At 43.2% G+C, this 72089-nt stretch overlaps 3 protein-coding genes and 1 long non-coding RNA gene across 4 annotated transcripts; 3 read left to right on the forward strand and 1 right to left on the reverse strand.

Annotated features, from left to right (window-relative positions):
* Window positions 1-36353: 36353 nt before the first annotated feature.
* Window positions 36354-40856, forward strand: LOC123040778 (uncharacterized). Its single transcript, XM_044463533.1, has 6 exons — window positions 36354-36461; window positions 37531-37656; window positions 38820-38996; window positions 39249-39302; window positions 39407-39535; window positions 40352-40856. The coding sequence occupies exons 1-6, from the start codon at window positions 36363-36365 to the stop codon at window positions 40706-40708; spliced, it is 942 nt and encodes a 313-aa protein (XP_044319468.1). The 5' UTR covers window positions 36354-36362; the 3' UTR covers window positions 40709-40856.
* Window positions 40857-45343: 4487 nt separating this feature from the next.
* LOC123043857 (uncharacterized) lies at window positions 45344-46198 on the forward strand. The gene is made up of 2 exons (XR_006419658.1): window positions 45344-45758; window positions 45842-46198. It is a non-coding gene; the product is annotated as an uncharacterized lncRNA (long non-coding RNA).
* Window positions 46199-53674: 7476 nt separating this feature from the next.
* On the forward strand, window positions 53675-54427 carry LOC123043859 (uncharacterized). Its single transcript, XM_044466445.1, has 2 exons — window positions 53675-53974; window positions 54084-54427. Exons 1-2 carry the CDS (start codon window positions 53796-53798, stop codon window positions 54229-54231), a joined length of 327 nt encoding a protein of 108 aa, XP_044322380.1. The 5' UTR covers window positions 53675-53795; the 3' UTR covers window positions 54232-54427.
* Window positions 54355-59970, reverse strand: LOC123043858 (DEAD-box ATP-dependent RNA helicase 10). The gene is made up of 13 exons (XM_044466444.1): window positions 59627-59970; window positions 59418-59541; window positions 59260-59329; window positions 58686-58748; window positions 57374-57448; window positions 56670-56789; window positions 56270-56311; window positions 56091-56165; window positions 55529-55675; window positions 55222-55359; window positions 54990-55101; window positions 54822-54910; window positions 54355-54713 (listed from the first exon to the last, which is right to left on the reverse strand). Exons 1-13 carry the CDS (start codon window positions 59817-59819, stop codon window positions 54585-54587), a joined length of 1377 nt encoding a protein of 458 aa, XP_044322379.1. The 5' UTR covers window positions 59820-59970; the 3' UTR covers window positions 54355-54584.
* Between the last annotated feature and the right edge of the window lie 12119 nt (window positions 59971-72089).

A 72089-nucleotide genomic window follows, 5' to 3' on the forward strand; every position in this document is an offset into this window, starting at 1 on the left:
AAACTCGAGCCCCTCGAACTGAGCCAACATTTTGAGGACGGCGTTACGGTAAGACGCCATCTTCGGATCTTTGGCATCGAAATCTCCATTTATTTGAGATATTGCAAGGTTTGAATCCCCGCGCACTTCCAGGCATTGTATGCCCATGGAGACAGCCATACGAAGACCATGCAATAAGGCCTCGTATTCGGCTGCACTGTTGGAGTCTGTGTATAATATTTGGAGTAAGTACTGAACTGTATCTCCAATGGGGGATGTTAGGACAACGCCCACTCCTAAGCCCGCCAGCATTTTGGAGCCGTTGAAGTGCATGACCCAGTTGGAATATGTGTCGTACTCTTTAGGGAGTTCAGCCTCTGTCCATTCGGCGACGAAGTCGGCCAGTACTTGGGATTTAATGGCCTGGCGCGGTTCGTATGTTATGTCGAATGGGAGGAGATCAATGGCCCACTTGGCAATCCGGCCCGTGGCCTCGCGATTGTTTATTATGTCATTGAGTGGTACTTCGGAGGCCACCATGATTGAGCACTCTTGAAAGTAGTGTCGTAGCTTCCGGGATGCCATGAAGACCGCGTATGTAATTTTTTGGTAATGAGGGTACCGGGATTTGCATGTTGTGAGGACAGTGGATACGTAGTATATCGGCTTCTGAAGCAGGAATTTGTGTCCGTCCTGTTCTCGTTCAACGACGAGCACCGCACTCATGACTTGGTGTGTTGCCAATATGTATAATAACATGGGTTCACCGACGTTTGGTGCGGCCAGGATTGGTTTGCTCGCTAAAAGAGCCTTTATTTCTCAGTCCGGCCGTTGCGGTGTCCGTCCACTCGAAGTGATCGGTGCATCGGAGAAGGCGATAAAGTGGCAATGCTTTTTCTCTTAGTTTGGAGATAAAGCGGCTTAAAGCTGCCACACATCCGGCTAGTTTTGGGACTTGTTTAAGGTCTGTTGGCGTAGCCAACTGTGAAAAAGCTTTGATTTTAGCTGGGTTCACCTCAATTCCTTTATTGGAAACGATGAAGCCCAACAGTTTTCCAGCGGGAACACCGAGAACACACTTTTCCGGATTGAGCTTGATGTCATATGTACGGAGGTTGTCAAATGTGAGACGCAGATCATCTATTACTGACTCGACGTGCCTACTTTTTATGACGACGTCATCCACATACGCTTCAACTATCTTGCGGATCTGTTTCTCCAGGCATGTTTGAATGCGTTGGTAGGTGGCGCCAACATTTTTGACTCCGAAGGGCATATTGTTGAAGCAGAACAGCCCATATGGGGTAATGAATGTTGTTGCAGCTTGGTTGGACTCCTTCATTTTGATTTGATGGTATCCGGAGTATGCATCGAGGAAACACAGTGAGTCGTGTACGGCTGTAGCATCAATAATCTGATCGATGCAAGGGAGGGGAAATGGATCCTTAGGGAAGGCCTTGTTGAGGTCTTTGAAATCGACGCATAGGCGCCAGGATTTATCCTTCTTTAGCACCATTACTAGGTTTGCCAGCCAGTCCGGGTGTTTTATTTCTCTGATAAATCCGGCCTCGATTAACTTGTCTAGCTCCTTCCCCGTAGCTTGTCATTTGGGTTCGAAAAAGCGCCGTAGTGTTTGCTTGACCAGTTTATATCCCTTCAGTATGTTGAGGCTGTGTTTAGACAACCTGCATGGGATTCCAGCATATCATGTATGTTGACGAGCGTGCACCAAGCGCCAGTCTGCCGATGATGGATGCAGATTGCCGGGGAGGGCCTAGCTAGCTTACAAAAAAATCTACCGGTCAGGCCTGGAGGAAGACCAGAGAGAGAGCGAGAGTGAGAGCGAGAATGAGAGCGAGAGCGAGAGAGAGAGAGAGATTTGAGTTTGGTACGTGCAGCTGACTGGCGGCGGTGATGGGAATGGCGTTGCGGGGAAACACCAACACGAGAGTACTTCTATTCGCACTCCAGCGAAACACGGAGAGACTAACGATGCTGCCCCTAATTTCTGCACACGGATGAGTTTATATCACGTAAGTTAGTGTCACTTTGGGTTCACGACTAGCCAGCCCGGGTTCTTTGTCATATGGATGGTAGCGACACTATCATATATGTGTGCCAAAAGGCGCAAACGGTCCCGGGCCTGGTAAGGCGACACCCGTGGGAATACCGTGCGTGAGGCCGCAAAGTGATATGAGGTGTGGCATACAATCAGGGTGTCACATCCCTAGCTCCGGCCTGTCCTGTGCTTGCTTCCATCTGAGCATCATGTTTTATTTCAAATGAAATTTGAAATTGAGGAATTTTCAAAGCCTCAGAAACCTTCTAAAAATGATCAACATTAAAATCTCCTCAAAGAAGTCCAAGAAAATGCTCCTCTTAGTCTCTGAAAATATTGCAAAGAGGTAAAACTCAAAACAATATTTTTGGTATCTCAGAGTTAATTATTTTGGGCCTTTGAATTAAATAAATAGCTATTTGCATTGGATATATATTTGATATATAAATAATATATGTCCAATAATTACTGGAACATTTTATGTGGTTTGGTATATTTTAGTTCTAGCCACATAATTATTTTCAGGATTTTATAAAATGGTTTAGCATTTTTTCCTAAACCAAAACAAAACAGAACAAAATAGAAAACAATAAATAAAAGACAGAGGAGAGAAATCTCACCTGGACCTACCTGGCAGCCCACCTAGCTGGCCCAGCTGGTGGCCTAGCCCACCAAGGCCCATGCCAGTCATCCTCTACCTCTGCCAATAGGCAGAGGAGGGAGACAGCGCACGCGCGCGCCATGGCGACACGCCACCTCCCTGCCTGCCTGCATCCCACGCCACCGCGGTGCCTGAACCGCCTCCCCGGCCTCCCCTCGACCCCTGGACACCGCACTCTCCCCTCTTCGCTCCTCTCTCGCCGTTCCCCACCACAGCCGAGCGCGCCCATCGCCGCCGACGCCGTTTACCGGGGCCACAGCCACCCCCTCGCTCCCTCTATGCATCCCTGAGCTCCGCCCTGGCCCCGTGGAGCTACACACGCGACGCACGCGGCCAGAGGAGGCCGCAGTCGACCGGAGCGTCGTCGTCTTCATCTCCGGTGCCCGAAGATCGCCGTCGTCAATTCGCCGTTGCAGAGGCTTCCCCGAGCCCACCGAGCTTCTCTCCCGACCCCTCGTGAGCCCCTGTCCATTTCCCCTCTCTCCCCGTGCCGTCCGCGCCTTCTAACCACCCCGGCTGTCGGAGCCGACAGTTCCTCGCCGCCGGCGATGACACAGACGGGGCTAGAGCCACCGTAGCTAACCCCCGAGCACGGCAACGTGCTCAGCACCCTTCCAGGAGCCGAGTGCGCCCACCCGTGCGACCTGCCGCGCCCCCTAGCGCCAACCCCGACCTCGCCGTGCTCCGGCCGCCGCCCCGCTCGCCGCCGTCACCAAATCCGACCTCCCCAGCACGAACGGATGCCACGATTCGATGCGTGCACACACCAGCTACGCGTAGAGCCCCTCAGTCTCCGATTTGGTCGCCGGAGGAGGAATTCCGACCCCCTCCGCCGTCTCTGGCTCCGCCGGCGACGAGCCGCGGGTCAACTCCGGCGAGTTGACCCGGGGTTTGACCCCCCTGACGTGTGGGCCCAGGCGCCTGCTTGATTAGGGTTAGATTAGTCAGCGCTAATTAACTTAGCTAATTAGATAGGCCACTGACATGCGGGCCCCACCCGGCTAACTAAGTTAGTTAGGGCTAACTAACTTGGTTAGTTGACTGGGTCACTGACCAGTGGACCCCACTGGTCAGGTTTGACCTGGTCGACGCCTTTGACCTGCTGACGTCACCCCCGGCGTCATGCTGACGCAATATTCCTTTTCTGGAATTTAGTTTATTTTATAAATAATCAGGAAATTCCAGAAAATAGCTAAAACTTCAATAAATCATAGAAATTCAACCGTAACTCCAAATTAAATAATTTATATATGAAAAATTATCAGAAAAATTCAAGGAATCCATCTGTACCATTTTCATGCATGTTAGAACAACTTATCACTACTGTTTAGGACAAATGAAGTGAATGACATTTAAATAACCACATATGGAGTTTGAATTTGAATCTAGGATTCAAACCAACTTCATTTAATCTGGTTTTAGGTGCATCAGCCCAAAACACATCCATATTGACATGTCATAGCATGCATCATATTGTGCATTGCATTGATCGTGTTTTTTCTGTATTTGCCGGTAATTGTCCCCTCTCGATAGACGTGTACCGACGATGTGATCGATGACACCGATGAAGAGCTATATTATCTTCAAAAGTGCCAGGCAAGCAAAACCCCCTTGTTCATTCCGATAAAATCCCACTCTCTCGCTCCTGCTCTCTTTTACTGCATTAGGACAACAACGACATATTTGATACTTGCTGCGGTAGCTGAACCCTTTATCCTTTGCATGACCTGTCATTGCCACAGTAAATAGATGAAACCCACTAGCATGAGTAGGAGTTGTTTGAGCCCTGATGTGCCTACTCATTCATGCTTGTTTGTCATGCCTGCTACTGCTTAGAGTTGAGTCAGGTCTGATTCATCGGGGATGAATCAGAGGCGTGTGAACATGTCCTGCTGTGTGTGAGCTAAGTGTGTGAACACGATTTGGTAAAGGTAGCGGTGAAAGGCCATGTAGGAGTACATGGTGGGTTGTCTCATTGCAGCCGTCCTTAGGAACTGAGTTCTGTGTTTGTGATCCATGACCAGCTACTACCACACATTGGAATGCTTAAGTGCCCCTCTCGGCTTATTAATCAACTTGATCTCTGTCCAGGAGTTGCAACTAGTTTCTGGTGTTTGTAGGTAGTGTTAGTAGTCTACCAAGTGGCACCCGGTACAGGTGGGCTTGGGACAGACTAGGCACAGTGGCCCGGTGTACCAAGTGGCACCCGGTTGGTGGGCTTGGGAACCCTGCACACATCGTTTGGGGCCGTAAGCGACACCCCGGCCGGATCTCCTTGCGGATGGAACCCGAATAGGCGATAAACCTGGACTAGAGACTTGTTCGGTTAGTCAGGTCGTGGCCGACTCCCTCGCCCGGCTTCCGCTTGAAGGTTGCCGAGGTACATGACGTGTACAGGGCGATAAGTGGCGAAAGCGTGTGTGAAGAAGTACACCCCTGCAGGGTTATCATCATCTATTCGAATAGCCGGATTCCTCGGATATGGAAACTTGGACCCCTTGCATAGTTCATAGACAAGTGAAAGTGGATACTCTAAAATACGCAAGATAAGCGTGAGTGCTATGGATGGCGTTCTCGTAGGGAGACGGGAGCGGATCCATAGTGGTGTATTGGTTGGTGAATATGTAGACTCGTGTGCGCCACCTCAAAAGAGCTACTTGCAGTCGTAGATCAGGTTAGCCACCGAGTCAAAGCTGGCTTGCTGCAGTTAAACCCCTCCACTCCCTTGTTGATAATGATGCATATGTAGATAGATCTGATGTAAGTCTTGATGGGTACATTTGTACTCACGTTTGCCTATTTTATGTTTTTGCAGAGAGACTTCAGTCTCACTAGTAATTCCGCGTGGTCTTCGACGTTTAGCTTGTTACCTCAGCTACGATCTTGTGCCCTCGGCAGGATCTGGTAGATAGTCAGGCTTCTCAGCCTTTTTCATTTATAGATGTCTGTACTCAGACATGATAGCTTCCGCTTGTGCTTTGATTTGTATGCTCTGAGTGTTGGGTCATGAGACCCATGTTTGTAATATCTCGCTCCTCGGAGCCTATTGAATAAATACTTGAGTCGTAGAGTCATTTTGTGATGCCATGTTGTATTGCACATATCGAGCATATTGTGTGTATGTTATTGAAATGGTTGGTATGTGTGGGATCTGACTATCTAGTTGTTTATCTTTAGTAGCCTCTCTTACCGGGAAATGTCTCCTAGTGTTTCCATTGAGCCTTGGTAGCTTGCTACTGCTCCGGAACACTTAGGCTGGCCGGCATGTGTCCTTCTTCGTTCCTGTGTCTGTCCCTACGGGGAAATGTCACGCGATGAATACCGGAGTCCTACTAGCCCAGTGCTACAGCCTGGATTCACTCGCTGATGACCGACACGTTCGATGTTGGGTCATGGATGCCTGTCCCTGTAAGTTTGTGCCACTTTGGGTTTACGACTAGCCATGTCAGCCCGGGCTCCTTATCATATGGATGCTAGCGACACCGTCATATACGTGTGCCAAAAGGCGCAAACGGTCCCGGGCTAAGGTAAGGCGACACCCGTGGGAATACCGTGCGTGAGGCCGCAAAGTGATATGAGGTGTTACATGCTAGATCAATGTGGCATTGAGTCGGGGTCCTGACAGCGTTGGTATCAGAGCTTGACTGCCTGTAGGATTACCAAGCCAAACTGGTCGAAGTTGAGTCTAGATATTCTTTAGTTATGTAAGGGAATCGATTGTGGGATGGAACGTAAGGCTCTTTTTACTCCTTATACCTCATGGCCTTCTGATCTGAGTCATCATCTTCTCTTCTACGGGGATTAAGAACTAGGCTATCTCTTCTTTCTATCAGGATCACGTGTTACTAATCCGTAGACTTATAAGATTGTTGGATTAAGCCTCAGTTCAGTTTCTACCTCTGTATGTTAATTATTGATCTCGAAACCTTGATATTGTGCTTCTGAGTGGTTATGCAACCCTTTTTGTGAATGTCTCAAATCTTTTCTGAGCATTTACAGCCGTTATGCTGTCCGAGTCATCCCAGGTCTCTAAACAGGCTGATGCATTTGCAAATCCTTTCCTTCCGTCTCCGATGTCCCTTTTGGTCGGAATAAGCACAATAATCAGTGAGTTGAGGTACTCTGTTACCTTGACATTTATGTTGGAGATATTATTATGACCCTAGGTGTCTTAGGGGATCATCTAGTAATTTAGCCATGATTTGTGTTCCCAGTGTGATGATTCCGGCCATCATTCTCGAAAGCATCCCGTGATGCTACTTAGTAATAGGTATTCTGTTCCTGGGTTCTTGAACCCGAGATTCACTCTACCTACTTCATGTTGATAGTAATTGCTAGTGCCTTTAGGATATTAGTAAGCTTTGCGATAGTCCTTGAAGTCTGTGGTATCTCCTTCTTCCAAATACCATGAACTACTTATGGCAGAAGTTCCTCGTTGAACTGAACGATCACAACCAGAGTGCTCTTGATGAGTTCTCCATTATATATTGTGGCTCTGCCAGTTCTACCTTTCTACATGGGTTATCCGGAAGAAATATGTTGAACTTCGTTCGACATGCTAAACCATGCATCCACAACTCAGGAAATCATATGTTCTTTTGAGTTGTCCCTCTGTAGTTGTATTTGACCCTTGTCCAGCAGTTGATAGTCAAGTTGATGTCGTGCATTCGTGTTCACCGATGCTCGTTATTCTTGTGGTCCGTCAAGCCGTTCTAGTTCGGAATGACTAGGAGAAACAAACTCCAGTACCTCTTCCATATCCAGAATTGAGTCAAAGAAGTTGTATGCCGCAGATCAAATGCCAATCCAGCTTTTGGTTCTGTTCTACCTTGGAGTATTACCCCCTTTATGTCAGAATTGTCATGAGAACTGCACCAACTCTCATGAATTTTGACGTAGTGATACTTCTCACCATCATTAGTCATTCCTCGGCCCTCGTGTTGATGCAACCGGAATACCGACAAATGAATTGTGATGTGTGAAATCAATACTCCCAGCAACCTCGTTGCTTGGTAGTTAAATGGACGATGACCTCATTCTTAGCGTGTTGGTTTTTGAATCATCTTTCTAAGACTGATCGTGCTACCTAGTCCTTATTTCGATGCACCCTTCGATTGATGAGTTAGGATCTTGTCAAGTCCTCACTCATTTGATCATATCGTCTTGCCCTCAAAAGCGAGATTGTTCTCGAGCTTAGTAACATACCGGTGGTTCGTGATTTTCTGAATATCTTCTCAGAAGTATTACCAGGTTGTCACCTGACCGCTATGTTGAGTTCGTGATCAAGTTGGTTTATTCCTGTAAACCACCCCTTCTCCAAGAATCCGTGTTGGATACCCTGAGCTAGTTGGTTAAGCTAGACAACAACTTGGAGAGTTGGAGGATAAAAGCTTGCCTGACTTAGTTCGTTCCAAAGGGATAATCTTGTGTAGTGTGTGTTGAAGAAAGATGATATTTTCATCGATTGGTCCCTGTGATCAGTTGCTGGACCTATTGTCTTATCAATCCTTTGATTTGAGTGTGGGCTATCGTCAAATCAAATCAGTATCAATGATGCTTGTAATGTTGTCTTATTCGTGGTTGATCCCTCGAGCATACACCATTACATCTTTGGCCTGACCAATGCTATCACTTGTTCACTTAACTATGGAATTCCTTTTAAAAGGAAAACCAGATGAATTGTTGTTGAGCCCATTGACAACATCCTTATCTCCTCCATGATTTTGATGGACATTAAGCTAGTGTTGGAAACTTTTGAAAGCATTTTCTTCATGCTAGCTCATGAAGTATTTGTTGATGAAAGGAGTGACTTCCTTTTATACACGTGCATTTGGTGAAAGTTGCCGCCGTGAATTTGAGAAAGTTAGTTTTGCTTCCTCTGGAATCATCCCAAGTCAGTCATGCATACGTGCAAAGTATTCTGTGGTCTGGAGATTTGCAACCTCCATTCTATATGTATATCCTAGCACACCAAGCCACTGATTGAGTTGTTCAAAGATAAAGGAGTCTGTCCAAGGTGAACTCTTTGGACTTCCACGCGTGGAGACTTCGATGTCATTAATGATGGTTCCCCCTCCTGAACTCGGTAGTGTTTTATTGTAAGACTACCATGTGGGCATGCTTGTCTGGAACAACGTGTTCACATGTTTGTAGCAGAACCAGCTCATGTTTTGGAGCTTACTATTGTAGCTCACTCCCCGAGAATCCCGCAACATTATCTTGTCGATTTGTGTTGCAAACTTTCATTTTTTCTTCCTAGACTCGATGAGTCTGGAATATCCTGACACCAACCAGATCTGAGTCTCAGGCAGATATGATGGTTGGAATATTTCCCAAGAACTATAATATTGGTCCCTCGATAACTGGTAAAGTGGATGTCGTGGCCAACACACCCAGCCGGAAGACCTATTATTGTAGTGTCTTGTTTGAGGAAGTTGGCCACCTCCCCATAAGGATTTCGTAGGATTTACCTCCGTAACTGTTCCTTATGGATTCTATTGCTCCCGAAGTCCGACCTTTACTTGATGTTCTAGTTATCAAACCATATCTATGAATGGGTTACACTAGCACGTCAAGGAGAACATTAGAAGCGGAGTGCTAAATGTCTCTCGGTCGATCATCCAGATTTTGTTTCCTTGGCCTCGCTAGGGTGAAATCTGAGTTGATGTTATCTTCCTATGCATCTGCATCGTCCATCGTTGTTCATCATGGTGGTATGTTGTGTTGCCAGGATCCTTGACACGGATGTTGGTAAAACCTTGATGAATATGGAAATGCTCAAGTTCTTGAGAGCACGCACAAGCGCTAGGTGTTATCATCGGCACTAACTGGGTTTGCTCTCAGTTTCCTCGGCAATGCTATGACCTATTCAAACAGTGAATTCACTCTCTATTGTTGGGTTCTTCCCCAGTTACCAGAATCATTCCCAGCATTTGCATTTTGTTCCTAGCTTGCACCGCCAATGTGCCATTCTACCATGGGTCTCTTCCATCTCCGGTGATAAGCAAATTCATCCATTACGTTGTCTTCAACAAGGTAATCCACATCATCCAAGTCCGAGTATGCCATTCTACCGACCCCCGCCAATCGATTGCTGTGATTTGCCTTCGGCTGATATAGAGAGTCTCAATGATCTCTATATCAAAGGTAACTCTTTTTGCCACTTAAGATAGTAATCTATGAATCACCCTTCTCCAGGATGTTTCGTCGTAGTGTCATGGCAATTCAACTCCTCGCTACGTTGACAACCGATCGCCACATTCTTAAGTCTGGAATTGTTGTCTACCTAGTGAACCTCGTCACCTGCTCCACTCCATCCCTCTAGAGGTATGCTTCGTCTCTCAGCTCGAGAGATGTTGCTATGTCACATTCCGGGAGTTAATCCTGAGTTGTTCGACCTTCGAGAAGACCGATCCTTCCAGAGTTTTCCTTTCCTCTTCTTGTCATGATTAGCTGGAGTTCTCAGAGCAAGACGACAAGACAAAGATGGTGTTCAAATCAACGTTCATTTGAAGTGCAACCTGGATCATGAAGATTGTACTAGTTTGCGTTTCCCTTTCATCCTACCCTACGCTTGAATCTCGAGACGAGATTCTTGTTTAGTGGGGGTGAGTTGTCACATCCCTAGCTCCGGCCTGTCCTGTGCTTGCTTCCATCTGAGCATCATGTTTTATTTCAAATGAAATTTGAAATTGAGGAATTTTCAAAGCCTCAGAAACCTTCTAAAAATGATCAACATTAAAATCTCCTCAAAGAAGTCCAAGAAAATGCTCCTCTTAGTCTCTGAAAATATTGCAAAGAGGTAAAACTCAAAACAATATTTTTGGTATCTCAGAGTTAATTATTTTGGGCCTTTGAATTAAATAAATAGCTATTTGCATTGGATATATATTTGATATATAAATAATATATGTCCAATAATTACTGGAACATTTTATGTGGTTTGGTATATTTTAGTTCTAGCCACATAATTATTTTCAGGATTTTATAAAATGGTTTAGCATTTTTTCCTAAACCAAAACAAAACAGAACAAAATAGAAAACAATAAATAAAAGACAGAGGAGAGAAATCTCACCTGGACCTACCTGGCAGCCCACCTAGCTGGCCCAGCTGGTGGCCTAGCCCACCAAGGCCCATGCCAGTCATCCTCTACCTCTGCCAGTAGGCAGAGGAGGGAGACAGCGCACGCGCGCGCCGTGGCGACACGCCACCTCCCTGCCTGCCTGCATCCCACGCCACCGCGGCGCCTGAACCGCCTCCCCGGCCTCCCCTCGACCCCTGGACACCGCACTCTCCCCTCTTCGCTCCTCTCTCGCCGTTCCCCACCACAGCCGAGCGCGCCCATCGCCGCCGACGCCATTTACCGGGGCCACAGCCACCCCCTCGCTCCCTCTATGCATCCCTGAGCTCCGCCCTGGCCCCGTGGAGCTACACACGCGACGCACGCGGCCAGAGGAGGCCGCAGTCGACCGGAGCGTCGTCGTCTTCATCTCCGGTGCCCGGAGATCGCCGTCGTCAATTCGCCGTTGCAGAGGCTTCCCCGAGCCCACCGAGCTTCTCTCCCGACCCCTCGTGAGCCCCTGTCCATTTCCCCTCTCTCCCCGTGTCGTCCGCGCCTTCTAACCACCCCGGCTGTCGGAGCCGACAGTTCCTCGCCGCCGGCGATGACACAGACGGGACTAGAGCCACCGTAGCTAACCCCCGAGCACGGCAACGTGCTCAGCACCCTTCCAGGAGCCGAGCGCGCCCACCCATGCGACCTGCCGTGCCCCCTAGCGCCAACCCCGACCTCGCCGTGCTCCGGCCGCCGCCCCGCTCGCCGCCGTCGCCAAATCCGACCTCCCCAGCACGAACGGATGCCACGATTCGATGCGCGCACACACCAGCTACACGTAGAGCCCCTCAGTCTCCGATTTGGTCGCCGGAGGAGGAATTCCGACCCCCTCCGCCGTCTCTGGCTCCGCCGGCGACGAGCCGCGGGTCAACTCCGGCGAGTTGACCCGGGGTTTGACCCCCCTGACGTGTGGGCCCAGGCGCCTGCTTGATTAGGGTTAGATTAGTCAGCGCTAATTAACTTAGCTAATTAGATAGGCCACTGACATGCGGGCCCCGCCCGGCTAACTAAGTTAGTTAGGGCTAACTAACTTGGTTAGTTGACTGGGTCACTGACCAGTGGACCCCACTGGTCAGGTTTGACCTGGTCGACGCCTTTGACCTGCTGATGTCACCCTGGCGTCATGCTGACGCAATATTCCTTTTCTGGAATTTAGTTTATTTTATAAATAATCAGGAAATTCCAGAAAATAGCTAAAACTTTAATAAATCATAGAAATTCAACCGTAACTCCAAATTAAATAATTTATATATGAAAAATTATCAGAAAAATTCAAGGAATCCATCTGTACCATTTTCATGCATGTTAGAACAACTTATCACTACTGTTTAGGACAAATGAAGTGAATGACATTTAAATAACCACATATGGAGTTTGAATTTGAATCTTGGATTCAAACCAACTTCATTTAATCTGGTTTTAGGTGCATTAGCCCAAAACACATCCATATTGCCATGTCATAGCATGCATCATATTGTGCATTGCATTGATCGTGTTTTTTCTGTATTTGCCGGTAATTGTCCCCTCTCGATAGACGTGTACCGACGATGTGATCGATGACACCGATGAAGAGCTATATTATCTTCAGAAGTGCCAGGCAAGCAAAACCCCCTTGTTCATTCCGATAAAATCCCACTCTCTCGCTCCTGCTCTCTTTTACTGCATTAGGACAACAACGACATATTTGATACTTGCTGCGGTAGCTGAACCCTTTATCCTTTGCATGACCTGTCATTGCCACAGTAAATAGATGAAACCCACTAGCATGAGTAGGAGTTGTTTGAGCCCTGATGTGCCTACTCATTCATGCTTGTTTGTCATGCCTGCTACTGCTTAGAGTTGAGTCAGGTCTGATTCATCGGGGATGAATCAGAGGCGTGTGAACATGTCCTGTTGTGTGTGAGCTAAGTGTGTGAACACGATTTGGTAAAGGTAGCGGTGAAAGGCCATGTAGGAGTACATGGTGGGTTGTCTCATTGCAGCCGTCCTCAGGAACTGAGTTCTGTGTTTGTGATCCATGACCAGCTACTACCACACATTGGAATGCTTAAGTGCCCCTCTCGGCTTATTAATCAACTTGATCTCTGTCCAGGAGTTGCAACTAGTTTCTGGTGTTTGTAGGTAGTGTTAGTAGTCTACCAAGTGGCACCCGGTACAGGTGGGCTTGGGACAGACTAGGCACAGTGGCCCGGTGTACCAAGTGGCACCCGGTTGGTGGGCTTGGGAACCCTGCACACATCGTTTGGGGCCGTAAGCGACACCCCGGCCGGATCTCCTTGCGGATGGAACCCGAATAGGCGATAAACCTGGACTAGAGACTTGTTCGGTTAGTCAGGTCGTGGCCGACTCCCTCGCCCGGCTTCCGCTTGAAGGTTGCCGAGGTACATGACGTGTACAGGGCGATAAGTGGCGAAAGCGTGTGTGAAGAAGTACACCCCTGCAGGGTTATCATCATCTATTCGAATAGCCGGATTCCTCGGATATGGAAACTTGGACCCCTTGCATAGTTCATAGACAAGTGAAAGTGGATACTCTAAAATACGCAAGATAAGCGTGAGTGCTATGGATGGCGTTCTCGTAGGGAGACAGGAGTGGATCCATAGTGGTGTATTGGTTGGTGAATATGTGGACTCGTGTGCGCCACCTCAAAAGAGCTACTTGCAGTCGTAGATCAGGTTAGCCACCGAGTCAAAGCTGGCTTGCTGCAGTTAAACCCCTCCACTCCCTTGTTGATAATGATGCATATGTAGATAGATCTGATGTAAGTCTTGCTGGGTACATTTGTACTCACGTTTGCCTATTTTATGTTTTTGCAGAGAGACTTCAGTCTCACTAGTAATTCCGCGTGGTCTTCGACGTTTAGCTTGTTACCTCAGCTACGATCTTGTGCCCTCGGCAGGATCTGGTAGATAGTCAGGCTTCTCAGCCTTTTTCATTTATAGATGTCTGTACTCAGACATGATAGCTTCTGCTTGTGCTTTGATTTGTATGCTCTGAGTGTTGGGTCATGAGACCCATGTTTGTAATATCTCGCTCCTCGGAGCCTATTGAATAAATACTTGAGTCGTAGAGTCATTTTGTGATGCCATGTTGTATTGCACATATCGAGCATATTGTGTGTATGTTATTGAAATGCTTGGTATGTGTGGGATCTGACTATCTAGTTGTTTATCTTTAGTAGCCTCTCTTACCGGGAAATGTCTCCTAGTGTTTCCATTGAGCCTTGGTAGCTTGCTACTGCTCCGGAACACTTAGGCTGGCCGGCATGTGTCCTTCTTCGTTCCTGTGTCTGTCCCTACGGGGAAATGTCACGCGATGAATACCGGAGTCCTGCTAGCCCAGTGCTACAGCCTGGATTCACTCGCTGATGACCGACACGTTCGATGTTGGGTCATGGATGCCTGTCCCTGTAAGTTTGTGCCACTTTGGGTTTACGACTAGCCATGTCAGCCCGGGCTCCTTATCATATGGATGCTAGCGACACCGTCATATACGTGTGCCAAAAGGCGCAAACGGTCCCGGGCTAAGGTAAGGCGACACCCGTGGGAATACCGTGCGTGAGGCCGCAAAGTGATATGAGGTGTTACATGCTAGATCGATGTGGCATTGAGTCGGGGTCCTGACACAGGGTCCTGGCACAAGTAGACCGAAACGATTCTGCACCTACTACTATTACTCCACACATCGACCGCTATCCAACATGCATCTAGAGTAATAAGTTCAAAAGAACGGAGTAACGCCTTAAGTAAGAAGACATGATGTAGAGGGATAAACTCAAGCAATATGATATAAACCCCATATTTTCATCCTTGATGGCAACAATACAATATGTGCCCTCGTTACCCATTCAACCACTGGGTGAGGACACTGCAAGATTGAACCCAAAACTAAGCACCTCTCCCATTGCAAGAAAAACCAATCTAGTTGGCCAGACCAAACTGATAGTTCAAAGAGAAATACAAAGATATATTAATCATGCATAAAAGAGTTCAAAGAAGACTAAAATAATATTCATAGATAATATGATCATAAATCCACAAATCATCGGATCTCAACAAATGCACCGCAAAAGAAGATTACATCGAATAGATCTCCAAGAACATCGAGGAGAACATTGTATTGAATATCAAGGAGAGAGAGAGAGAAGAAGCCATCTAGCTACTAGCTATAAACCCGTAGGTCTGTGGTAAACTACCCATGCATCATTGGAAGGGCAGCAAGGTTGATGTGGAGGCCCTCCATGATCAAATCCCCCTCCGATGGAGTGCCGAAAACGCCCCAAGATGGGATCTCACGAGAACAGAAGCTTGCGGCGGCGGAGAAGTATTTTTGTGGACGCTTCTGATGTTTGGGGAATATTTGAGAACATATAGAGGTGGAGTTAGGGTTAGGGTTAGGGGACTCCCAAGGGGCCCACAAGCCCTCAGGGCGCCCACCTAGGGCGCACCCTAGAGGCTTGTGGCCTCCTCGGGACTCTACTGGCCCTCTCTCCAAGTCACGTAGGTGTCTTCTGGTCCAAGAAAAGTCATCGTAAAGTTTTATTCCATTTGGACTCTGTTTGATATTCCTTTTCTGTAAACGTCAAAAACAAGGGAAAAAAGAAAAACTGGCAATAGGCTCTAGGTTAATAGGTTAGTCCAAATATAATATAAAATAGCATATTAATGCATATAAAACATCCAAAATAGATAATTTAATAGCATGGAACAATCAAAAATTATAGATATGTTGGAGACGTATCATTGTGCCAAATGAGTCCACCATACCTACCTATATGCGGTGTTTCCAAATTTTTATGTGCCAACTCTAATTTTCAAAATGAATTTCCGTTTTGTGTGCCCCTACCGCTCATGAAGCGGCAGGGGGTGGCCAATATTTTCCATGCTAGGTATTTTATTCTCATGATGAGTGTTTATTCACTTGTCATTGCACGAGAGTGTGGCAGGTAATAGGGATGCCCAGCCCTGAAATCAATTTTTTTAATATGTTGTTAATAATAAATTCCTTGGAAAGTGTTGGTATGGAAGGCACACGTGGATCGTCTAGCCATGGATTGTGGAAGAATGGTAGAAAGGAAATAAACTTTATTTTTTGTTTGGGAACCGCCTATGATTTATCTAGCATGGAAGATATTGGCAATTCTCGGTCGTTTCCATTGACAGGAAAAGCATGCCTCTCAAAATAATTTTATCTCTCAATTTAAGCTATGAGCTCTAGCACCTCTACAAATCTCTGCTTCCCTCTACGAAGGGCCTATCTATTTACTTTTATGCAATTTTTATTTTAATTTTTGAGTCTCCATCTTCTCTTACAAAGCACCAACTAGGTAACACTACTTTCATACTTGAGCATTGGATGTAGCTAATGTTTGTGTGTTTTTCATGAATGGATCAATGATTGAGCATAATTGGCTAGCGATAACTTTCTTTAGCATTGAAATTTTGAAAGACATGGTTGCTTGTTGATATGCTTGAGTATTGATGTTTTCATGTCAAATTATAGATTATTGCTTTGAATCATCCAAGTCCATATGTCCATGCTTGTAGCGACCAGACCTCAAATGGTCAAGTCTCTGTGCATTAGTTTCATCCCTGGATCGGTAATGCTGACACGCAAAGTACTCGAGGAATTATAACATAGTTTCAATCACACACTTAAAACATCGAGTCCTCATAAAGAGTACTATTACATAAAAATATCATGGCTGAAGGCCATCTAAACTAGATAACTGCGGAAGCTTCGAAGGTAAATGAGTCCATCAACTCCAACGGCATAGCTGAGTGCAAAACAACGACCTATTGCACCTTATTCGTCGTCTGAGTAGTCTGCAACATGAGATGTTGCAGCCGTGTAGGTCAGCACATTGAATATGCTGGCAGAGTTACACTATAAAGCAATGAAATGCAAGAACTATATCTACATGCAATATTTGGCTGGTGGAGGCTGAAGTTTATGATTTTGCATAAAGCTAGTTTTTCCCTACAACAAAGGAATAAATTTATTTAACTACTCCCAAGTTACTCAATATTTGAGAAGGTAACCCCAACTCAAATCCCAATTAAAATTATCATCATTAACCCATTTCAAATTAATTAAAGTAACGTGATGAGATCACATCAATAGATTCAAGTACTAGATACTCAAGATGTCCATAATCGGGGACATAGCTAACCATGATTAGTTTATACACTCTGCAGAGGTTTGCGCACTTTTCCCCACAAGACTCGACCGCATCCATGATCGGATGATCGAGACATAGTCTTTCTGAAGCATTAACTCTCTACTCCGGGCGGACTGGTACACCTAATTTCCCCTACATCTGCTAGTCCACCTCTTCAAGAGCTCACGCAACTTACTCAACTATGCCAGAGCCCATAATGGCTTGTGGCTGCACATGGAAGTTTCTAGCATGAATAATCTTATGATCCCTTTGAGCCTGGGTGGCATTCCATAGGATAATCACACGGGTACTCCAGGATTTCCAAAAACAGGCAACACTGGGTTCCCCAGGTGCCTCAACCAATCCACCTAGATGTATGTTAAAGTTGCCACCTTAATGTTATCCATAATTAAAATAACTCTCAAACTTCCATGTGTGAATCACGGTCCAATCCCCGTCTACGAGCATGGCTAAGCAATAAATAAGCATAATGTATATTCCCGGGGTGATCAAAAGGTATTAGGTTCCTACCTCAAGCACTACAACGAATACCACATGTTCCCAATCCTACTCATGCAAATATTTGAGGGGCAAAACTAATGCATAGTAAAAACTGGTTATAAAAGAGTATGATCAAAGCGTAACTTGCCTTGCTGATGATATGCAAACTCTAGAGATTCGCAGTAACAAGCTTCGCACTCCAGGTAATCTAGCGTAGACAAACAATGGCATACATAAGCAATCACTCAAACGAAACGAGAGGAAAAACGAGAAAAGATCCAAATCGAACACGAAACAAGCAAATGACTTAAACTAACAAAAGTCAAACCTAACAATAATATTATCATGTGAATTAGATCTTAACAGTATGTACATGTGATTAGCTATGATTTGCAAAAGATTCAACTCAAACGGAGCAACGAAACTCAAAATACGGACGAAACAAGTTCGTTTACTAATCTGGACTAAACTCAAATTTTACAGTACCAAAATCATGTTCAAGTTAATTAACTGGAAAGAACAGAATGATACAAAGACTTAGGCGCTGGTTTCATCTAATTTGGATAAACGAGTAAAAAGTTATGCTAGTTTAAAGATTAGGGACTAAATCGCAATAAAACTATTCACAAATAGGTCCCTGGCCGAAAATAAACTAAAAAGAAAAATCCTACGGCGCGAACATTCGCTATCTGAACTTCACCGGTGAAAATCGTTCATTATAACGAACAAACGAACGGACGTTCGTTAAAAAAGTAAAACCGGACGAAAAACCGATCTAACTAAATGAACCGGCTAAACTAAAAAACCCGACAAAACCCTAATAAAATTGATTTAGGTTTTTACCTAAAAACCGGCGGGGTCGGCGGCGGATTCTGGCGAGTCGGAGGCGGTGGCAGGCGACGGCGCGGCGGCGGCGCGGGCGTGGGTTGGTGGTGCGGGGCAGCAGCACGGCACGCGGGGCGGCGGCGGTGGCTTGCGCGAGCGGCGGCAGGCTCCTGCGGCGGCGAGGCTTGCGGCGGCGAGGGGAGGCGGTGGCGGCGGTGCGGACAGGGTCCAGAAGGCCCCGGGGTGGCGCTATTTAAAGGGGAGAGCTCGACCTCGGGAGGAGTCACGGGCGGCGACGGCGGTTCTCCCGTGTCCCGGCCGGACTTGGGGACGGCGGCGGAGGCGGTGGCCCGGCGCGGGCTGGCCTGCTCGACTGGGCCTTCGGCCTAGTCGGGCGGGAAGAACTTTTTTTAAAATAATTTCGCCCGAAAGGAAAAATCCTAATGAAATATTAAAAAAAAATTCTAAAAATTCTAGAAACAATTTTCACCATCCAAACCTAATATTTAGGACAAGATGAACATTTTTCTGGACTAACATGCAATTTTCAAAAATGCAATATTTTTCTAATTCAATTAAAATAACAAATAAAATACCAATAAAATCATAATTTGATTTTAAAATTCTTTCTCCAATATTTCTCTTAATTTGAAGAAGTCATGTTATCTTCTCTCATTTATTTTTTTAATATTAGAAATAATTGGAGAGAAGAATAATAAAATTAAATTGATCCCTTCTTCAAATTCGAAATAAATTCAAATATGATTTTTGTGAAACCCCCAACTCTCTCCTTAGGTCCTTGAGTTGCTTAAGATTTCTAGGATCTCAATCAAATGCAAGAATAAATATGATATGCATATGATGATCTATGTATAACATCCAAATTGAAAATTGGGATGTTACAAACCTACCCCCTTAAGATGAATCTCGCCCTCGAGATTCGGGTTGGTCAGCAAAAAGGTTTGGGTGGTCTCTACGGAGATCTTCTTCTTGCTCTCAGGTGGCTTCCTCCTTGGTATGGTGGCTCCACTGAACTATGCAAAACTTGATAACCTTGTTGCGAGTAACTCCGCTGGAAAACTCGAGAATCTTGACTGGTTTCTCTTCATAGGTCAAATCATTGTCTAACTAAATTGCTTCCTGTGGCACTGTATCTCTTAGAGGAATATCGGCCATCTCTGCGTGCACTTCTTCAACTGGGAAACATGAAACACATCATGAACTCCTGACAATCCTTCTGGCAATTCCAGTCTGTAGTCAACTTCTCCCATGTGTTCCAAAACTCTGTATGGTCCCACAAAACATGGTGCTAGCTTTCCCTTGACTCCTCGAAGCGGGGACACACGAAGATATGTTATGTCTCCGTCTTCGTAAACTATCTCCTTGTGTTTAGTATCCGCATAACTCTTCTGCCTGGACTGGGCTACCTTGAGTCTGTCGCGAATCACCTTAACCTTCTCTTCTGAGTCTTTGATTAAGTCCGGTCTGAAAAACTGTCGATCTCCAACTTCATCCCATGCTAATGGTGTTGTGCACCTCCTTCCATACAAAGCTTCGAAAGGGGCCATCTTCAAACTAGCTTGATAACTGTTGTTGTAAGAGAACTCTGCATATGGCAAATTGCCATCCCAACTAGATCCATAATCTATCGCACAAGCTCTCAACATGTCCTCCAGAATCTGATTGACTCTCTCGGTCTGTCCATCTATCTGTGGATGAAAGGTTCTACTGAACTCTAGCCTGGTACCCAAAGTTTCATGCAACTGATTCCAAAACTTTGAAGTAAACTGGGTTCCTCTATCTGATACAATGGTCCTCGGAAGTCCGTGCAGGCATATGATCCTGGTCATGTATATCTTTGCCAACTTAGCACTCGTATAGGTGGTCTTCACCGGGATGAAATGAGCTACTTTCGCCAAACGATCGACTACAACCTAGATAGAGTCATAGCCTGAACGAGTCCTGGGTAATCCGGTAATAAAATCCATGCCACGTTTATCCCACTTTCATTCGGGTATCGGCAATGGTTGTAGCAATCCAGCTGGTTTATGATGCTATGCCTTGAGTCTCTGACATACATCACACACTGCTACATAGTCGGCAATATCCTTCTTCATTCCTGTCCACCAGAAACTTTCCTTCAAATCCAGATACATCTTAGTGTTTCCTGGGTGAATCGAATACGGCGAATCATGGGCCTCCTGCAGAATCAACTTCCTGATCTCGGTGTCATTAGGCACATATATGCGATCCTCAAACCATAAAGTGTCATGCTCATCCTCACGAAATCCTTTAGCCTTTCCTTTACTCATCCTTTCCTTTATCTCGGCAATCTCCTTGTCAGTCTTCTGGGCTTCTTTGATCTTACCCAAAAGAGTGGACTGGATTTCCAATGATGCAACATACCCTCTCGGAACTATCTCCAAGCATAACTCTCGAAGATCATTTGCTATCTCCTTAGGTAATCCTTCGATTATGAGCATGTTAACATAACTCTTGCGGCTCAACGCATCTGCTACGACATTGGCCTTTCCGGGATGATAGTGCAATTTCATATCATAATCCTTTATGAGCTCCAACTATCTCCTTCGCCTGAGGTTCAACTCCTTCTGCGTGAAGATGTATTTCAAACTCTTATGATCCGTGTATACATCACAATGGTTTCCGATGAGAAAATGCCTCCATGTCTTCAGTGCATGCACTATGGCTGCTAACTCCAAATCATGCATAGCATAATTCATCTCATGAGGTTCAAGTTGTCGTGAGGCATATGAAACAACTATCCCTTCCTACATAAGTACAACTCCAAGTCCTTGTCGTGAAGCGTCACAATATACTTGGTAATCCTTACGTTGGTCTGGGAGAATCGGCACTGGGGTTGTAACCAAACGTTTCTTCAACTCCTGAAAACTAGCTTCACACTCCTCAGTCCATTTAAACTTGGTGTCCTTCTTTAATAACTCCGTCATGGGCTTTGCAATCCTGGAGAAATTCTCAATAAACCTCCGATAATAATCTGCGAGTCCAAGAAAACTCCTGATCTCTCCAACTGATGTGGGTGCCACCCATTTAGTAATAGAAGTAACCTTGGTAGGGTCTACTGCTATTCCTTCTTCGGATATAACATGTCTGAGAAATCCAACTTCCTTTAGCCAAAACTCACATTTTCTGAACTTGGCGTACAACTGATGTTCTCTGAGCTTCTCAAGAACCAAACAAAAATGCTCCTTATGCTCCTCTTCGTTCTTCAGTAGACCAATATCATCAATGAACACCACGACGAACTTATCCAAAAACTCCATAAACACTTTGTTCATCATGTTCATGAAATAGGCAGATGCGTTAGTCAGACCAAATGACATAACGGTATACTCATGTAGCCCGTACCTTGTGGTAAAAGTTGTCTTAGGTATATCCTGCTCTCGGATCTTCAACTGGTGATAACCTGATCGAAGATCGATATTAGAGAAAACTTTAGCTCCTTGCAACTGGTCAAACAAATCATTGATCATCGGCAGTGGGTATTTGTTCTTGATCGTCACCTCATTCAGTGCACGATAATCAACAACCATCCTTAAAGATCCATCCTTCTTCTCCACTAGAAGCACTAGGGCCCCCCAAGGTGATGAACTTGGTCAAATGTAACCTTTCTCCAATAACTCCTTTATCTGCATCTTAATTTCCTCCATATCCTTTACGGGCATCCGATATGGTCTCTTTGATATTGGTCCGGTGCCTGGCAATAGCTCAATCAAAAACTCATATTCTCGATCCGATGGCATGCCTGATAACTCCTCCGGAAATACGTCGGGGTAGTCCTTCACCACTGGTATACTTGAGTCCTCTTCGACGCATGCCGAGACACATACTTGATCCTCTTTCCTTTTGGGTTGGTGAGAAGAATTGATTTACTGGCGCAGTCGATGTTCCCTTCAAACTTGGACATCCAATCCATTCCCAGTATCACATCTAATCCTTGTGACTCCAGAACAATTAAGCCGGTGGGAAAAACATGTCTACCTATGGTTAGTGGCAACTGATAGCATCCCCTACTAGTCATATACTCCGCTCCTGGGGAACTTACTAGCATAGGTGACTTAAGGGCTACGGTTGGCAGGTTATACTTATCCACAAATCCCCATGATATGTATGAATGTGATGCACCAGTATCGAAAAGAACAAGTGAAATAAATGCATTAATCAAAAACTTACCAAAAATTGCGTCAGGTTGATCCTCAATCTCCTCCATACTGACGTGGTTCACCTGACCTTTGGTGAAGGGGTTGGGCTTCTTGGCAGAACCTCCATTGCCATTTCCATTCTTTGCTTCAGGACATTCAGTGGCATAATGTCTGGTCTTCTGGCACTTGAAACAGGTAATGTGGCTTAGATCCCTCTTGGTTGGTGTAGAAGGGTTGGAGCGGTTCTGGCTGCTGCTTCCTCCATCCCATTGCCATTCTTGGGGCCACTGTGGTTATGCGAACTTGCTCCATTGTCCTCCATGGTTATGGCCTCCATGGTTGTGGTTATGTCCTCCCGAGTACGGGGAATAGCGGGGCTTCTGCTGAGCTCCTGAAGTGTACCTCCCTTTTCCATACTTCCTCTTGCGATTATCAATTTGTTGCTGCTTGCCTTCAATCATGAGAGCCCTGTCTACCAACTCCTGGTAGTTGTTGAATGTTGCCACCATCAACTGCATGCTCAGCTCATCATTCAGTCCCTCTAGAAACTACTCCTGTTTAGGGGCATCTGTAGCTACGTCATCAGGGGCATAGCATGCTAACTTGCTAAAATCATCTACATACTGGCCCACTGTACGTCCTCCTTGGCGCAAGTTGCGAAGCTCGCGCTTCTTCATGCTCATAGCTCCTGCTGAAACATGGGCAGTGTGGAAAGCCTGCTGAAACTGATCCCATGTAACTGTGTCAATGGGGTAAGTGGCTGTGAAATTCTCCCACCATGATGTTGTGGGTCCATCAAGTTGATGTGCGGCAAAATGCACTCTCCCCGCATTTGTGCATCCTGCAGTGGTCAGCTCCCTTCCAATCTTGCGGAGCCAATCATCTGCAACAATTGGCTTGGTGCTACTAGAGAACACCGGCAGATTCAACCTTAGAAAGCGGGCTAGGTGATCAATAGGCGGTGGTGGTGGTGGATTGTTGTTGTTGTTATTGTTGCTTTGGTTCTGGTTCTAAACTAGAATCTGCATCAAGCCATTCTGCTGTTGGATCAACTGAGTGAGCTCAGGTGGGAAGGCAAATCCATTGTCACGTCTCGGAGGCATCTGATGGGTTAGAAGGGGTGAGAAAACAGAATAGAATGAGGTCTAAGAGAGATTCACTACCCATAATGCTCATGAGACAAACACAATCAATTTCACTTCATTCAATAGCACACAAAGAACACACATTTGTTCTAACCTATTATTACAAATTCGATTGTTGCAAACTACTTGGAGGAAAATACTACTAGTTACAATGGTGGTCATCTAGAAATTTTCATCAGAGGAAGACTCCATGATATTTGCTCCAGCTTCGTCAACATAGTCGTCATCGTTGTCATCATTTGCATCACTCTCTGTGTTAGTGTCGTCCAGGATGATGTAGTCCTCCAAACAGATCTCCGTTGCTCGCTTGATATTCTCCACTAATATTCCCATCTTCCTCTTCAGGTCTTCATGCTTCTCCAGTAGTACGGCAATCTCTTCCTCGTATCCATTGCGTGTAGATTTGAGTTCCTCCTCTAGCTCATTGTTTCTCTTCACCAGTTTATTGATCTTCTTCATGTGGATAATTTGTTGATTCTCCTGTCGACGAATATGATCTCCCATCTCTTGAATGTAGGCTGCAATTGACCCATCCCTCCTGGTACGAATCATCTCCCATTTGTCATCTCGAGGGCCACATATCTGGTAAATGGTATTCTCCAGCTCCTTGTGGTACACTTCACATATGCGTCCAAAGGTGATATGTGCGGCCATGCTCTTTCCTATACTCCAGCTTGGTGCATCCAGGTAGAAATCAATAGGCTCCATTGTTGGCGCAAATGTCCTCCCAGGTACCCAGACATTGATCTTCCAGCGCTCCTCTTCTGGTACAGATGTAGAGAAAGTCCCCGTGAAGCTTGGTAGTTCGATGTTCAAATACTTATTGACTTCCTTCAAGTGCTTTCCGAAAGAGTTGTCGTCATCCGGCTGAGTGACCTTGTTCCTGGAATCCGCTATCTATAGAGTAGAAAGAGAGGAGAATTAGAAATGAGTAGAGAAGAGAAATCATGTGGCTCATTCTAGTGGTCGCGTCCTATAGTCAGCGTATGCTCTGATACCATCTTGTAGCGACCAGACCTCAAATGGTCAAGTCTTTGTGCATCAGTGTCATCCCTGGATCGGTAATGCTGACACACGTAGTACTCGAGGAATTATAACAGAGTTTCAATCACACACTTATTACATCGAGTCCTCATAAAGAGTATTATTACACAAAAATATCATGGCTGAAGGCCATCTAAACGAGATAACTGCGGAAGCCTCGAAGGTAAATGAGTCCATCAACTCCATCGGCATAGCTGAGTGCAAAACAATGACCTATCACACGTTATTCATCGTCTGAGTAGTCTGCAACATGAGACATTGCAGCCGTGTAGGGTAGCACATTGAATATGCCGGCAGAGTTACACTGTAAATCAATGAAATGCAAGAACTATATCTACATGCAATATTTGGCTGGTGGAGGCTGAAGTTGATGGTTTTGCATAAAGCTAGTTTTTCCCTACAACAAAGGAATAAATTTATTTAACTACTCCCAAGTTACCCAATATTTGAGAAGGTAACCCCAACTCAAATCCCAATTAAAAGTATCATCATTAACCCATTTCAAATTAATTAAAGTAACGTGATGAGATCACATCAATAGACTCAAGTACTAGATACTCAAGATGTCCATAATCGGGGACATAGCTAACCATGATTAGTTTATACACTCTGCAGAGATTTGCATAGTTTTCCCACAAGACTCGACTGCATCCATGATCGGATGATCGAGACATAGTCTTTCTGAAGCATTAACTCTCTACTCCGGGCGGACTAGTACACCTAATTTCCCCTACATCTGCTAATCCACCTCTTCAAGAGCTCACGCAACTTACTCAACTATGTCAGAGCCCATAATGGCTTGTGGATGCACATGGAAGTTTCTAGCATGAATAATCTTATGATCCCTTTGAGCCTGGGTGGCATTCCATAGGATAATCACACGGGTACTCCAGGATTTCCAAAAACAGGCAACACTGGGTTCCCCAGGTGCCTCAACCAATCCACCCAGATGTATGTTAAAGTTGCCACCTTAATGTTATCCATGATTAAAATAACTCTCAAACTTCCATGTATGAATCACGATCCAATCCCCGTCTACGAGCATGGCTAAGCAATAAATAAGCATAATGTATATTTCCTGGGTGATCAAAAGGTATTAGGTTCCTACCTCAAGCACTACAACCAAAACCACATGTTCCCAATCCTACTCATGCAAATATTTGAGGGGCAAAACTAATGCATAGTAAAAAATGGGTATAAAAGAGTATGATCAAAGTGTAACCTGCCTTGCTGACGATCGGCACACTCTAGAGATTCGCAGTAAGAAGCTTCGCACTTCGTGTAATCTAGCGTAGACAAACAATGGCATACATAAGCAATCACTCAAATGAAACGAGAGGAAAACCGAGAAAAGATCCAAATCGAACACGAAACAAGCAAATGACTTAAACCAACAAAATCAAACCTAACAGTAATATTATCATGTGAATTAGATCTTAACAGTATGTACATGTGATTAGCTATGATTTGCAAAAGATTCAACTCAAACGGAGCAACGAAACTCAAAATACGAACGAAACAAGATCGTTTACTAATCTCGACTGAACTCAAATTTTACAGTACCAAAATCATGTTCAAGTTGGTTAACTGGAAAGCAGAAGATTTGAAGATTTAGGCGCCGGTTTCATCTAATTTGGATAAACGAGTAAAAAGTTATGCTAGTTTAAAGATCAGGGACTAAATTGCAATAAAACTATTCGCGGATAGGTCCCTGGACGAAAATAAACTAAAAAGAAAAATCCTACAGCGCGAACGTTCGCTATCTAAACTTAACCGGCGAAAATCGTTCGTTATAACGAACGAACGAACGGGTGTTTGTTAAAAAAATAAAATCAGACAAAAAACCTATCTAACTAAACGAACCGGCTAAACTAAAAAAACAACAAAACCCTAATAAAACCAATCTAGGTTTTTACCTAAAAACCGACGGGGTCGGCGGCGGATTCCGGCGAGTCGGCGGTGGCGGCAAGCGATGGCCCGGCGGCGGCGCGGGCGTTGGGGGTGGTGCGGGACGACGACAGCGGCTTGCGCGGGCAGCAGTGGGCTCATGCAGCGACAGGGCTTGCGGCGGCGAGGGAGGCGGTGGTGGCGGTGCGGAGAGGGTCGAGGAGGCCCCGGGGTGGCTCTATTTAAAGGGGCCAGCTCGGCCCCGCGAGGAGTCCCGGGCGGCAACGGCGGCTCTCTCGTGTCCCGACCGGACTCGGGGACGGCGGCGGAGGTGGTGGTGCGGCGTGGGCCGGCCTGCTCGGCTGGGCCTTCGGCCTAGTCGGGCGGGAAGAACTTTTTAAAAAAAAATTCGCCCGAAAGGAAAAATCCTAATGAAATATAAAAAATTCTAAAAATTCCAGAAACAATTTTCGCCGTCCAAACCTAATATTTAGGACAAGATGAACATTTTTCTGAACTAACATGCAATTTTCAAAAATGCAATATTTTTCTAATTCAATTAAAATAGCAAATAAAATTCCAATAAAATCATAATTTGATTTTGAAATTCTTTCTCCAGTATTTCTCTTAATTTGAAGAATTCATATTATCTTCTCTCATTTATTTTTTTAATATTGGAAATAATTGGAGAGAAAAATAATAAAATCAAATTGATCCTTTCTTCAAATTTGATATAAATTCAAATATGATTTTTGTGAAACCTCCAACTCTCTCCTTAGGTCCTTGAGTTGCTTAAGATTTTTAGGATCTCAACCAAATGCAAGAATAAATATGATATGCATATAATGATCTATGTATAACATCCAAATTGAAAATTGGGATGTTACAATGCTATAAAAGAGAATATTATACGATGAATATTATAGGTAGCATTTCACATCAAAAATTCTGTTTTTGTCATTTACCTACTGGAGGACGAGCAGGAATTAAGCTTGGGGATACTTGGTACGTCTCAACGTATCTATAATTTTTTATTGTTCCATGTTATTATAGCATCAATCTTGGAAGTTTTATATATATTTACAAGCAACTTTATATCATTTTTTGGGACTAACCTATTAACTTAGTGCCCAGTGCCAGCTGTTGTTTTTTGCTTGTTTTTGACTTTGCAGAATATCAATACCAAACAAAGTCCATATGCCACAAAACTTTTTGGAGATTTTTTTTGGAAATAAAAGACCCTAGAAGCTTTTGGAGCCAACGAGAAGATAGAGGAGTGGCCCACTAGGCACCAGGGCGTGCCAGGGGCCTCTAGCGCTCCCTGGTACCTAGTGGGGCCCACAAACCTCTGTTTGACCTAACTCCGCCTCTATAAATGCTCTCAAATCGGGAAACCTACCAAGGAGTCCACGAAATACTTTTTCTGTCGCCGTAAGCCTCTGGTCTCGAGAGATCCCATCTGGGCCTTTTCTAGCACTCTGCTGGAGGGGGAAACGATCACGGAGGGGTTCTTCATCATCCTTGCTGCCCCTTCATTGATGCGTGAGTAGTTTACCACAGACCTACGGGTCCATAGTTAGTAGCTAGATGGCTTATTCTCTATTTTTGATTCTCAATACAATATTCTCCTTGTTGTTCTTGGAGATCTATTTGACGTAATGACTTTTTGCGGTGTGTTTGTTGGGATCCGATGAATTCTGAGTTTATGATCAGATCTATCCATGAGTATTATTTGAGTTTTCTCTGAACTCTTTTATGCATGATTAATATAGCCTTGTATTTCTTTTTCGATTTATTGGTTTGGTTTGGCCAACTAGATTGATTTATCTTGCCATGGGAAGAGGTGCTTTGTAAGGGTTTCGATCTTGCGGTGCTCAATCCTAGTGACAGATGGGGACATGACATGTATGTATCGTTGCTATTAAGGGTAACAATATGGGGTTTATTCATACGTGAGTTTATCTTGTCTACATCATGTCAGCTTGCTTAATGCATTACTCTGCTTTTCATGAACTTAATACACTAGATGCATGCTGGATAGCGGTTGATGTGTGGAGTAATAGTAGTAGATGCAGAATTGTTTCGGTCTACTAATCTTAGACGTGATGCCTATTTGTTTGATCATTTCCTTGGATATCGTCATAATTATTTGCTTTTCTATTAGTTGCCCAATGGTAATTTGTTTACTCACCGTATGTTATTTTCTCGAGAGAAGCCTCTAGTGAAAACTATGGCCCCCGGGTCTATATTTTCTCATATAAATCCTAAAAATACCTTTCTGCAATTTTATTTTATTTATTTTAGCTTGTGTTTTTGTTATATCTATCTATCAAAAACTATACAATTTAAGCTTGCTCGTAACCGTTGAGGGATTGACAACCCCTCTACGCGTTGGGTTGGAAGTATTTGTCTTTTGTGTGTAGGTGTTGTTTACATAGTGTTGCTTGGTTCTTCTACTGGATTGATAACCTTGGTTTCATAAATGATGGAAATACTTATCTCTACTATACTGCATCATCCTCTCCTCTTCGAGGAAATCCCAACGCAGCTCACAAGTAGCAGCCGCTGACAAAGGTGTACGACAAGCTAGTAACCCTGGCCACCACCTAAGCCACTCACAAAGGTGTCCCAGATGCCAGTAATTGCGACCACCACCTATGACCATGCAACCACTGATATAGGTGTCCGACAAGTCAGAATATGCGCCCATCATCTACGAGCGTGCAGCCGCTGATACAGGTGTGCCACAAGTCAGTATATGTGCCCACCATCTACGAGAGGGCAGCCGCTGACAGGGGTTTCCCACGAGTCAGAAACCATGCCCAGTAATGGTCAAAGGATTTGACCCGACGATAAACCCCCGTTTGGGCTCTTACGAGGGTGGGCCGCGCCATGGAGGGGAAAAGTGAGAACTGGCTTAGAGCGTGAGCAAAATTGAGGAGGACTAAGCGAAGAGGGGCACCAAAATAGAAATCGCTTAGTTTTTATTGGCAAAAACTCGTCTCCTCTACAGATTATTTTCCATTATACGCACTCGCTTCATATGTGATCTATGCTACACCAAATAGAGTATCAACTCAGGATGTCAATGGGTAGGGTATGGTGCGGGTACAATTGGTTTATTTAAGGAGGATGGGAGTGGGTGTGAAGCTTACATGCAAAGACTAGATAGCTTAGGGTTTATAACACACATAACCCACCAGTAAGATAATCAGGTAGGGCGTGGGCATACCCATGGGTGAAAAATCATATTCGTTCCCTACCCATGAATAATTGGGTAGGGTTCGGGCACTGCCCATGGGCACGAAAATGTACCCCTGCCCTACCCATGCAGGTGGGGTATCCATAGGTAGCCATGCCCATGGGTAAATTACCATCCTTATACCAACCATTTTCAAGACGATGCATATACAGTTGGAGTGGGTGCGAGAGAGGCTTCTACCTAACACGGGTGGCGACATAATCTTTGGATCGGTCACCATCTCCTTCGACATAGACATAGTGTCAATCCTATATGACTCTACTGTTGCCCATATGTCTTTTTCTTATTTTCTATGTTAGACTGTTGGTGTTTGGCTATGTGCATCTTAGTTATGCAAAGGCTGGGTGTGAATCATAATGCTTTGTATCCACTTGATGCTACCTTTTGAGTTAATAAAAGCGCCCTTTATCAGAAAATCTATCAATGCCAGGTACAACAAATGAAGGTCGGACCTAGGGTTTCACCCCAGAAATCAAGACTTTGTACCCAGACAAACACCACCACAAATTGTTGGGAAACATAGTAGAAAACAAAAAATTTGCACCTACGATCACCCAAAATCAATATGAAGATGCATAACGGGTTGGGATCACGATCATTACCATCACCGAGTTGTAGTAGAAGAAGAACGTGTCGACGTAGATTGTACTTGGAGTCCCTCGAACTGTCGATGAACGGTCACTCGTACCGCCCACAAACAGTCCCTTGAACTGAAGGCCGAAAGCACAGCCTCTCTACTTGGTTGCAAACATGCAGCCTTCACGATCCTGCAGCGCTTCACCGTCCAGAGCTAATCCTCGCCAGAGAATTAGAGGGAGGAGATTAAAACCACACTGGGCTTCTAATTATGAGGATAAGAGGATTAGTCTAGCTCTAATTAGTCAACAAGGACCAACTAGAACTAGAACTAGAAGAACTACAGGAGGCTCCAAAACTTGTATGAACAATAGAGCAAAAACCCTGGTATATATAGGTTGGAGGAGGAGGAGAGGGCAGCCACCCAGGGGGGAAAGTCCCCCCTTGGGGCACCGGCCATGGGGGGCACTTCCTTATGGGCCTATGTGGCCCACAACTCCCTCCACCTCTTAGCCTTTTAAGGCCCATTGGTACTTAAATTAAATATAAAATGTTCTAAATACCTCTATACCATTATATATATAACATCTTCGGAAACATTTTCCACCTCTATATAATATACCAGTGATACCCGATATTCACTAAAACCCTTCCTGTGACCCCGAAACACTTTCGGATCCTCTTAGAACTATTCTGAATATTCATGAAATAATTCCATAAATATATCCTACTACACTCAGCAGATCGTGATGCCTTAAGCTTGTGACCCCGTAGGTTCGGTAACTCATACACATGAACAAAACCATTTGTTCAGTGACCGGCAGCAGGATCGTGGACACCCGTATCAGTCACTATGAGTACACGAATGATATTTGAGTGAACCTTTGGTTATCATGTGTTGTTCCCTTTGCTTTGCGACACTTCACAAAACCCGGGATGTATCGGTATCCTCCTGAGTAATCACCATGCTCATTATACCAAAGTCCTCGTTACCGGTTTTGTTCTTCTTTCTCATTATTGTGTTCCGGCATCCCCATGACGAAGTGATATGTGTCTGGCAAGACGATGATTGATGTCGTCGCATCGAGAGGGCCCTAATAATATCTCTCCATTGTTGGAGGAGAAAATCCCACTCTCGAGCTATCCGTCCACTTGTCAAACTTTCTAATGAACCCGTAAGTTATCGTTATGATCTCCGTGTTAAAGGTGATGTTTGAGCAACCCCAAAGCCCACCGTACGTTAAGAAGTGAACGTGATACTCTCATGGTCTAAGGAGAAATATCACACGTTAAAACTCCATGTTATTACAACTAAATGCAGATGATGCTAACTCAATTCATAACAAACAAGATTGGGTCAGTTCAATATGATCGTTCTCCCAACGTCATAATCTCATTGTTGTTTTAGGACTATCGTTACACTTAACGATATCCTAAGATAAGGAAAACCTGATCACCAACAACACTTGAGCTAGTCCTAGAGGCAAGAATAGGAACCTTTTATTTAACCGTTTATCATTCTACACGTGCGTATGAGTTTTCCACTGAATCGCATATTCCGGGATCATGGCAGTTATAGCATAGAATATAAACTCTATCATTATGAATATGGAAATATAATAATATAAATATTATTACCTGTAGGGCATATTTCCAACAGTCTTCCACTTGCAGTAGAGTCAATAATCTAGTTGCATGTTTTGTGTAACACCCATGGCTATACTATGTTGTCCATGCTTTGCTAGTGGTAGAGTCTTCGTCACCGGATCTGATATTCTTCAAGTCCCAATTTGTGTCGGCGATACCTGCTTCTATTGTGTAATTCCTTTTGTTAGTTTAATGGTTAACACTATATCTCCATATAGACCAGTCTATAGTGACACTATGTCTCCATATAGTCAATATTCACTTTGGAACTACATCATAATTTATCAATAAACACTTATTGATCCAGATTATAGTATTTAAAAACTTCTCAAGTTTCAATTTATATCATTTATAGATCCACAATTTATATACCCCTTTTGAAAGTTATTTCAAAATTATAGCCCTATAATATTTCCATGAAGTTTCTTTTATGTAACTTATACAACAAACACTTTGTGTAACAACTTACAACAATTTCTTCATTTCCTCTAAGGACAAGTAGTCAAAACCTTTTGTCCAATGGAGGTGCTCAATCTTTAACTAATAACCCTAGTGCATTTCTTCTAGAATCGCTATTGTATTTATAATTAATGATTAGTATTTATGAAACATATGTCTTTCTACATTTGATAGCATATATATCTATAATGAATTCAATACTTGAGGTGAATTGAACTCCATTTAACCACACATGCTTATAAACTATTGATTTTGCACATTTCTATGCTACGTGACCTTTTTGAGAAAACGATTTTCTCTTTTTAAACTTCTTTAATACCTTGTCACAGTACATGTCTTAGCATAATCAGATGTTTTTCAATCTATCTCTATAGATTAATATCTAATATTTCTAAGTCCTTTTAGAAACATGATTTTAATCTTTGTGCTAATAACATTTCTCGTCAAGAGATGTGTCATACATATGTAAAATCAGAAAGTCCATAAAGCTCCCACTAAACTTCTTGTACTCACAAGATCTTTGGTAAATTTTAAATTCTCTAATTTGTTTTATCAAATTCTAGCTATTTTATATATATTACTCCAAATCATACTCATGACTCGAAATATATCATCTCGGTATTCCTGACAAAACTTTTAATTGTATCTTATACATCCTTTTTTTCAAACCTTTTCAAAATAGTCTTGGTTGTTATAAATAATGCTCATCATTGTAATCCATTTATTCTTTTAGTATTGCTACTAAAATGAAGATTTGATCAGATCAATTCTTCCTTTTCTACAAAATTCTTTTGTAAAACTTTTAGGATCATTATCCATGAACATCAAAAGATCCATTTAAACACCTTCTAAAGGTTTCAGAAACTTGTTCTTCGTATACGGACTTCACTTTGGATTTTAATGATTTAAGTAATATCTCTCTAGCTGGGCTTCATCACTGTTTCCTCGTAGTGCATACGTTTCATCTTCTGAGAAGATGAAATATTCAGCGGATCGATAATCTTTTCCTGACCTTTGCATTTTGTTTACAGTCCTAACTGAATCTTCGACGTCTCATGTAGTCAATTATTTGCTTTGTTTTACCAACAAGCTTATTGCAGAACCTTTCTGCTTTAGTCTTGTTTTAACTTGAGCTGAAGATTCAATAATCTTAAAAGGTTGTATAATCCTCCCACTAACTCCTTTAACGAAAAAAATCTCGATAAACTTATATTCCAACAAACATTTTGCCTTTTGAATTTTGTAAGAGCAACACAAAACCTACAATCAATCATTTGGTCTAAAATATTTTATAACTCTTTATAGTTTTATTGAACTTTTAGATGGTGCATCCGTTTAGTGCATATATTTATTATTTCATTATTTAATCCCAAAATTTTCATCAGAGCATCCGTAATAATAATTCCACAATTTTAATTACTTGCTAAACTTATGTCTTAGATATATCGCTTTGTGATAGAAGAATTATGTATATCTTTTATCATAATGATAATATATTTTTATCCTGAATTTTGAACCTTTTCAAATATCAAGTAAATCATATTTACTCATATCTTTGATGAACTACATAAATATTTACTGCACCCAGTTATATCCATCGGACTTTATACATCTTAATGTATTCAATCAAATCTAAATCTTTTAGACTTCATCTCTTATGAAGATCAATTATCCGCTATAACCTAGCAGTGCCACACACAAGTGGTTTATCAGTCTTCTCAAGACATTTAACTTTTAATGTATAAATCATAGACTTCAAGATTCATCATGAATAAACCATCAGAAAATAGAGGCTTAATCAAAAACATATTCTTATAATCATTGGAACAACTATTGTTTACAACTTATAAAAATATCCATCGTATGACCCATAGGATAATGCATTACATGACTTCGAAGCAAAATAACTATTATTTCAGTTCTAAGATAAATCTCAAAGATAAACTAAAGACATGACTTTGATGGTCTTCGAGTAGCGATCCCATCACCATTCCTGACTTGTATCACGACTTCATTTCTTGTCTCCTTGTGAGTTCTCTGTAGTCCATGTATCGGTTTGCAAGATAAGAGCAATCGTTCAGTATTAAATACTCATGATATACATAATTTTATAAGTAGAATAACATTAACTTTGTATAATGATTATACCTTTACCAGAAGAACTGTTCTTTTTATCAGCCAAATACTTCTTGCAGTTACGCCTGCAGTAGAAACATTTAGTCTCTTTAGAGGCTCCGCCCTTGTTCTTCTTCTGAGACTCGGTCTTACCGGCTTCGACATAGCCAACAAGCTTCACTATATACTCACTCATTGAGAAACCCTCTTTCAATTTGCATTCAAGCAGGGCCTTGGTTAATTCAAAATGTCGGTCATTGCCTGTTTCTTATACAGAACTTCTAGTGGCCCAATTATGAATTGCGTAATGGATCATTGCAAGTTAAAATGAGGCATTGGACTGAATCATAGTCATCACTACGAGCAGCGTAAGCAGCAACTTCTTCTGGTGTTCCATCCTTTCCAGGAGCATCAACTAGGGGCAGCATAAGCAGCAACTTCATATTTGTGAACTTTTCTTAAGTTTGGGATTTTTTCCAAAAAAATATGAATTCTTTTCAACTTCACTATACTTTTCACATTTTTCATGAACTTTTTTCAAATTTGTGAACTTTTTTAAGTTTGGGATTTTTTCAAAAAAAGTACAAATTCTTTTCAACTTCACTATTCTTTTTCATTTTTTATGAACATTTTCCTAAAGTCAGCAGTCAGTGGGTCAACCACGAGATCTCCAGATCGAGGGAGCGCAATAATCGCTTTTTAATAGGAGCGGAACAAGCAGAACAGTCAGCCAATCTTCGTGTTTAATGGACGGGTCCGCTTCACGTCACGCATGGGCGCGAGCAGTGCTAAGTTGTGCAGAGAGCGCCAAACAGGAGGCCCTTGGATGGACTTACACAAGGGGAAGTCTATTCAGTTAAATGGGCTGGAAGAGGTTGATGAAGGCCCAGCTAACCAGCGAGCTCCGTTTAGGCTCATGGAAAAGCAGCCTCTTAGGACAGCTGACCCACAGTTCGGACAACTTACGACACCCAGGCACAAAAATAGATGGATAGAAACACGTAGCACGTGAGCGGAGAGGGAAAGGGTTCGGTTTTACTGTACTAAATGTTTCCCATTTAGCTTGTGTGAGTAGTGTGCAACCCATCGATGGAACCAATTAGGGCCAGGAGACTTCGGTCGCACCACTTCTCCTTTCCCTTTGCCGGCTATGCGGCGGTGATCCTCTCCACCCTTCATACTATTACAAATGCTACTGCTTGTGATAATCTATAATATATCTATTGTATTTAATAGCGTATATCGATTTGGGTTGTACATTTAAAGCTTTAGTATTCTCATATTTACTTACAAGACACATGCATGGAACAATGGCATCTGGCGTCCACTACTATAATTGTGAGGATTCGCACTATGCTTATCAGTACCCGCCTACGTGTAGCAACATAATGCATTCATATCTTTTTCATTTACCTCATGTGCATACCTCTCTAGAGTGTCTATTAATTTCTTGCATATATATTATTTTTAATATAGAAAAATTACACCTATACAGTTAATTTGTTTATGTAAAGATGTAAGATATGCGTGTATATATATTATCCTTGCAAAAGATAGAATAAGTATTAATATGCATGATTGAACATATCAATGAATCAATATTTTCTTAGGAGGATCCGCATATTTTGTACAACTACTAAATCTTCATTAAGGACACCCTATGTGTACCTACCATACGCACACATCAGATCTATATATAGGGGGTTCCGCCGAGAACATTGTGCTCTTCATCCTCAAGCATCCCAAAATGGCCAAACTTAGTTTATTCCTACAAACAATGCATGTATTTATATTTCTTCTTGCACATCCGAACAGGGGTGTTCGACTATACCCTGTTCTTCAAGAGGTAAATGTTTGAATACAATACTATTTCATAGAACTTTATGTGCTTGTGAGCGTTGTTATTACTGGTGGCGTGCCAAATCTTGTTTTCTCTAGTGATTTTTTTCTAATACTAAGTTGTGTATTTTAAGAGAAATAATACGGATGTATGGTGGAGTTAAATATAGGCTAGGGAATGATGGGAACATGGATCGACAAGGAACTAAAATTTTAATGCATCATATAGGTGCTACCATGCTGTTGCTTCCCTGGCCACAGTAGGAAACCTCATCTAGGAAAGGGGGGACTCTAAGACAATCCCCATCTGATGTTACCAACATATTGCATTCTTTGGTTCCTATATTTCCCATCTTTCTTTCGGGGTTGGAGGTGAAGGAAGTGTGAGATGTGGTGCCCTATTGGCTTTTTTAGATCAAATGAGTGGTATTTAGCCTGAGTACATAGTTTCTTTGAAAATCCTAGGGGGTGTTAGCCCACCCTGAACAAATTTAATTAGACTGCTTACACAGCCAGTGAGGTTTATCATTACAAGTGTATTTTATAGGTAGGGGGAGAGAAGGGAACTAGCAACAAAAAAATTAGGTCAAGTACATAGTTACCCTTGGTAACCAGAACTTGTTATGATCTGTTATCACATTTTATGTGTTTTTCTTACCTATCTATATTAGTCAATTATTATTAAGTTGGCTCCTTTAACCACTATTGCATGCTCGTTTGCTAATAGCAATGGTAGTAGGATGGATGCAAAGAAAGAATAGGAACTATTTGCAATTAATCTTTACCTAGAGTATGTAGATCCGCGTGGAAAGGAACTAGATGTGAAATGATTTGTGTTCACCTATACATATCATTGAAATTCACCACCAAACCATATTTGTAGTCAGCATTGTTCATTGAAATGTGGTATTAGTTATGTTTCTGTTATCTAGTATGTAGAACCTTCATTAGTTCATGACACTAGCTTCCTAGTTCAATACTATTATGTCCAAGCACATGCACCAGTGTATTGCATTATTACACCATCAACATCAAAATTTTCATGTTTGATGTACATCTTATATTTCACCTTGAAGGGTAATAATTCACTGCAACAAGATATGGTATATAGTTTAGCCAAACGGAAGTTACCAAGCCTGAAGTCAAATTCCCTCGAGGCAAAATTTTCCGGACAAGGAAATAATTCATCTGGTGTACTATATGTGAGTTTATATTGACTTATTGTATTGAAAGTCATTTTCATTTAACCCCGGGTTACAGGTGTTTCATCTAAATGTATGTGTTGATTTACACTTCAAGATTTTACTTAGTACTAATTGTAGTTCTTCATGTGTTTTGTAATACTTTTTTGTTTTATTTTTGTTTATTGTAGTTGTAAACTGACAAGATTTGTAAATAACCCACATTTTAACCTTTGATATAGATATGGTGGTGGCTTATGTAATATTTTTAGTTAATTTTGCATCTTTATGTACTTCCTTGCTAACCATAGGGAAAGTTGTGGTGGAGCTCAGGCTCTATGGCACACCTTATCTAGCCACCCATTTTCTGCATCGCTATCCGTGCAGTCAATTTTGCCTTCTTTTGTTTATCCCCAACAAATAAACATATGAACTTCAAACTTTGCTGGACAGCAAAACGATCTAACTACAATATAGGAAAAACTTTTGTTTGTTATGCCATAAATACTTATAACTTTTTTACTCAAAAAATCTCATTTTGTATATTTTTGTTGGACCAAAAAATCTGAAAGTTTTTCACACATTAAAGTTCTAAAGTTTATTTTACTTGCAAAGTTTGAAGTATATATGTTGTTTCATTTGAGAGAAACTTTCAAGTAATAAATTAGTTGGCTAGCACAAGTCTCAAAGCAATGTTGGAGGGGTGAGGATAAGGGCTTCCATGGAGCTCGGCCTACAGACAACCACACTCCTAATCATATCACTAGGGATGCATTGTAGTAAATTGGTTCTCAGTTTACATAAGAATGTGAGTTTTGTTGTTTGTACAATATATAACATAAATGTTCCAAAGAAAATGTTGAAAAATAAATGCAAACACACATGTTACTCCTAATGTTTTCAAAACCATGTAATGATTCGACCACATACAGTAGATAAGTAAGCTATCCATTAAATTTATTATCTTTAACACATTTTCTTGTTCATTCTAATCTAAGATCAACTGATAATTCCATGATTTTTTTCGTTGGGAACTCTTGTTTCTTTGTGGCGAAGGGCTGAACACAACTATGGAAGTGTTGTTTCTTAGCTATATATACATATTTCTAGATGATAGAGATGCATGTTTGCTCTGTTACTTTCTTATTTCCCGTCTTATAAATTTGGATGTGTTCACCATGCAGTATGCAACGCATGACTTATGGGGAGGCCCTGATGCTAGCTACTATGGATTGCATGTCACCACTGATGTGTACAGCCATGAGCTAAAACGTGGTCAATTAACTCGCAGTGGAATTTGGGTTGGCCACAGTGGAGATGGCCGGAAATCAAGGTATAATGGAGTTAGTGTTGGATGGCATGTAAGAAAACTTCTTTATTCACATGAGTTCCTATTTTGTTTGTGTTTATAACTGTTTTAGACCTCAAATCGGGACTCCCTAGAAAGCTAGCTAAGTTTTTCTAGGGGACCTAACTACGTATTTTTGTCAAACTATAAAGAACACTACTGTGTTATATTTTCTATTTATGGGGTTGTTTATGGTACACCCTTACTTTTTGTTACTTTTAATAGGTGATTTAACTTTTTTCTAACTTGTATCTCTTCATTTTAGATTGCTCCAGAAAAATATGGTGACTCTCATCCTCATTTATTTACCTACTGGACGGTATGCTATAGATGTTTTGAATTACTTTACTTTCCAGGAAATGATCTGCCTATGATCGTAAGCTTACATACATATGTCCGCATGAATGATTATCCATGTAACAGAGGGATGGATATGAGAGTACCGGGTGCTACAACATGGATTGTCCCGGTTTCATAGCAGCAAGCGGCGCTACTGTTACTCCGGGAGCTCGCATAAACCCATCTTCAAAGGTTACGCTTCGAGTGTTGAAGGTAAGATTTATGTTAGAACATGTTTCTCAGTTATGCTATATAGGTGGCTATATTTTTTAATTCTTAAGCCTTACATGAATACCCAGCAAAAAATGAACGATGATTAAATTTCTTTCTATAAACCTTGTAACACAATCTTCTAGGCGTATTCTTGTTTTTTATGGAATGTTCTACTCGTTGTTTGCAGTAAAAGCTAGACTTAAACAAATGATATCAGATTTGCTTATATTTGACATGAATTTTTTTATGAGCACCACCACTAAAGAAAACTTTATAGTGAAAGCATCAGCTGCTACATCCCCACGATTGTGTCCTGACAAAACGAAGCTAATTTGATCAGAGACTCGAAGTAGCTTACTCCACACGTGTTTTTTTTTTTGAGAATCCAAGACCATGTGTTAAAATTGTCGAACCATTCTAATGTTTTGCGCTACAACCCATTCAAAATTATCATGTCGGTCTCTTACTCTTGCTTAAAGTTTCTGATCTCTTGAAAGAACGACTTCCCAACTTTCTGCTCTAAAAAAACGACTTCCGATCTTAAGCGGCAAGAAGCTAGGAGCGGTTGCTTGCCATCACTAGATCACACTACTTCTCGATTGATTTCCCTTCAGAAGATAGGTTCTAATTTGGATCTAGGGTGTAAAATGGATCTGACACCCTGATCAGCCAACTAATTAATAATACCCGGCATGTCTTGGTCAAAAAAATGGTGGATAAAATAAATTGTTCTTTTGTTTTGTTTTATGAGGCATGGACCGAAGCACTCCTTAATTTTGATATATTACTTAAACTGTGAATAATGATCTATGATAGGATGACCAAAGTGGACACTGGTGGGTGTACTATGGCTTCAACGGCGTCCCAACGGCTGTGGGCTACTACCCACAATCATTGTTCACATACATGGCAAAAAAGGCAAACCAGTTCTCGTTTGGTGGCTTCGTGTTCGCAGAAAGGGCGCTTCCAACTCCTCCACTGGGCAGTGGCGTCCTTCCTGGTGGCAAGGGACGTGCGGCATCGTTTACTGACTTGCGCCTCATTGAATGGGATGGAAGGAGCAGCCCCATCATGAAGGACTTGCCTACTGTTATATCCAACAATAAATGTTATTCTATCACTCCTATTGTTAATTCCGGGTGCTTCTATGGCGGGCCAGGAGGTTGTGTGTAATACTAAGGTGTACTTTGAACGTGGTGGTGTAATAATGTTTCCCTTGAGTTTGTCTTCCCAAACTCATACTGGCCTAATAAGACACTATGTGTTACTGTATTATGCACATTAGCGATGAATTTACTCCTATAAATTTTGAGTATACATCGAGAAACAAGTTTATCATAGAAACAACAAATGCACTAGAAATTGACCAAACTCCGAAGGCTGTCTATCATGCATACTAGGAATTATCACATTGACACAAATTGAGTGCAAATTGCTCGTGCTACCGATTTGACGTGAAGAAATCGCGACGATGATTGGGAAGCCACATGTCGCACCACCAAGGATGTATACAATATCATGGGTTGTTGTTATCCACAAGGAGGACCAAGGGTTGTAATGTTTATGTCACACGTATTCTTAGTCGTTGTTTAGCCTCTAATCTTTACAATCATGTTGAGGCGTTGTCCTGCCCTTTGACCATCAGATACTTGAAAGGTGCTTATACGCTAGGAGGACGAAGCTAGTAGGTGGTAAACCATGACGCAACTTGTGTGTCGATTGATGAAGAACCCCATGAGTCCACCTATAAGCGTGTATAATGTTGGAAAACATAGTAGAAAACAAACAAACAAAATCGCCCTACGATCACCCAGGAACACTATGAAGATGTGATAAATGGTTTGGATCAGATCATTACCGACTCCGAGTTGCAGCGAAAGAGATAAGTCAGTGTAGATCGTACTTGGAGCCCCTCGAACCGTAGATCAACGATCCCACAAACTGCCCAAAAACAGTCCCTCGAACGGAAGACCGAAAGCACGGCATCTCTACGAGTTGCAAGCGTACTGTCTTAACAATCTAGCAGCGCTTCACTGTCCAGAACTAATCGTTTCTAGAGAATTAGAGGTAGAAGATTAGAACCACACTGTGCTTCTAATTATAAGGATTAGAGGATCTAGGTCTAGCTCTAATTGATCAACTAGGATCAACTAGAACTAGAACTAGAGAATTAGAGAAGACTTCAAAACTTGTGTGTTCAAAAGTGCCCAGATCTCTAGTATATATAGGTTGAAGAGGGGAGAGGGGGCGCCACACAAAGGGGGGAAAGTCTCCCTCCCTTGGCCAGCCAAGAGGAGGGGGACTTCCCCTCCAATTCGGCATCCCCCCTTCCTTCCACAAGGGAGGAAGGGGCGCCACCTCTATTTGGGTCCAAGTGGCCCAAGTAGCTCTCCACCACGTGTCCTTTTAAGGCCTATTGATATTAAATTATATATAAAAGCCTCTAACTATTATTAGAGGCTTTTAATATTAATTTAACATCACCAAAATATATTTCACATATATATAATTTATCGGTAATACCCGATATTGCCGGATAAACCCCAAAACCCTTCTGGTCCCCCCCCCCCCCCGAACGCTTCTTGTTCCTCTCAAAACTATTTTGAATATTAGTGAAATTACTTTATAGCATAGTAATCCTGAATATGTAGACAACTTCCCTTTTTTTCTTAGCGTGGCAATTCTCTACAGTGGCATGGCAAATCCTTGGAACACATGGAAATTCTATCTGCTCAAGCTAGCATGGCCAAATTCTTGAAATGCATGGCAATTTTCTCTACTATAGCATGACAATTATTTTCCTTAGCATGACAAATGTCTCTATTATAGCATGGCAATTCCTGTAAGTTCCTTGAAAGTTGTTTTTGTAGGGAAAGCTCTCTTATGACGCCATTCGCTCGAATGAGCCTCCTAAGAGAGTTTCATTCATTGCCAGGGTCCATGTAGGAAACATCAAACCTTTATTAGAGTTCATACAAAAGGCACCCACACACTCAACACATATGTGCCTACGTTCTATCTTTCTCGCCCTGCCTCACGTAAGTTGTCATCACTCAACTCCCCTTCTCCTCCCTTCGGGTGTTTTGTTTCTCTCTAAAAGTATCTACAGCCGGATACACCAAATCCGGCCCCTCAGACGCATGCGAACGTAACCGAACACATGCACACGAAGTGGACTGGGCACCCCTCATTTGGTTAAGTCACAGTCGTGTCCTCATATCCGAACCACCAAATCCATGCAACACATACAATGCTACGTATATGGACACAAAGAGCACGCTTAATAATAACAAACATACTAAATTCATCCGATACAAAAGGACCATAGCTCATGCCAGACAAAAAGGATCAAAATCCATCGCCGACTGCAAACTCATACTAAAAATGACTAAAAACATAGATAAAACGGATAAGGGTGGAGGAAATCACCATTTCCTCGCAGGCCCCTTCCCCCGGCGTGCGGCGGCCGCACTGATACGTCCATTTTGCATCATGCTTTTATATCGATATTTATTGCATTATGGGCTATTATTACACATTATAGCACAATACTCATGTCTTTTCTCTCTTATTTTACAAGCTTTACATGAAGAGGGAGAATGCCGGCAGCTAGAATTCTGGACTGGAAAAGGAGCAAATATTAGAAACCTATTCTACACAACTCCAAAAGTCCTGAAACTTCACGGAGAGTCATTTTGAAATTAATAAAAAATATTGGGCGAAGAAAGCACCAAAGGGGGGCCACCAGCCATCCACAAGGGTGGGGGGGCACCCCCTGCCTTGTGGGCCCCCTGTCAGACCTCTGGTGCCCATCTTCTGCTATATGGTGTGTTTTGACCTGAAAAAGTCAGAACAAAATTTCGGGACGAAGCGCCGCCGTCTCGAGGCGGAACCTGGGCAGAACCAATCTAGGGCTCTGGCGGAGCCGTTCTGCCGGGCAAACTTCCCTCCGGGAGGGGGACATCGAAGCCATTGTCATCACCAACGATCCTCTCATCGAGAGGGGGTCAATCTACATCAACATCTTCACCAACACCATCTCCTCGCAAACCCTAGTTCATCTCTTGTATCCAATCTTTGTCTCAGAACCTCATATTGGTACCTGTGGGTTGCTAGTAGTGTTGATTACTCCTTGTAGTTGATGCCAATTGGTTTATTCGGTGGAAGATCATATGTTCATATCCTTATGATAATTAATATTCCTCTGATTATGAACATGAATATGCTTAGTAAGTAGTTACTTTTGTTCCTCAGGACATGGGAGAAGTCTTGTCATAAGTAATCATGTGAATTTGGTATTCGTTCGATATTTTGATGAGATATATGTTGTCTCTCCTCTAGTGGTATTATGTGAATGTCGACTACATGACACTTCACCATGATTTGGGCCTAGGGGAAGACATTGGGAAGTACTCCCTCCGTCCAAAAATACTTGTCATCAAAATGAATAAAAAGAGATGTATATAGAATTAAAATACATCTAGATACATCCTCTTTTATCCATTTTGATGACAACTATTTCCGAACGGAGGGAGTAATAAGTAGATGATGGGTTGCTAGAGTGACAGAAGGTTAAACCCTAGTTTATGTGTTGCTTCGTAAGGGGCTGATTTGGATCCATATGTTTCATGATATGGTTAGATTTATCTAAATTCTTTTTTTTTGTAGTTGCGGATGCTTGCGAGGGGGGTTAATCATAAGTGGGAGGCTTGTCCAAGGAAGGACAGCACCCAAATACCGGTCCACTCACATATCAAATTATCAAAGTAACGAACCTGAATCATATAAGCATGATGAAAACTAGCTTGACAGTAATTCTCATATGTCCTCAGGAGCGCCTTGCTTTATATAAGAGTTCGTACAGGCTTGTCCTTTGCTACAAAAAGGATTGGGCCACCTTGTTGCACCTTAGTTACTTTTATTACTTGTTACCTGTTACGAATTATCTTATCATGCAACTATATGTTGCCGATAATTTCAATGCTTGCAAAGAATACCTTGCTGAAAACCGCTTGTCATTTCTTTCTGCTCCTCGTTGGATTCGACACTCTTACTTATCGAAAGGACTACGATAGATCCGCTATACTTGTGGGTCATCACGCACCTCCCCTGCCGCCGCCCTCTCCCTCACTCGTTGCCGCTCGTGGTGGGCTACCCATGCCTCATATTTGGGTGTCCTAGTCCGCCCCGGCACCTGCGCGGGCACGGGCACGAGGACCCAACGGTATCCGGGTACCCCAACCGGAGCAGATTGAGCTTGCAGTGGTGATGGGCGTACCTGGACGAGCACGGAGCGGCCGAAGCTGCGCAAAGCGGGAGGGCCAGTGACGTCACCGGTGTTGTGTCGTCGGGCGATGGGGGAGGGCGCGGAAGCGGAGTTGTTGTTGTCGCCCTGGTTCGGCCACAGCCGCCTCAGCACTGCGGAGGGCGGTCTCCTTCACATCGTCCGGCTCCGTACCACGCAGCAGGCTCGCCCACTCGTCAGAGCCGCCATATCCACCATCGGAGCCTGCACTGCTACTGTGGTTAGCCATCGAATGAAAGTGGGGGTGGGGGGATTGGGAGTGGAGAAGACTGATAGAGAGAGTGGAGTGAATGGATTGCCTTCAGTCTAGGGTTCGTCCAAAGGGAGGAATTTGTGGGGTCGGGATGGGCCAGACTAGGGCCGACTAATGTGACGACGTGTTCGGACACATCCAGACCTCTTCATACCCAGCCTAGATTTAATCTGAATATTAGAAGTGTCGGTTGGTCCAGACATATATAGGGCCAATGTGAGAAGCCTGTGGTTTAGTGATTGGGCATCGACCGAGCAATTTTGGGGCGCCCGGTCGTAGACGCTCTCAGATCCCGTCCCCTGGCTAAGCATCTCGGACACTTGCGAGGCCACTCCCAACCTACTTGGCTGTAGATGCCCTGAGCAGCCGCCGGGCTATCATTGCCAGTATACAGTGCATAGAACTTAGATTTTTAGCATAAAAATCAAGAGATATTTGTTGCCATGGATTGGAAGGTGAAAGGGATGGGTGATGGCTACTGCCATTACTACCACATCCGCCACCTATTTCTTCTTGCTTTGCTTGCACGCCTGCAACACCAATTCCTTTAGCTTCCACTTTCGCCTTTCGACCCGTATGACGTTCTGCTACTCCAAGAGGATGGTGAAGAACTGAAGATTCATGCCCCTTAAGAGCAGACAGGAAGAAGGTTCTGCCTCACCAAGGTAAGCTCTCCTTCTTCAATTCTTCATGTTCTTTTCCACGTTACGGATGATTTCTGGGTCCTTATTCAGGGAGCTGCTTGCAGAAGCGAGGTTGTGGTGTTGCTGGATGCAATGGTGCCGTGGAGAATGGAGGCGCGGCTGGCGGCCACGGTGCGGGCGGCGCTCCTCGGCTGGCTCTTCTTCTGCCTCACCGTCGCCAACGACGTCGCACGCCAACTCAGAAGCAGTGATCTCTCCGTCTAAGGCCAGCCACGTTCGACTTCGCCGGTGGCAAAGAACAGCGTCTACGAAGTGCCACTCCATCTGGTGCACGGGAGGAAGATTTATTTACAGCAGGGTAACCAAATGGGATTTTGCAGTGTGTTCAACCCGCGGTTAGGCCCCGTTTGATAGCAAAGTATTTTCTAAATATTTTGGAAATACTACAGTTTTTGAGATTATCATAGTTTTATTTACAATAAGCTGTTTGGTTGCGCCTAAAAACTGTGCTTTTAATACTGTATTGGTCAAATTGCAGTTTTTTCTCTGCATAAAAAAAAGAACCCCAACCCTCTTTTTAAAAAACAGAGCTGCTGAGTGCTTAAACACGACGGCTTAACAGCAAATTTACAGCGTTATGCGGCAACAGCCAAACAGGTTGTATGTATTATGAATACTTCAAAATACTCTGTTTTGATAAAACTATGGTATCTCACACCTACATGCAAAATTACTGTAGTTTTTAATACTTTAGTTTATATAACATTTTACTATCAAACACAGCCTTAGGTGCAGGTGCATGTCTTTAGAAGACGGTTGTCCTTAAGACTCATTGAGCAGATGCTCCCTGTAAATTTTCAACTAAAGCGTGTTGTTTCTTAGCTCATTTTGGGGGGTCAGCATGGTTAATTTCAAACTAGCATCACTGACTACGACCTGAAATACCTTTTTTTGGTGAAATTACCACCTGAAATACTAAATCATTACACCTTAACGGTTTCGTCATTAGTTAACTATAAAACCCATTAGGGGGGGTTCCATGATGAGATGGCCTAGCAAATAATTATTGCCGTCGGTCTCATGTGGGGCAAAACGCCCTCTAAATCACCTCACATGCTCTCAGGAGTCAGGAGCCGGATTATTTTAATGTTTTTTATAATGTCTGAGGATAGTAGATTCACAATATTAGATATTTAGTTGTGTTCAAAGAAAATATCAGATATTTACTTTGTATCGATTTGACTTCGGCATATCGGATGGTATATTGTACGATATTTAGTTATATCAAAGAGAACAAATTTGAAGTTCTTTGCATTACTCTTCTTCAAACATGTCTTTTTAGTACAAAAAATGCATGATGTCAATGTTTCAGCATAGCCGCAAAACCGGCAAACTCAGAGCGGTCTCTGAAAGTGAATAGGAGCATATAGTTCTCACTGTATTGACTTGTTAATCAAGAAACTATTTGAAAAAGATTCACAAAATCCTTACTAAAATCTAAAATCAATTTATATATGCGTTCTTACAAACCGTTATGCATAACTTTGATAATATTATGAAGTTGTAAATACAAAATTTTATTTATTTTTCACTTCTTTCCGAGAAAGAACTATTGTCATCTATGATCGTTCTAAATATAAACGATACATACCCCTCAGATAACGGCCATATTGGTCGATATTTCTGTCTATGTCGTATGGTATGTATGAAAATGGTACAAAATGATAGAAAGAATTTCTTATTTAGCCCTTCCTTAAAGTTTGGTTTCCTTTTTGGCCCTAGTAAAAAAATTCTTCTTGTTTTGACACTCAAACTTCATTTTGTTCCCTTTATGTCATTTTCGTCAGTTTTGATAACTGACACCGTTAAATACAACATGAAAGTCCATTTTACCCCTGATATATTTTGTGACCAAAATTGTGAACCGGAAGTCAAAAGCAATGGTGACAGTGGCGCGTGGACAGAATGCATGGGCCCATTGGAGTAGAAGCAAAATTATATAACAAGACTGTACTGAGAAACTCATATTAATAAGAACCAGTGCACAAACATGTATGAGCAGTACACACAGGCACAACAATCTCACGGTTTCTCTCTTCACGCACACCACACAAATAAGATCCATCTCAATTTCTCTCCTTGCACAGAACGCACAAATCAAATCACGCACACACCGCAAGCACACTCAAGCATGGAAAGCACACACCCACAGAAGAGATCCATCTCAATTACTCTCTTTGCACACAACGCGCATCATGTGGGAAGTTGGTCAAACACTCACTCGGGCAGGGAACCACGCCCGGGGGAAGCTGGTCGGGCAACGCGGGCGCGCACGACGTGGTCGTCCAGCTGGCAGCGGGAGAAGGCCAGCGACGGACCTCCGGCGCCGCAACTTGCCCTGCACAACGCCGCCTCGCCCGTCCTTTACTGCTTGGCGCCCTCTGCCCTCCACCCGCGCCATCCATAGCAGCGTCCTCCGTGCCCTCCTCCATGCCTCGCGCCGCGCGGTAGGGTTAGGGTGTGTTTGGTTCGGGGACGAAGTGTAATGGAATGGAATGGTTCCGTTCCACAGGAACGGAACGGTTCCGTCTCTGTGTTTGGTATGAATAATGAGGTGGAATGGAATGGTTACATCTCAATGTTTGGTTGGTGGAATGGAATCGAATGAAAAATGTTCAAATTTGTGTTTGCTTTTCTAGCAATCTATGCAGCATTGATATTATTTCTAGAAGCATTTTATTTAAATTCGAAAACAACATTTTGTTTATCTTTGCATCACCACTATTGACATCAGTAGTCTATATACATACACAACCATACATTTACTAACAAATTTACACATGCACAAATTTACTTTTGCAAAAGGCAAGAACAAGCATGTACAAATTGGCAAGAACAATTGCAAAAGGAAAAAAACGCAGCTGCCACCCGAGCCGGCCACCATCGCTCTTCTACCGGACTGCCGCCTGAGCAATGGATCCGGTGCCCCTCTTCCCAGCCTTGGCCGCGCGGCTGCCGGTACCACGCGCGTCGGCCGCCTGCTCCTCTTCCCGGCCGTGAGCCCCGCATCCGCAGCCCCTCTGCCGCATGTATTCCCAAACATGAGCCGCACACCACTGTGCCATGGTTGTCGGCTGGGCGCTGGGCATTGGCGCCCGTCTTCCCGGCCGCCGGCGCGGATAAGAGAGAGGAGCGAGCGGCCGGCGGAGCGGTTCAAGGAGAGGAGCAGCCGTCGGCGTTGTTGAAGGAGAGGAGCGGTCGGCCGCGCGGATCCAGGGAGGAGCGGCCGGCGGCGTGGATCCAGGGGGGGTAGTTGGCGGCGCGGATCCAGGGAGGGAGCCAGATTCGTGCGAGAGAAGGAGAAGCAAGAGGCTTCGTGCGATAGAGACGGGCGAGCGGTTCCGCGTGGTCCGCTCGATTTGGAGGAACCGCGCGGGACGGCATAAACAGGGAATATGCCGTTCCTGGAACCAGGTGGTTCTCGTTCGTTTGACTATCCGAACGCATGAATGGGCCTTGAGGACGGAACCGACCCGTGCCGTTCCACTTCGTGATAGAAACCAAACACACCCTAGTGCTTGGGGAGAAGGAAGGGAAATCGGGAGAGAAGTGAATCAGCAGAGGACGTGTACGGTTCAGTTTGATTTTTCTGGGTTTTTTCAGCATGCTAAAGCAGGGGTAAATAAGAATTTTCAAGTTGCATTTGACGGTGTTAACAGCAAAAAGTGATGGAATTGTCATGGAAGGAATAAAATGGATTCATGGTGTCAAAAAGGGAAAAATGAAATTTCTAGGGCCAAATAGGGAACCAGATTTTAAGAAAGGGCCAAATAAGGAATTCTCTCAAAATGATATGCTATTATCTATATCATTAGGTCGGTCGTATCGGGCGAGATTTAGAAGCTTGGAGGATAGTCGGTTTCAAATATAAAGGATACATAGTTCGACGCCTAAAGATCAGCAGGTGATGCACCATAAGTTCTACTGCACTAGATATTTAGTCCCTTTCGGTTCTAGAAACATTTAATAACAAAGACTTTCTTTTGCGGGATAGAAGTAAACCATAGCCAAAGATGATAATTGACTCGAGCATCAATGCAATAATCCAATGAAGTCTCCATCTTGAGATAGACCTCTCAAAGAATTTTGATTATTTATTTCTTGTTTTGTCCTCTCCACTTTTGAGATAAACATAGATAAAATATAAAACTCTAAAATCAATAAATGTCATGCTAAATCCAGAGGCAAAAATCATTTGGAACGCTCGTATGCCTCATGTTCCATCTAGATAGATAAATGAATACAAAACCACCCACATGCTTATTTTCCTTGTGTCTAGTTTTTGTAAAGGATGTAGTGTGTATAGTAATATTTTTTTAGACACACTAGTAGGAAAACACCCATTAGTCCCGGTTCGTAAGGGCCTTTAGTCCCGGTTCATGAACCGGGACTAATGGGTCGTTACTAATACCTCCAATCATTAGTCCCGCTTCAAACACGAACCGGGACAGATGGGCCTCCACGTGGGATAATTGGGCACGCCGCTTACAGCAGTTTACAGCAGTTCTAGCAGTTTACAGCAGTTCTGTACAGTGTGTATAGTAATGATACTTTTGCTACCAACGGTGAAATAGCTGGCGAGTTTTGTGGGATAATTGGGCACGCCGCTTACAGCAGTTCTAGCAGAATCGCCATATGTGTAGTCGCTAAAATGCATATGAAATGTGGTGCATTGAATTTTGGAGGCTGTCGAGGCGACTTGCAAATTCAGAGCCGTCGTATTGTCTTCGAAATATTTCTATTGTTAGTTTTCATTCCACACTTGAATTAAATGTTACATATCAATTAGCAACCAAGCACACATTTTTAAACAAGTTGCATGAACAAAAAATAAAACATCATGCACATTCAATCGAATGTACCAATCACATGTCGTCGGCTCCTCCTCCGGTGTTTGCACCGCCCCCTCCTCCGTTATGTGCAACATCTCCTCCTCGGGTGTGTTGGGTGCTCCATGCCATCTTAGAATGCATGATTGTCGCTTGAGTGAACTTGCAAAATTATATTGACATTGGATCCATGATATTGCGGTCCAACATCACCAACCGGTTCTCCTTGGTTATCTTGTCGTGCATCAGGCGGTCCTTCTCAAGTTTAAGCCTATGCACCTCCATATCTTCCTTGCATCATGTACTTGCTTGCATAGCATCCCACCTCATCCTCTTCTCTTCCAGCTTCCTCTCCTCCATATTCATTCATCAACTCGATGATCTTGTTTTTCATTGCCTCCACCACTCCTTGTATCTTGAGCATCGCCTTCAATCATTTTCAGAGGTGGACAAAGTGCTGGCCTAGGCGATGGTAGGTTGTCGTCGGGGCCGACGGAGGAGCGGGAATCGCCGGGGGAGGGGGGAGGAGGATTCCATGACGTTGACGTCATCTGTGGGGGTTGTGGGCATCCGGAGACGGCATCACAACGGGGGGAGAGTGGTGCGGTGAGAAGAGGAGCGGGAGGAGAAATGTCACTGAAGCGAGGGTCACTGAAGTGGTGCGGTGAGAAGAGTGGCCAAACCGTTTTCCAAATGGAGTGTGCTCCAAAGATCTCACCACAACCTTCAAATATGGAGGGTCGCGGCTCGATTTGAAGCGATCCCCAACATTTATGCCACTGAAGCGAGGGAGGCGATTCTGCTAGACCCGCTTTTTCTCAATAAAAACCGCCTGGCGTTCATACGTTTTGTCTCATCTCCTCTCTTGGTGTGTTTCTACCATCTCTTGTTGAGATAAGATCCTGTCCCCTGTGGCTAAGAGCATCTTCAGCTGTTCGGCCCCCCAGGGCGCCGAAAAAGAGCGGGCCTGGGGGTGAGCCGGCGGCAAACTCGGCGCTGGGTGTGGTTGGGCACCCAGCCGTCGCCCCCAGGTCGCTCCCAGGCACCGATTTCGGCCCATTATTCGGCCCAATTGTGTCTAAAACGGCCCGATATCTGCGTGAATCGGCCCATATTCGGCGCGGTTCGGCTTGTTTCGGCGTGAATTTTCGCATACAAATAAAAATCAATTAGTTCATCACATAGTTCGGCATGGTTCAGCGTGTTTTGGCGTGTTTCATCATATAAATCAAATAGTTCAATACAAATTATATAGTTTAACAAATAAAAACTCAAGTTTCATCAAACGTCATTCCCCACGTCGCCCCAGCCTCTCCCTTGAGCCTCCATAGGTGCTCCACCAAATCGTGTTGCAGTTCATGATGCACCTGTGGGTCTCGGATCTCCTGACGCGTATTGAGGTAGTCAGTCCAGGTTACCGGTAGCTGGTGATCAACTTGGGCAAGAGGACCCTGCCTGTAATATGGTTCAGTGTCAAACACTGGCTCTTCCTGCTCACTCTCAATGAGCATGTTGTGCAAGATGACACAGCAAGTCATGATCTCCCACATTTGATCTTTGGACCAGGTCTGAACAGGATACCGGACAACAACAAATCGAGATTGGAGCACACCAAATGCCCGCGCGACATCCTTCCTGCAAGCCTCCTGAACCTTCGCAAAGAAGGCGTTCTTACCTCCTGGCACAGGGTTTGAGATAGTCTTCACAAATGTCGACCATCTCGGATAGATGCCATCAGCTAGATAGTACCCTTGTTGTACTGCCGCCCATTGACCTCGAAGTTCATCGGAGGAGAATGACCTTCAACAAGCTTGGCAAAGACAGGGGAGCACTGCAGGACGTTGATGTCATTGTGAGTTCCTAGCATCCCAAAGAAAGAGTGCCAAATCGAGAGGTTCTGTGTGGCCACTGCCTCAAGTACCACACTGCAACCGCCTTTGGCGCCTTTGTACAATCCCTGCCAAGCAAACGGACAGTTCTTCCATTTCCAATGCATGCAGTCGATGCTTCCAAGCATCCCAGAAAATCCTCTTGCTGCATTCTGTGCTAGGATCCGAGCAGTGTCTTCCGCATTGGGTGTTCGCAAGTATTGCGGTCCAAATACTGCCACCACTACCCTGCGGAACTTGTAGAAACACTCAATGGTGGTGGACTCGGCCATGCGCCCATAGTCGTTGAGTGAATCACCGGAAGCCTCGTATGCAAGCATTCTCATAGCTGTCGTGCACTTCTGCGTAGAGGTGAATCCAAGTGTGCCAGTGCAATCCATCTTGCACTTGAAGTAGCTGTCGAACTCCCGGATGGAATTCACAATCCTGAGGAAAAGCTTTCGGCTCATCCGATAACGGCGCCGAAATGTTTTCTCACCGTGCAATAGAGCGTCGGCGAAGTAGTCCGAGTAAAGCATGCAATAGCCTTCCAGACGATGCCGGTTCTTCGCTTTCACCCGCCCAGGCGCCGAGCCACCTCGCCGCGGCTTTTCACTGCTCGGGAGCAGGGCGGCGAGCATCATGAGATGCTCCTGCTCCTGGACGTCGGCTTCGGCTTCCTCCTCCAGCAACGCCGCGAGCGCCTCCTCATCTTCGGAGTCCATCGCCGGGTCGGGCAAATCACCGAACACCTTGCGGGCAAGGCGGGCGCAAACCCGGTGATGTACAGCCCCTGTTCGGCCGGAACGCCGGAAAAGTTGCCCGGACGGCGGCGGAGAGGCTGCGTCGGCGAAACCTCTTCTTTTTTCCAGCGTGGAATGATCTATCTAGGTATGGTGGGCGGTGGACGGCCGGGATCGACAGGGTTGCGGCCGAGCGCAGGGGGGTCGGAGGCGAATCTGGAGGGGTAGCTTGACTTTTCGCTTGGCAATGTGGCCCCAGATGCGCTTTTCACCGCCGGGCGCAAAAACGGGCCGAGCCGACGGAATTCGGCATTCTAGGGGCACGACTGAAGCGTTTTTTCGACACCGGCGCGAAAAAAACGCCTGGAAATGGCCTGGTGGGGGGGCGGCTGGAGATGCTCTAAGCATCTCGGACACTTGCGAGTGCACTCCCGGAATTTCGTTGGCGGTGTGCACTGTACAGCGCCTAGAGCTTTGATATTTCAGCATGGAATAAAAATCGAGAGATATTCGTTGCCATGGATTGGACGGTGAAAGGGATGGGTTGTAGCTACCATCATGGCATCATCACCGGCCAGCTGTTTCTTCTCTGTTGCTTTACTTGCACGGTTGCAACACCAATCCCTTCAGCTTTCACTTTCGGCCCCTATGACGCTCTCCTACTCCAAGCAAGAGGTCGGTCAAGGTTCGTGCCCGTTAAAAGCAGACAGGAAGGAAGAAGGCTCCGCCTCATCAAGGTAAGCTCCACTCCCTTCAACTCTTCGTCCTCTTTTCCCCACTGGGATTTCTGCCTTCTTCACCTCTTCATCCTCTTCTCTCTGTTGGGATTTCTTCGTCTTTATTCAGTCAGGGAGGTACACCTGAGCCATGGTGCCGTGGAGGCTGGAGGCGCGACTGGCGGAGACGGTGCGGGTTCCTTGGCTGGCTCTTCTTCTGCATCACCGTCGCCAGCGATGTCGCGCATGCGCTCAGAAGCAGCAATCTCCCCATCTAAGGCCGGCAGCCAAGACCGACTCTGCGCCTATAAAGTGGCAGTTCATTGGGCGTGCAGGAAGAAAATTGATTTACAGCAGTGTAACCAGTCAGTGAGCTCATCCATGAGAGAATGAATTCGATGTAAAGGTGAAATATTCATATAGATTAGATGTAAAAATCTTGTGTCAAACAGAGAAATAAACAAAGGTAGCATAGATAGCGCTGGTGCAACTTAGTAACTAACAATAAAGCTGGTCCATCGGACGAACTACGGACAAAATTCCAATAAATAGCTTTTGCGAGGTGGAGCGGTATGTACGGATTCTACTGGTCATCAGGCAGGAGGTTCCGACTATCTGCACTCGAGTGCTATCACCGCCTTGATGATTTCTTGAAAGACCTCGGTTTCTGTCGGTTACCTCTTGGAGCCTCCTCTTCTTCATCATCGTCGTCCTCCGCCGCCTTCCTTCGCTTCTTGTGACCACCGTCCTCCCTCAGTTTCTGCCGAATAATAACAAAATGGTGACTTCAGTATCACTGCAGCAGTCATAGCACTTACGGAAGCCAATTATGGACACTTCAAAATTGATTGCTCCGCCGAGTACATACCGTCAGTGCAATCCTCTTTGAATCTGATATATGCTCACGAAGTATCAGGATTTCATCCATATCTACCTTCCGGTCCGGAATTTCCCTTCCTGCGAAAATAGGGGACGGCTTCAGAAAGAAATCTCCAGTTATGTGTGTGACGAGACAAGCAACGAGGAAAACTATTACCAAGGAGCTGCTCAATCAGCTTAAACCACTCAGCCTCATACTGATTCACAAAAGAGACGGCATATCCCGATTGCCCTGCACGCGCAGTCCTACCAACCCGATGGACATAATCCTGCATTTGGTGGAGCATAAGATCTAAGATCAGTGACAAAATATAAATGCACAATCTTCTCAATAATAAAAGTAATATACGATGATCGGCAACAGGTACTGAAGTAAACAAGGTAGAAACCTTAGAATTCATTGGAATATCATAATTCATAACCACATCAACTCCTTGAATGTCAAGACCACGACTCGCCACATCGGTGCAGATAAGGATGTTGAAATCTTTTGCTTTGAACTTGTTTAAAGCACCTAGTCTTTTGTCCTGATAAAGAGAAGAATTAAAATAATTATTTGCCTTGGGAAGTAGTATTATTTATGTTAAGAAAACTAACATGTCCATAATGGAACTCACTTACAGCCTCAAAAGGCTGCATAACTGAATGGGGAAATCAAATACTTTTGTCTCTGATAGAAAAGTTACAGAAGTAAACCTGACTCATCTGGCCACTGATAGAGAGAGCTTTAAAACCAAGATTCCTTAAAGTGAGAGCAAGGAGTCTTGTTGACTCGCAGGTTCGCACGAAGATCATGATCATGCTCCCTGGCAACTCATTCAGAACATGAACAAGATAACAATCCTGAAATCAAAAATGGCGAAAGAAGAATAAAGGGAAATCAGTACTCAAACCACTGTTAGTAAATAGAGAAATTTAATCTCAAAGCAGGACATGTATGTGATTAAAACTAATCTTCTGAAGTCCAAGGGTATAAGCACGGGCATTCTTTATCAGGATTGTTTATTAAATGTAGAGGAGAATCTTAGTCCAAGGGTTTCATCAAAACAGGCTCTAATCAGTACTGCTAATATCAAATGTATAGAAGTCCAAATTCTCTGTTCAAAGTAAGTCCAACAAACAACAAGATAATGCGGGCCTGCATTTTATCACACAAGTTACATGGGCACAGAACTACAAGTCCTGATATTGAGGTACAGAAACAGATTTCGGCACTTCTTAAAATTACATTATTATATTAAGAAGTTCAAGAACTAACCTTGTAATCTGCAGGAACAAAATACCACTCTTGTTTAAGTGTGTCCACTGTAGAATATTTGGAGGATACTTCCACCTGGTCCCAAGAAAAGTTCCTCTTATATTAGTAAGAGAAAGAAGGCAGCCCAAAAGGTCCTCTTCTATTGACATTGAATGACTAAAATAGAAGAATGGCTTTACCTTAACAGGGTTTCTGAGACAAGCACGTTGCAGTTTGCTGACCTGCAAAGAAAACTCATAAGCTATTCTGAATTCAGGCTAACAAAAATGTATGTGTAGCAAAGCCGTGAAGCACCAATTAGAAAATTAAGGCTATTCATGACTAGAAGCATCATAGTTGCAGCTTGGAAGAGCATATTGAAGTAGTACTCCTAGAAATACAAAATGATGCACAGTTCACCAGAATCAATGCGATTATATGACAAACTGTCAATCTGTGCACTATTTCTCAAGACTCTATAGTGCAGTCACCAAACAAAGTGGTAAACAAGGCCACATCAATCTGACAAGCACAACAATGGCAAACTGTTGATGTTTTAGTCCTTTTGGCTCACACAAAACCGCCTGAATACCCACCAACCTTTTTGGTCATTGTGGCTGAAAAAAGGTAAGTTCTCCTTTCTTTAGGAATGACCTTCAGAATATCATCAAGTGATTCCTTGAACTCCAAATTAAGTAATTTATCAGCTTCATCAAGTACCTAGAAACCAAGAAGATTGAGGACATGTCAAAACAAAAGCATCTCAGTTCAAACAAGCTGGTATAATTGGTCCAAATTGTGGAGGTATGAGCTAGTTATGTAAAGAAATAGTTGACAATGAAGGCTCCGAACAGTATAATCAACACATATTTATGATAAGTAACTATAGCAGATTTGCGACAATTTGCAACTAAGAAACTATTACAACAACCAGTCAAGCAATGGAAAACAGCTACTGATTCATTTAAGTATTTCTAGTTCACAACACACAAGCTAGGGTGGTTCAGCTTGACAAAACAAGCTTTAAGGAATTAAAATGAAAAGATATCTTATTATATTAGATGGCTAGCTTAACACTTCAGGGGAACACTGCCTAGAAAATGCAAATTTCCACTTTAACAGGTGAGGTAGGAATTGTGAGAAGCCACTTCTCTATATTGCACATTACTCCTTTCTTTAATGCAGGTTCTATCTGTAACAACTAATTATTTTCCTAACATCCAACAATCAGAATGGCATAGGCATAAATGAAAAGGCAGGATGATGTATAAATTAAAAGATGAGTAAGTGCAAAGAATGCGTACCAGATATTTCACTTTAGTTAGGCTAAAACCTTTCGTATCTTTCAAATGGTCCAAAAGACGGCCAGGAGTTCCAACCTGCATTTTAGAGGAGATGATACATAAACCAAGCTAAGTCCTGATAAAGACAGTTTTCAAATACTCCCTCCGTTCCTTGATATAAGGTGTATAGAGTTTTGAGAAAAAAATCCAAAATATAAGGTGTATTGCGTTGCACCACTCGTTTGGACAATTTCTTTAGGGATTCGATTACATCTTCTTACATTAGCACAACTCCTCTATTTTCTCATGTGAATTAGTCAGGTGTAATCTCGCCCAAAACTCGTGAAATTTACCCTCCACGACCGCTCTTTAATTTCCATGCCAAAAACTATACACCCTATATTTAGGAACGGAGGGAGTACCATGGAAGCGAACAAAAGTGTTCTTCTCTGCTACTTGCACTGGTGTATCTATGCAATGGAAGGTCTTGGCCTTATCTTCTATACCTAAGTCCCATGTCTTCTCGGCTCTAGAAGCTACTTATATATGCTAAATTCAGTGAAACGGAGAGTCTTGGGTCTTACTACCTCTGTATCAAAATACAAGACGTTTTTGCAGTTCAAATTGAACTGCAAAAACGTCTTATATTTTTATACGGATTAGTACAAGGATGCGCTTGTCATCACAGTGGCTTTCCAAATTAAAAGCACTTATATTACTCCCTCTATTTCAAAATATAGTGCATATACTCCCTCCATTCCTAAATATATGTCATTTTAGAGATTTCAATAAGGACAACATACGGATGTATATAGACGTATTTTAGAGTGTAGATTCACTCATTTTGCTCCGTGTGTAGTCCATATTGGAATCTCTAAAAAGACTTATATTTAGGAACGGAGGGAGTAGATATCTGTTAATACTTTTTCCTGAAAACTTGATATCACTTTGACTTGGGACAAAATTTATAATTCTAAATGCACTTTGTTTGGAATGGAGTATATTAACTTCAGATATATTATCGATCAATAAAATCCCTCAAGAGCCTTCACAAACAGAATTACTAGAAATGGAAGTTAAGGGGCATTAAAAGGCTTGATAAGCTGGCTAATTGGAGAACCGGAGAAGCCACAGGTTGGCCAAAAGGGTATTTCTCAAGTCCAAAGATTAGTATATGCTAATACTGATGCTAGAACTTTGCATTTTGGGATTTAAACGAACCTTGTTGATGGTTGAGTGTGGATTTTAACCACATGCCTCACTTACAATTTCAAAGCACAAAGGATCCCTATCCTATATTGTCTTAGGTTACGATTGGGTAGAGGATACTCACCACAATATGTGGACGTTTTGCAATGGATAACACTTGCTGCATCCGGTCAACTCCTCCAACAAGCTGGAAAAGGGAAAATATCTCAATTGAAAATGATTCATATAACTCGATAATCTCATAACTGATGATGAATACTTGATTTGAGTAGGTAGTAGCATGGTCACCAAGAGACATTTAATGCAATAGAAGATAGAAACTTTCATCGAATTATACTGAGCAGAAGTAATCAGAGGAGAAAGGCCATCAACAAACATTGAAATTGTCAGTATGGGCTCGTATAACAACAAACTTATTCAATTTAGTTATGGTCTTTAAAAATGTAGATTTGCTTCACCACATTGAAATAGGCCGCAATTCTAACAGCGCCCCCGACATTACTCCTGTTCATGTTATGCCCGCAAGCCAACCAAAGGGAGTAGCCAACAATTCACAACCAGCAATTACAGCAACTGGTTAATCGGAACTATGGTCCGTGCAAGAACACAAGCATATTAAAGTATGCACATCCAATTGGTTGTTGAAAATAATCCATATCAGAACTAAATAGACAGTCAATTGTATCAACGCCACTTACCACTGAGCAAACCAAGCCGATTGCTGACCCTAACGCCTCGAACTGCTCCGCAATCTGAATCGCTAGCTCCCTGAACCACCACAACCGCGCGGTAAGCTTCCACACAAGCTACCCAAAAGGAAACGTATCTCAGCAAAGAGAGGCGAAAAAATGGTTACCTCGTGGGCGACATGATGCAGGCGAAGAAGGGCTGGCGGTGCTCGAGCAGCGCCTGGATGATGGGCAGCGCGAAAGCGCCCGTCTTCCCGGACCCCGTCTGCCCCAGCCCAATCACGTCCCTCCCTGCACGCAGGACCGAGCTCAGAATCAACGACCGGCGACCGTCATAAACTGCACACATAATGGCCAGCGGCGGTGCTGGTAGTACCTTGGAGGGCGTGGGGGATGGCACCCGCCTGGATCTTGGTAGGCTGCTTCCACCCCATGGCGTCGCAGGCCTCCACCAGCTCGCGGCAGATGCCCAGCTCAGCGAACGTCGACGCCTCGGCGGCCGGCTCCGGCTCCGGCTCCCGCTGCTGCGCCTCGCCGCCCCCGGCGACCGCCTTGTCCACCACCGCCATGGCTACGAGAGGAGAGAGGATAGAGGAGGAGGGGGATCTTCTGTGCGCGCGTGGGAGGAGGGGAGGAGGCGGCGGCGTGGGTTTGTTCTGCGAGGCGTGGCGCGCGGTGGCTGCTGGTTGTGTGACGGGAGACAGAACTTGGCGCACACGGCCGCGGGGTCGGCGCTGCGGCATAAACCCTAGCAGGCGGAGGGGAAAATCTCGTGGGCCGGCAATGCTCGGCCTAGCCACGGCCTTGGTCAGGGAGGAGCCCATATCAAATATTACACTCCGTCACATGTTACGTTCTGGGCACCCTCTTTAGATTTTTTATTTATTTTTCAGCACGCATTTTCAGCTTTTTAGATGGTTCTTTTCCTTTGTTTTGGCTTTTCAGTTCTTTATTGGTCTTTCTTAGCTTTTGGACAAAAATTCGCGAAAAAATGTGTTTTTTTTTCTTTTTTTCCTTCCATGAAAGGCATGGTCCAATGGCCTGTTTCCCATTTGTTCGGTCGCCAGCTTCTTCGCTAATGTATTCCTTCATGGCTCTTTTCATATTTTTTTTGTTTTGTTTACTTATTTCTTCTTCCATTTTCTTTTGGAATCTTTGTTGTTGTTGTACTTTTTTTCCTATTTGATTTCTCTTTGTTTCTTTCAGTTTTTTGTTTTTTATTTTATTTCTCATTTCTCTTCTTTTTTCTTCTCTCTTCTTTTTTTGCTTTCTTGGTTTTCAAAGGTTTCTGTTGCTTTTCTTTCATTAATTGAATTCATTTTTTACACTTATGTTTTTACCTTTTTTCATTTTCTTTTTTCCTTGGTTTCCTTTATTTCTTTTTTGGTTTTCTCATTTTTCTTTGTATCTTTTGGCTTCATCCTACATTTTTCGTATACCTCAAGCATATTTTTAATACATACTTCCTCCGTTTCAAAATAGATGACTCAACTTTATACTAAAGTTAGAACAAAGTTGAGTCATCTATTTTGGAACGGAGAGAGTATTTAACATTTTCTAGTACATAGTCAAAAAAAATCTATATGCATTTTAAAGATTTTCCGATGCTTGATTAACCTTTTCAATACATCAACATATTTAAATACTTAGTTACACATTTTCTATACACATTTTAACATTTTTAAATGCTTAATTAAGATTTTTTTAATGCAATGATATTTTTAATAAATGGTTAATATTTTTATAAAACATTAATATTTTTAGATACTTGATTAAATATTTTTAAAATGCAAGGTCAACATTTTTCTATATACATTTAATATTTTGAAAATACTTGTTTGATTTTTTCAAATGCTTGATTAATATTTTTAAAATAGAAGATCAATTTTTTCCATGCACATTGTCGTATATATACGAAAAAATATTTTATCTATACACACTTAACATTTTTAAATCCTTGGTTAACATTTTTCCAAAAAAAATATGTAAATTGTTTTTGTAATATATTTATTTAATTGGCATGTAAAAGGATAGTAATCAGAAGACAAAAAAGAAAACATGAAAAAAAAACAAAAACAAGGTTGTGGCTCCCTCGAGTTGGGTCGGCCATCTGGTGCTCACCTTGACGCGAGGATTCCTACATCTCGCTGTAAGCCAGACATAGGAGTGCCTCCGTTGTTGCTCCTCCTATTCTTCCCAAGAAAGGATGGTAGACCAGCAGCCCCTGTAGCGCTCGTATACAATTTTCGGCGGGTGATTCTAAAACAGAAAAAATATCGACACGTTTTTTAGACAGATTTTAATTAGAACACTTTTTAAACATAAAAAATATTAAATAATAGATGTTGCTTAATAATAAATATTATTATGAATTTAATATTATTTATGGGTTTAAATAATCTTAAATTAGAAAATAAATATACACAACTTTTTATGAATAAATATTAAGGAGTATTAATTGATGTTTATGAATTTTGAAGTGAAAACATACGAGAATAATAAACAGAAAAGGAGAAAAAATAGGAGGAAAAAGGTAAACCATCCGAAAACCCGGAAGAAAACGTAGGAAAAATTGCGCCATGTAGAAAACTACGGATGAACCCAAAAAATAATGCACGTAGGTGCACAGTGCGAGACGAAGAAGCACCTGATGTCTACTACACAACCTTCTTCTTGTAGACGTTGTTGAGCCTCCAAGTGCATAGGTTTGTAGGACAGTAGAAAATTTCTCTCAAGTGGATGACCTAAGATTTATCAATCAGTGGGAGGCATAGGATGAAGATGGTCTCTCTCAAACAACCCTGCAACCAAATAACAAAGAGTCTCTTGTGTCCCCAACACACCCAATACAATGATAATTTGTATAGGTGCACTAGTTCGGCGAATAGATGGTGATACAAGTGCAATATGGATGGTAGATAAAGATATTTGTAATCTGAAATTATAAAAACAGCAAGGTAACTAATGATAAAAATGAGCGTAAACGGTATTGCAATGGTAGGAAACAAGGCCTAAGATTCATATTATCACTACTGCAAGTTCTCTCAACAATAATAACATAATTGGATCATATAACTATCCCTCAACATGCAATAAAGAGTCACTCCAAAGCCACTAATAGCGGAGAACAAACAAAGAGATTATGGTAGGATACGAAACCACCTCAAAGTTATTCGTTTTGATCTATCTATTCAAGAGTCCGTAGTAAAATAACATAGAGATATTCTTTCCGTTCAATTTATCATAGAGTTCATACTAGAATAACACCTTAAGACACAAATCAACCAAAACCCTAATGTCACCTAGATACTCCATTGTCACCTCAAGTATCCGTGAGCATGATTATACGATATGCATCACACAATCTCAGATTCATCTATTCAACCAACACAAAGTACTTCAAAGAGTGCCCCAAAGTTTCTACCGGAGAGTCAAAACGAAAACGTGTGCCAACTCCTATGCATAGGTTCATGGGTGGAACCCGCAAGTTGATCACCAAAACATACATCAAGTGGATCACGTGAATATCCCATTGTCACCACAGATAAGCACGGCAAGACATACATCAAGTGTTCTCAAATCCTTAAAGACTCAATCTGATAAGATAACTTCAAAGGAAAAACTCAATTCATCACAAGAGAGTAGAGGGGGAGAAACATCATAAGATCCAACTATGATAGCAAAGCTCGAGATACATTAAGATCGTGCCAAATCAAGAACACGAGAGAGAGAGAGAGAGAGATATCAAACACATAGCTACTAGTACATACCCCCAGCCCCGAGGGTGAACTACTCCCTCCTCGTCATGGAGAGCGCTGGGATGATGAAGATAGCCACCGGTGTATATGGACCTTTATTATACAGTCCGTCGCTTTTATTGCTTTCATAACAAGATCATATAAAGCTTATTTTCTTCACACTAATAAGTCATACATATTTAGAGAGCAATTTTTATTGCATGCACCGATGACAACTTACTTGAAGGATCTTACTCAATCCATAGGTAGGTATGGTGGACTCTCATGGCAAAAACTGGGTTAAAGGATGTTTGGAAGCACAAGTAGTATCTCTACTTGGTGCTAAGAATTTTGGCTAGCATGAGGGGGGAAGGCAAGCTCAACATGTTTGAATGATCCATGACAATATACTTTAACTGAGATGTGAGAAAACATAACCCATTACGTTGTCTTCCTTGTCCAATATTAACTCTTTAGAATGTCATACTTAATGAGTGCTCACAATTATAAAAGATGTCCATGATAATATATTTATATGTGAAATCTCTCTTCCTTTAATATTCTTTCATGAATTATTCAAGTGACCAATACAATGTTTGCTAACCTCCAATAAATTTACAACCTTTACTTCTTAGATGTGAAGTCATTACTCCCCATGGGATAAGCAAATGAGACATATATAATTTCAGATTTATGACATTCAACTCATTCAACTATTTACTCATAGGATATAAGTGAAGCACAAGAGTAAATGACAAACTATTTCAAAAAGATATAAGTGAAGATCAATGAGTAGTTAAATAATTATGTAATTATGTGAAGACTCTCTCTCATTTAAGAATTTCAGATCTTGGTATTTTATTCAAACATCAAGCAAAACAAAACAAAATTACATTTCAAGGATATCACAACTCATGTGAAGAAACAAAAACTTAGGTTCAACCAATACTAACCGTTAATTGTTGAAGAAGAAAGGTGGGATGCCTATCGGGGCATCCCCAAGCTTAAATGCTCGAGACTTCTTGAAATATTATATTAGGGTGCCTTGGGCATCCCAAGCTTGAGCTTTTGTGTCTCCTTAATTCCTTTCATATCACGGTTTTCTAAATCTCAAGAACTTTCATCCACACAAAACTCAACAAGAACTCGTGAGATAAGTTAGTATAAAACAATGCACAAACCTTATCATTTTCTACTGTAACATATTACTAACATTATTATTCAACATTGCATACTAAATGTCTCTGCATATTTAATACTCCTATCCTCAAATAGAATCATTAAATAAGCAAGCATATGCAAACAATGCAAACATAACAGCAATCTGCCAAAATAGTATAGTCTGTAAAGAATGCAAGATTCATCATACTTCCTTAACTCCAAAAATTATAATAAAAATACTACGCTATAGAAGATTTATCAGAGCTCATTATGCAAAAAGATTCAACATTATATCACTCTCTGACTTTTCTAGGGAATTTTTGCAACAGCGGTAAATTTTCTGTTTTGAAACAGCAACGTGTATACTTGCAAAATAAGCATGGTAAAGACTATCCTTGACATTTTTATTGAAAATATAGATGCAAAACATTATTATAAATAACATCAAGCAAATACTAACAAAATAAATTAATGCTCCAAGCAAAACACATATCATGTGGTGAATAAAATTATAGCTCCAAGTAAAGTTACCGATGAACGAAGACGAAAGAGGGGATGCCTTTCGGGGCATCCCCAAGCTTAGGCTCTTGTTTTTCCTTGAATATTACCTTGGGGTGCCTTGGGCATCCCCAAGCTTAGGCTCTTGCCACTCTTTATTCCATGGACCATCGAATCTTCACCCAAAACTTGAAAACTTCACAACACAAAACTCAACACAAAACTCGTAAGCTCCTTTAGTATAAGAAAATAAATCACCACTTAGGTACTGTTGTGAACTCATTATAAATTCATATTTGTGTAACATCTACTGTATTCCAACTTCTCTATGGTTCATACCCTCCGATACTGCTCATAGATTCCTCAAAATAAGCAAACAACACATAGAAAACAGAATCTGTCAAAAACAGAACAATCTGTAGTAATCTGTATCAAACATATACTTATGGAAGACCAAAAATTCTGAAATAAATTGGTGGACCTGAGGAATTTGTCTATTAATCATATTAAAAAAGAATAAACCTAAAAACACTCTCCAGTAAAAAAATGATAGCTAATCTCGTGAGCGCAAAGTTTCTATTTTTTACAGCAAGATCATAAAGAATTCACCCCAAGTCTTTCCAAAGGTTCTACTTGGCACAAACACTAATTAAAATATAAAACCAAATCTAACCAGTGGCTAGATGAATTATTTATTACTAAACAGGAACAAAAAGCAAGGAACGAAAATAAAGTTGTGTTGCCTCCCAACAAGCGCTATCGTTTAACGCCCCTAGCTAGGGATGATGATTTCAATGATGCTCACATAAAAGATAAGAATTAAAACATAGAGAGAGCATCATGAAGAATATGACTAGCACATTTAAGTCTAACCCACTTCCTACTCATAGGGATTTTATGAGCAAACAACTTATGGAAACAATAATCAACTAGCATAGGAAGGCAAAACAAGCACAACTTCAAGATTTTAAGCACATAGAGAGAAAACTTGGTGTTATTGCAACTCCTACAAGCATATGTTCCTCCCTCATAATAATTTTCAGTAGCATCATGAATGAATTCAACAATATAACCAGCACATAAAGCATTCTTTTCATGATTTACAAGCATGGAAATTTTATTACTCTCCACATAAGCAGAATTCTTCTCATGAATAATAGTGGGAGCAAATTCAATAAAATAACTATCATGTGAGGAATAATCCAATTGAAAACTAAAATCATGATGACAAGTTTCATGGTTATCATTATTCTTAATAGCATACAATTCATCACAATAATCATCATAGATAGCAACTTTGTTCTCATAATCAATTGGAACCTCATCCGAAATAGTGGATTCGTCACTAAATAAAGTCATGACCTCTCCAAATCCACTTTCATCAATATAATCGTCATAAATAGGAGGCATGCTTTCATCATAATAAATATTCTCATCAAAACTTGGGGGACTAAACATATCATCTTCATCAAACATAGCATCCCCAAGCTTGTGGTTTTGCATATCATTAGCATCATGGGTATTCAAATAATTCACACTAATAACATTGCAATTATGCTCCTCATTCTAAGATTTAGTGACAAACATTTTATAGATTTCTTATTCTAGCACTTGAGCACAATTTTCCTTTCCATCATTCTCACGAAAGATATTAAAAAGATGAAGCGTATGAGACAAACTCAATTCCATTTTTTGTAGTTTTTTTATAGACTAAACTAGTGATAAAACAAGAAACAAAAAGATTCGATTGCAAGATCTAAAGATATACCTTTAAGCACTCACCTCCCCGGCAACGGCGCCAGAAAAGAGCTTGATGTCTACTACACAACCTTCTTCTTGTAGACGTTGTTGGGCCTCCAAGTGCAGAGGTTTGTAGGACACTAGCAAATTTCCTTCAAGTGGATGACCTAAGGTTTATTAATCCATGGGAGGCATAGGATGAAGATGGTTTCTCTCAAACAACCCTGCAACCAAATAACAAAGAGTCTCTTATGTCCCCAACACACCCAATACAATGGTAATTTGTATAAATGCACTAGTTCGGCGAAGAGATGGTGATACAAGTGCAATATGGATGGTAGATAAAGGTATTTGTAATCTGAAATTATAAAAACAGCAAGGTAACTAATGATAAAAATGAGCGTAAACGGTATTGCAATGGTAGGAAACAAGGCCTAAGGTTCATACTTTCACTACTGCAAGTTCTCTCAACAATAATAACATAATTGGATCATATAATTATCCCTCAACATGCAACAAAGAGTCCCTCCAAAGCCACTAATAGCGGAGAACAAACAAAGAGATTATGGTAGGATACGAAACCACCTCAAAGTTATCCGTTTTGATCTATCTATTCAAGAGTCCGTAGTAAAATAACATAGAGATATTCTTTCCATTCAATCTATCATAGAGTTCATACTATAATAACACCTTAAGACACAAATCAACCAAAACCCTAATATCACCTAGATACTCCATTATCACCTCAAGTATCCGTGGGCATGATTATACGATATGCATCACACAATCTCAGATTCATCTATTCAACCAACACAAAGTACTTCAAAGAGTGCCCCAAAGTTTCTACCGGAGAGTCAAGACGAAAACGTGTGCCAACCCCTATGCATAGGTTCATGGGTGGAACCCGCAAGTTGATCACCAAAACATACATCAAGTGGATCACGTGAATATCCCATTGTCACCACAGATAAGCACGGCAAGACATACATCAAGTGTTCTCAAATCCTTAAAGACTCAATCTAATAAGATAACTTTAAAGGAAAAACTCAATTCATCACAAGAGAGTAGAGGGGGGAGAAACATCATAAGATCCAACTATGATAGCAAAGCTCGCGATACATCAAGATCGTGCCAACTCAAGAACACGAGAGAGAGAGAGAGAGATCAAACACATAGCTACTGGTACATACCCTTAGCCCTGAGGATGAACTACTCCCTCCTCGTCATGGAGAGCTCTGGGATGATGAAGATAGCCACCGGTGAGGGATCCCCCCTCCGGTAGGGTGCCGGAACAGGGTCCCGATTAGTCCTGGTCATCTCAGGCCCGGCCCTGTCGGCCCACCCAGGTCGGGCCCTAAAATCCAGGGCCTAGGCCCGATGGGCTTGCCCGTGGGCTGGGCTTGGGCCTGAGTTTTGAGCCCACCAGCAGGGCCTGGACGGGCTTGGGCTTGGCATATTAACATTTTAAGGAAGAGGCCCGACCCACAGCCCTAAGCCCTAAGGGCTTTTTACCAGATGGGCTGGGCTTGGGCTTGAAAAGTAGGCCCGATGGTAGGGCCTGGGAGGGCCTGGGCCTCAGTTTTCTACCATGGGCTTTTTCAGGCCCGGCCCATGGCCAGATATAGTCCCGATTGACTTTTGGTGGCTACAGAGGCTTGCGGCGGCGGAACTCCCGATCTATCTTCTCCCCCGATGTTTTTAGGGTATATGAGATTATATAGGTGAAAGAAGTCAGTCGGGGGGTGCTCGAGGGGCCCATGAGACATGGGGGCGCCCAGTAGGAGGGGCGCCCTCCTATCTCCTGGCCTCCTCGAAGCTTCCTTGTCTTGTACTCCAAGTCTCCCGGATCATGTTTGTTCCAAAAATCACGCTCCCGAAGGTTTCATTCCGTTTGGACTCTGTTTGATATTCCCTTTCTTCGAAACACTGAAATAGGCAAGAAAACAACAATATGGGCTGGGCCTCCGGTTAATAGGTTAGTTCCAAAAGTAATATAAAAGTGTATAATAAGCCCATAATCATTCAAAACAGATAATAAAATAGCATGAATGCTTCATAAATTATAGATATGTTGGAGACGTATCAGCACCAAGGCCCAAGTGCGACCGTGGTGTGTGAAGAATAGAAAACGACTATTGCTTCACCTAGTCGTAGGGGAGTAGAAATGTTGACCCAAATTTATTGCTGCGTATATCCATTTGATGTGAAAAAAATAAGTTTTATAATCAAAGGTTCATAATATAAAATATATATAACTACTCGACTCTTACCCATTTTTTGAAATAAACACATCATTCAATTTGGCACACAGAGTGCTAAAGATTTCACCGATAACCGGCAATTCCAGTAATTTTGCACTTCCGTTTTTTAACACAAGATAATTGCATATCCTCATATACATGCACATATATTTACCCTTTCTATGAATGCACGCACACTCTATTCATATGAGCATTTTTAGAATACTGAGGCGACATAACATTTGGAGATTGACGGCGTCATCACAGACGCATCATTGTCGAGGAGAACGTCTCCTTCTAGTGAGCAAACATCGCTAGAAAGGCTGAAATAAATTCAGGCAAATGCGAGAGGGCGTGTCTAAGTCTAAATCTTGAAGTTTAGTGGGCAGATTCCATCTCAAGTTTTCCAGTTTAAGTCTCTCGGTGATTTGCTGAACCTGACCTGGTGTACCCATACTCGTCCACCACGTCATATTTGTAACAGTTGGGCTTTGCTACACCCACATAATTATTCTAGATAAAACTACGTAAAACCTGGTTTGGGGTGTTCCCTGCCTCCTCCTCCTCCAAAAAAGAAAGTTAGGGTTTGTGCCTCTCGTTGGCGCTGGCGCAGGTCCGCCTCGTCTCCGATGGCCCTAGGGCCATGGAGGCGCGGTGGATCCTGGCAAGGGCCGACGGGAGGGCTCCGTTTTTACTCGTTTTTTCAATCTTGTTAGGGTTTGTGTCCTACTCAGAAAGGCGAGACGGCGGTGGCTCTCTGAAGATGGAATAAAGGTCTTCCCGCCTAGCCCCCGTTCCGGCGGTGCGTCTAGCATCGTTGGTGGGCGTATGGAGGTGTGTCTCCGTCAGATCTATCTTTGGTGGATTTGCTCGGATCTCGTCGTTGTCCGTCTATGTTCGTGTGTCTTCGGTTTGGATCCTTTCGATCTACGTTATTTTTCATCGGCGGCGGTTGCTATTCTGGGGTGCTGGTCCTATGGGGCCTTAGCACGACGACTTCCCGACTGTCTACTACAACAAGTTGTGCCCGACTCCGGCGATGGAGGGGCGATGACGGCGGCGCGCCTTCGGCTCGCTTCGGTGCTTGTAGTCGTCGCTAGGTGGTCTATGAATCTGGATGCAATTTTTATTCTAGTATTCGTTGTACTGCCATGATTGAAGATGAATAGATTGGAAGTTTTTCCCAAAAAAACTGGTTTGGGTGATTTGATTGGAAGGAAAAAATGGCCTGGGCCACACCCCGCGAAAAACAGGGGGGAGAAGTAGATTAGGAAGTTTATGTAAGTTTACCTAGATGGGTACATAGATGTAGGATTATTGGCTTACCTAGCCATATCTCAGACCAGGCTGGGCTTTGGGCCGGGCCAAAAAAAGCCCGGTGTTGAAAACCCAGGCCCAAGCCCGGCCTAGCCCGACCATCAATCCTATTAATTAAATCAGGCCTGAGCCCAAAAAAGCCTAACACGGCCTGGTTGGCCCGACCCGACCATGTTTAAACCCCCTTTTCTGCAGGCCCAAGCCCAGCCTGATCTGCCTGTCAGGCTCGATTTTCAGGCCCAAGCCTGGCCCGATGGCAATGTTCGGGCTCAGCCCGGCACGGGATTTTCGGGCCGGGCTGCCCATGGCCAGGTATAATTATTGGTAACAGTTTGGGCACATTTTTCTCCAAACCTAGCAGCACGTACGTGATCCTAAAAAAAAAAAAAACCAGCACGTACGTACGTAGGGCTCGGAAGTCCTCCAGCGTATTAGGCGACTAGCAGTGGCAGCTGGGAAGGAGAATGATTGAGAATGGTCAGCGACCGGCCTAAGTTGCGGCTTGATACTGTACCCAATTACTAATCCTTATCGTCTCCTTGCTGCTGTCTCCTCCCAAGTCCGAATCGTTCGCTGTTGCGAGGAGGACGGCCATCCGGACCCCTGTCTTCTTGTCCAGCGTCAGGTAGCCATGACGCGGACCACTGAGCAGTAGGAGGCTGAAGCCTACAGTCCACCAAACGGATAATAGCCCAGTGCAACATGCATGCATGCATGCAGCACCATGCCATGATTGTGTGCACGGTTCCACGAGAGCTATGTATGGGTAAACCTAGCCCCACTGATTAGTTAGCACATCGGTGGCTGGACTTTTATATGTTGTCCGATTTTACTCGTCCATGAGTCGTCCATCATATCTTGCCGTGTGTATAGCACAGCTCGAAAAAAGTTGTGCACTTGGCTGAGAAACTAAAGCTTGCTCCACTTGCAACTGAATTATGTTCGCCGGCCGGTGAGGTGACAGTAACAGGAGTAGAGGTAGTAGCGGCCAATTAGTAATTAGTGAGCAGGTTAGGTTTCCTCCCCAGTCCTCAACATCAGGCTGTCCCTCAGGAACGGTTAGCCGTGCAGATGTGAATGGAGTGTGTACTTTAGCTGAAGCTGAACAATGATTGTTGCTTGCTTAATTATCATCTAAAAGGGCTGAATATTAGTAGTAGTAGTAGTAGTAGCTTGTGTAAAATCCATTACTTACCACTAGGCATTAGCACCGCGGCGTTGAGTGGAACTGGTGAATGTTAGCGTGTTGTATACTTGTATATCTTTCTGTTGTAACAAACACTGTATGACATGGACTCGTTGTAATCCTCTCCTCCCTATTCTGTAGGATCTAGCTGCACTAGTCCCGCACGCCTAGGCAGGTCGTGCCTAACCTCCAGGGAGCCCTTTGGGGTTCTCCCCTTTATATGTAACCTCAATCTGTGAGCCAATACAGTGTGAAAGTAATCCCATAACTTGGTATCAGTCGCTAGCCATGGCTTTCGAAGATATCTTCGGCTCCCCCACCTCTCCGGCGACCAGCCCCACCTCCTCAGCTGCACTCTCCTCTGGGACCTCCCCACTGCTCCGGCTCCCTTCTCCGCCACCACCGCTGCTCTCTCCACCACCGCTGCCCCCTCCACCACCACAGCTCCCTCCTCCGGCCAGTCCCCCCTCAACATCCACCATGACCTTCCCCCCTCAACATCCACCATGACCATATCTCCAACTACATCAAGTTCAAGTTGGATCCAGCCGAAAACAACTTTTCCAAGTGGCGCACCTTTTTCCGCATGGTCCTCCTTCAGTACCGCGTCCAGGATCACGTCGACCGCCCTCCTCCCCGTACCGCCGATGTCGACTGGCTCGCGGTCGACCAGCGCCTCGTCCTGTGGCTGCTCTTCACCCTGGCCGATCCTCTTATGGATCTCATCTCCGGCGGTGTTCTTGACGCCTACACCGCCTAGCAGCGCATCGCCGACTACTTTCTGGCCAACCAGGGCGCCTAGATCCTCCACCTCACTCGCCGGTACTGGAACCTGCAACAAGGTGATCTCCCTATCATCGAGTATGCCCGCCGCCTCAAGGCCCCGGCGGACGTGGGCGCCGCCGTCAGCGACACCGACCTAACCATGCAGCTTCTTCATGGCCTCGCCCCTCGCTTCGA

This window comes from Triticum aestivum, chromosome 2B, assembly GCF_018294505.1.
Source record: "Triticum aestivum cultivar Chinese Spring chromosome 2B, IWGSC CS RefSeq v2.1, whole genome shotgun sequence".
Lineage (NCBI taxonomy): Eukaryota > Viridiplantae > Streptophyta > Magnoliopsida > Poales > Poaceae > Triticum > Triticum aestivum.

Coding starts and splice junctions, on each gene's coding strand:
- LOC123043859 (XM_044466445.1), top strand. CDS start 53,796: ATGGCATCATCACCGGCCAGCTGTTTCTTCTCTGTTGCTTTACTTGCA. Junction 53,975..54,083: donor GAAGGCTCCGCCTCATCAAG/GTAAGCTCCACT, acceptor GTCTTTATTCAG/TCAGGGAGGTACACCTGAGC.
- LOC123040778 (XM_044463533.1), top strand. CDS start 36,363: ATGGCCAAACTTAGTTTATTCCTACAAACAATGCATGTATTTATATTT. Junction 36,462..37,530: donor TATACCCTGTTCTTCAAGAG/GTAAATGTTTGA, acceptor TTCACCTTGAAG/GGTAATAATTCACTGCAACA. Junction 38,997..39,248: donor GAGTTAGTGTTGGATGGCAT/GTAAGAAAACTT, acceptor TCTTCATTTTAG/ATTGCTCCAGAAAAATATGG.
- LOC123043858 (XM_044466444.1), bottom strand. CDS start 59,819: ATGGCGGTGGTGGACAAGGCGGTCGCCGGGGGCGGCGAGGCGCAGCAG. Junction 59,542..59,626: donor CATCCCCCACGCCCTCCAAG/GTACTACCAGCA, acceptor TCCTGCGTGCAG/GGAGGGACGTGATTGGGCTG. Junction 55,102..55,221: donor ATATTCCAATGAATTCTAAG/GTTTCTACCTTG, acceptor CACCAAATGCAG/GATTATGTCCATCGGGTTGG.